Genomic DNA, 60,948 nt, shown 5'->3' on the forward strand with positions numbered 1-60,948 from the left:
CAGAAATCCAGTGCACATATTCCCTTACCTGCCCCTCTAAACCCCTTACCGGTCCTATGACCATAGGACAAAGCGGCAGTGCAAAAGGGAATTCCTCTTGACCTATTCAATTGTATCTTTGTTCCATGAGTAGCCCCCCGGGGCAGAATATGGTCCACACCAGGAGCCCAAATATTTAGAAATGCCTGTAACATTCTCAAGTTTTTCCAGCGCCCAGTTACCTCAGGGTTAGGTGCGCGATATAAATAATAAAAAAATACAGATACAAATTTCTTAGTAGGTGTAGGACATGAAAATAAGAAGAAAAAAACATTTGAACCTCCCCCAAATAAAATTGCTCTTTTAAGAGCCACCATTGTAAAATAAATTCTTTAGATTGAGTTTAAACCTCTCCTCCCCCTTCAATTGGACATGCCGTCCATGGATAACATGGTAGTGCGCGAACACTAGGGGTCTCATTACCAGTCCGGTGGTAACCCTGCTGGTGCCACCAGTGGATTGCCAACGGACTCACAATATTTTACTGGCACCTGAATTCCCGGTGCCACTGGCTGATTACGGTCCGGCAGCCCGGGAAGTCAGGCGCCGGTAAATTGTAAGTCCCCATTCCCATAGAGTCCCATAGGACTCTATGGGAGTGGGGACACAGAAGCACCGGCACCGTTTGCAATAGTGCTGGTGCTTCCATGATGGGTCTGCCTACTGTGGTCGCTGTGCCCGGCAGGGTCAGACCTGTCGGGCACAGAAGCCACGGCAGGCAGACTTAGAGTTTGCCAATCCAGAAACAAGGGTGCCCCTGAGTTTACGGGCATCCTTGTTTCCAGACAGGCCTAATATGTTCATTCTGGGTATTTTAAAGACGCTGGGAATGGAAAGGGGACTACTGTTTTTGTGGGTGTGGTGTACAGGAAGACTAGGCATCAAGAGTTATGTTTGTTGTGTGCAGTGACGATGGCTATGACTTTGAGGAAGCAGAGTGTTTGGTTGGTGGCCGATTCTTGGGTCCAGTGGTTTAAGGTGTACTGTGAGCAATATGGATTACCTGGGAATATTGAATTTCAAGAATTTGAAGTTTCTTGGTTTGGAGTTTGAGGAATAACGTGGGTGGAACTGCTCCCGTTTTGTGAGAGTATGGTTACTTTGAAGCAACCAGACATCATTGTAGTCCACTGTGGTGGCAATCGTTTGGGCTGTTTAATTGGAATTTTATTACAGTTTGTAATGAAGGATACATTTTCATAGTTGATGGAACTGTTTCCACATTTGAAGATTGTTTTCTCTCAGATAGCTGAAAGACATATGTGGAAGTGTTTGAATTTATTTTGTCCACAAATTGAGAAAGCAAGGCGCAAAGTAAACAAAGCTGTATGGGGTTTTTTGCAGGATGTTGGAATTACATCTTTCCAAAGTGAAAATATCAAGTTTAATATCGTCAACATTTTTCGAAGAGATGCCGTGCATTTAACTGATGATGGCAACCAGATTTTTCTTGAAAATGTTCTAAATGCATTGAAACGGTTTCTGTGAACATATAAAATATGGATTGAAGTATTTTTTAGTACTTGTAGTAAACAAAAAGGAAAAACAGAAAAAAAATTAGGAGCACTTTTGGTGAAAGTTTGAAAAAATAATGAAGTTCAGTAGAACATTTGTTATTTAAGTATATAAAACCAAATCATCCAAACAATACATAGAAGTCAAAAAGTAAAAAAAAGGTTATTTTAAGAGCCACCATTTTTTAATAAAAACAAGTGAATTGATTTCAATTCCCCTGCACTGCGCCTGCAATTTTTCAGGTGTCCGAGCACTATAATAGTGTCTGTGGACCTTACATGCTGAAAAAGGTCTTCTGATTTTTTTTCTTCTTTTTTTTTTACTGTGAAAGGTGGCTCCAAAAAGAACCATTTTTTGTCTTTCTAGCTTTTATGTTTTTGAGTATTTTGTTTTTTGTCAGAGAGGTGAGAAGGTAAAATGGGGGAGGGATGGGAGGGCAGAGAGGGAACGGGTAGCACCCACAGATACGGAGGGGAAGGTGGACAGAGGAAGATGTTGGGTGGGCCTTGAATATAAGGTAGGGGGCAGTGTTTCTCGTGTTCCTTGACTGTGGCTTCGAAAGCACTTTGAGACAGTTCCCTCCTGACGAGCTGTGTGTCACAGTATATACAGAGAACTGTAACCCTTTAAAGGTAAGGATTGACAGCCTCCTGTATGGCCTGCGAGGGAGCTGGCAGGATCCTCTGCTCCACATGAGTACCTTATGTGGTAGCAGAAGTGGTTGAGTAAGATGGGCAGAGGAAGTCAACTGCTTCTACTTGACAAAGGGACAGACTTTCTTAGCGCACCCGAGTGTTTGGATTAGGTGTCGTGGCACATAGAGGTGGTGCCGAAGGAGTACTGCTGAGGTTGTTCGCTAGTAAGTACGACCGCGCACTGAATGCATTTCACCTGGGCAGACTGAGCCTTTTTTGGTACTCCCTAGCCGACTACTGAGCCGAAAGTAAGCCTTGGAAAGTTATACAAACTTGACAGATCAAGTAAGAATGGGTCTAAAAGCTCTGTAGGGGTAAACTTTGAAATTGAAATATTGTAGAGTGACTGAAAATGCAGTTTTAAACTGTCGGTGGTGATGGACACTGTCCGCGGACACTCCATCATGCTGCACCGGCGCGGTTACATGATGACGTCTGGGGATGTTGATGGGGGCGGGAGTTCGCAGACCGCTTTGAGTGGGAGACACTGGGTGCATGCACATGAATGTCCGTAAACGTGTGTGCTGTCTGTGGAATGATTAAAAGTGCGTTATTTGAGACAGGTCACAGCACGATGTGTGCGCACACTCTATTTTATAAACGGATCCCCGAATAGTAGTGTAGTGTGCATGCTATTAATTGGGGTTTTAAAAAAAGGAATGTATCACAGAATACATTTACCGCATAAAACATAAATGTTTTTATCAAAGTGATGGGGTATCAGAACGAGAAACATAAATGGGAGAATTTGGAATGTATATAAAATGATGATTGGGTGAGGGAGGGCAGTATAATGAATGGTTAAGTTGGGTGATTATTGTTATTTCAAGGTGTATTGTTAAATGGTTTAATTCTATTGTGGTGGTTGTGGTCAGTGGTCACTGGCATATACACTACAGTAATATGTGTATAGTTAGTATAGGTACTTATAAGTAGAGTGTATTGTATTTGTAATCTGGTGGAATTATATAATTGGAGTGTAAATGTTATTTATCATTGTAGTACAATTGAGGGTAGTGATTGTCGATCTTTGCTTCACCTTTCACACGGTCAACCATTCTATCCCTATTAAATGGCTCCATGATATCTTTGGCATTACGGACCAAGCAGTGGACTGGCTGACCTCTTCGGTCATTAACTGCCCTTAATAGCTGCTACTGGCTCGTTTCTCCTCCACTACCTCACTCACTATTTGCAGTGTTTACCAGGGTTCTAGGCTGGACTACTGTAACAGCCTCTTCCTTAACCACCCACCCCCTTTGTTCCCTACACCCCCTTCAGCTAATCCAGAATAGGGCTGCAAGACTTAATCTTGGCCTTAAACCGATGAATCGGATCTCTGCAATGGCTCCTGGTGGCCCGCAAGGATGAAATTGAAGATCCTGTGCATTATCCAGAAGGTTTTTTGGGGCCTGGGGCCATGCTATTTACAGGTTTGTCTTCCTAAATACGCTGCTGCTAGTGTTCTCTGCTCCTGTAACTTGGATTCTCTGCTTGTTAAACGCTTGTTGAAACAGAGAGCGGGAGGCCGGTTTCTCTGTTCGGCTGGTACCTCCATTTGGAACAGGCTCCCTGCCTCTCTTAGACTTAAGCTGGACTTCCTTAAGTTCCAGAAACTTAGAAAACCTTTGCTTTTCTCTTCCTCTTCCCTCTCTCCCTTCCCTATAAACCATTGCACCTGTTGGCCTGGTCCTGCATAAACCTGACAGGTTGCAGGCCCTATACTTAGTCTACATCAGAACCCCACACTTTCTTCAGCACTGTGCTTGTGAACTCACTGCCTGACGGCTGTGCATCCCACTCTTGCGACTGCTCTGCCCCAGGACTTAGGCAGTGGCCTCCGACTTTGGTACTCCTTGGCACTTCCTTCCCAGACTCCCTTCAGCACTTGTGTATCCCTACTCCCCCCTTCTATTCATGCACTTCTCTCATTGCACAATGCATATGCACATTTATAGCAGCACTGTGTAAAAATGTAGATGAAATCCATACGATTTTTTTGTTCTCTTTTTTAGCTGTGAGAGGTGGTTCCAAAATGAAACTTTTTTTGGTGTTTTTTTTTTTATTTTGTTTCTTTTGTTGCAGGCGAGGCGAGGAAGTAAGGTGGGGGGGAAATGAGGGAAGATATGATGTGATAAGTCATTTATAATGCGCCTGTTCACAAGTGTTTCTAGGCATGACAAGACGGAGGGGGTGGATTCAGAGGGGGGCGAGACAAATGATCTTACAAGGCCTGTGTCATTCAGATCGTGCAAGTGTAACAAAGTTCAAGTGCAAGTGCAAGGGGAAGGGAGAGGGGGAAGTGCCGGGTAGAGGGAAAAAAGGGAAAGTGCAATCAGCACATCATGCTCTAGTGAGTGCTACCAGGGCAGCGTGGCTCTGGGTAAGTGCAAGGAGCCAGGGGGCTGTGGAGGTTACAGTTGCAACCCCTAAGTGCGCTGTGGGCCATGAGGCAGTGCGGGGGAGAATGATCATGGGGGAGCCTGGTACCCAGCGAGACTCTGGTAGTAGCCAAGCAACCAGTCGGTGCAGCAGCCAGGATGGTCAGCAGGGGAGAGAGAGAGAAAGCAGAGGGGAAAAGAAAGGTCTTGAGCAGCTTCCGGAACTTCAGGTGGTCTGGCTCAATTTTGAGAGGGGCACTGAGGCCAATCCAGAGGGAGACCCCTGCAGAGGAAAGATATATACCACCCAATCTCTGCCTGGAGAAGCATCTGACGCTCAGGGAGTTGTAGGTAGCTGAGCGAAGGGCTCTAGGAGGAAGGTATTTTGGAAGAGAGAGTTGGATGTAGTGCGGACCCTGGCCCCAGAAAGCCTTGTGGACTATGCAGAGGGTCTTGAACTTGATCCTTGCAGCCATCGGGAGCCAGTGGAGCGATTTCAGGGCTGGAGAGATACAGTCCCTGGGCTTAAGGCCAAGGGATAAGTCTTGCAGTCCTGTTCTGTATAGGTTGCAGAGGGCGGAGAGTAGAGGAAGGCAGATTAAGAAAGGGGCTGTTGCAGTAGTCCAGTCTAGAGAGAACCAGTGCCCTTGAGACAGTGAGCGTCTGGGGAAAGGTAAGGAAAGGAAGAATACCTCTGAAGAGGTGCAGCTGGTAGGGGGCCTTCTTGGAAAGGTCTGTGATGTGAGAAGAGAAGGAGAAACTGGAATCGAAGATGATGCCAAGATTTTTTGCCTCACATGAAGGTGGAGAAAGAGGGCCCAAGGAGGACAGCCAGAGTGAGAGGGGGAAAGCGGGAGCAGGGGTCCCAATGAGACAGATCTCCGTCTTGCTGGCATTAAGGCAGAGATCGTTGGAGGTGCACCAATCCTGAATCGTGGATAGACAGTCAGGAATACGCAAGAGAGGAGAGGAGGCTGGGGGGATCCTGAAAGAGAGCTGGGTGTGATCTGCATAACACTGAAAATTGGAGGAGAAGGTAGAGATCAGGTGGGCCAAAGGCCATGGACAGAGGTTAGAGCCCTGGGGAACACCACATGTGGAGAGAGGGGTGGCAGAGAGAAAGGCCCCATTTTGGTCCAAGAGGAAGGAGGTCAAACACTCCAGGGCCTGACCTCTGATGCCCATGTTTTCACAGAGTCGGTTGATCAGGGTGGCATGATTGACCGTGTCAAAAGCAGAGGAACAGATCCAGGAGGATGAGGACAGAAGAAAGGCTGGAATCAGGATTTGTGAGCAGGTCTTCACGGTTATTCAGGAGATCAGTTTCCGTGCCTCTGGCTTCTCTGAAGGCAGACTGAAGGTCATGGAGACAACCAACAGATTCAGTGTGCGGAGTAAGCTGGGAGATGGCCAGCTTTTCCAGGAGTTCGCCCAGAAAAGCAGTGATAGTGATTGGGCAATAGTTTGCCAGAAAGGTGGGGTCGGCAGGGGCTTTTAGGGAGGGGGTGCACAAGGGAATGCTTGAAGAAAGAGGTGAAGGATACAGTGGCAAAATAGTGATTGCAGAAATTGACCAAGGCTGGAGCGAGGGTGTCAATGTGGTCCTTGATGATTCTGGAGGAGCAGGGGAGCTCCTGTTTGGACGACACTTTCATAGATCATCAGGTGTTATCAGATAGAAAGACGAGAAAGGACAAGGAGAGGGAGAAGTGGCCAGAGGGGGGCTGAAAGAGGTAGAGAGGGGGGGGGTGAGAGTGTGGTCAGGATGCCCTGGGCTTTAGTGATAAAGTGAGAATCCAGAGCCGTGCAGAGGCCTGGGAGGGAACAGGAGAGGTAGAGACAGAAGAAGGATTGGCCAGCTCCTTGCACATTTTAAAGAGTTCAGTTTTGTTGTTAGAGGCCACAGAGACATGGACCTGGATATGGACTATATTCTTGGACAGGATTGAGAGTCTGTAATGCCTTTGGAGCAGGCAGCAGGCCAGTTTGTCAGAGGATGCGTCCAAGGCCCTCCACTTCCTCTAAGCCACTCTGCACTTGCGATTCAGGGCGGTGAGGTTGGAGTCAAACCAAGTGTTGCACTTGGAGGTAGGGTTTTTACGGAGTCTCATAACAGGGTCAAGAATGTCAAGAGCATTGGAGATAGAGAGATGCAGGTTAGAGAGGGCTGTGTCAGAGTGAGAGTCAGCTTCGGGAGTAGGAGGAACAGAGAAAGTAGAGGCAAAGGCATCAACTGACACACGCTTAATGGGTTGAATGACTGAGAAGGTAGAGGGCAGTGCTGGGGTGGACTTTGCCTGAGGGACAGAGTTTCAAGTGAGAGGAAAGCAGAAAGTGGTCGGTCCAAGAGAGAGGAGTGGTGGGAGGGTTAGAGAGGGGATGTCTGAAGAAATGAGAACATCCAAGGTTTGTCTGGCAGAGTGTGTCGGACCTGAGGGAAGGATGGAAAGAGAGAGAGAGTCGCACAGGAGGGATTTGAACCAGCCAGGTGGATGTTGAGGTCTCCGAGGTGGAGATGTTAAGAGGTAGAGGCAAGGAGAGAGGAGGAGAGGTCAGCCCATTCTGAGTTGAAGAGGGTAGACTGGCCTAGAGGCCTGTAGAGGGTGGCCACAGTAAGCGAGAGGACTAGAGAGATAGAGAGCCTGCCGACCAGGCATTCAAAGGTGGAGTAGGCCTGCGTAGGAATGCCAGAAACAGGGACCCACTCTGAAATTATCAGAGTTACTCCACCACCGGGTCAGTTGGTTCTGAGCTCAGAGAGGATCTTGTAGCCAAAAGGGAAGAGAGTGTCGAAACTCATGAAGAGCTTGCTGTGAACCATGTCTAAGTCTGGACGAGGACATTGTAACGAAGGCATAGTATCAAATAGTAGGACAGACACAGGTAATCACAGTTAAAGGGTGTTTATTGAGCTTCAATTGGGTTTGACAAATGCCTACCTAATCCTAAATCTAAAGATGGGAGCAAGCTACGACCATCAAATAATAATAACATAGTCCTAGTCAAGTCTGTCAAAATAAAAGGGCCTAGATTAATAAACTTATTGTTACGCTCACCTGGTATCCACAGGGACGCCACCCAGCCGGGTTACTCGCTGGTATGCTTCTCAGCTTTGCCCTGATGCGGTCTGCGGGGAAGGTTCTGCCTTGTGGTAGAATTAGGCGTGCTCTCTGTCCTGCCTTCTTTGCAGGGGCGCGTTGTCTTTCATGGGTGAGTGCGGTTGAGTTACTTCACTGACGCCGGCCCGTTTGATATTGTTCAGGTAGGTCTTATTGCTGTTCTTTAGTTTTGTTGCTATCCTGTATGCCTTTCTTTGTTTAAAATGTCTCCTTTTTCTCCCTTGGGTATGCAGTGCTTCAGTGCGGCAAACTGGCTTGGTTGAGCCCCGCTGGTAAATGATGGCACATTAAGAGTGCTATGATGCGGTAAGTAAGCGCTATGCGCAGCGCTGCGAAGTCTTGCCTTTGCTAACCTGTGTTTTCCTTCCTTGTAGGTCGCGGTGTTCTTCAGTGCGAGTGGAATGTCCAGAGTGGTGCCAGCCGAGAGGCGACCAGCCAGGTAAGCCTTTTGAGCAGTTTGTAATTTGTAAATGTCTCTACAGTTTTCTTTAATGTTGCCCCTATCTTCCTCTTTCAGGTCGTTCTGTCCGGGAGGCATGCAGATTCGAGGAAGCTGTTCTCAGTAGCTGTGAGTGTTTAAAGATGAAGACTGCAGGTAAGATGCTGCTGCTAATGATGTTGCTTTTGTCTCCTTGAAGGTTCTGCTTCTCCGAGGTTCGAGGGAATAGCTGGACACGGTGAGCGTCATGTTGCAAGCTGCAAAGTAACACGAAGCATGTCTGCAGTCAGGGTGTGGTTTATATAGCCCAGGTAAAGTAGTACCAGGGAAAGTAGTTCCAGGCCTGCCACACCCAAAACACTAGACCGCATAGCTTGGTTCTTAGGGAACCAAGCTATGTGGATGCCTCCATGTTGGCTGACAATACAATAAAGTAGTTTCCAAGCACATTGTTGTTCATGGTGTATGGGCCTGGCGCCATAGGCGCCAGGACTGGCCCCATGAGGGCTTTTGAAGAGGATGCCAGGCTCTAGAGGCCCGAGTCCTGCCTCCACCTGGCCAATGGGTTTGCCAGAGGGGGTTTTGGGTGAGAGTCGTGACAGCACTCCCCCCTAAGGCCCCTCCCATGGTGTTCCTTCTGTCTGGCACAGGTTTGGTTGGGAAGTTCCGATGAAATTTCCTGATTAGACGTGGTGCGTGGATATTCTCACTGGGCTCCCAGGATCTATCTTGTGGTCCAAATCCTTTCCAATCGACGAGATAATGTAGCTTGGTCCTAGAGTATTTAGAGTCCAAGATATCTTTGACTTCGAATTCTGGTTCTCCGTCAACAAGTATGGGCTTAGGTGGTGTCCCAATCCGTGTGCCGGGTTGCATTGGTTTCAGGAGGGACACATGGAATACCGGGTGGATGTGCAGATTAGGTGGTAAATCCAGTTTCACGGCTGCTGGGTTGATAATTGCCTTAATGGTATAGGGTCCTAAGAATCTGGGATGAAAGGTCTGGGTTCCCTTGATGGTTACGAATTTTGCGGCTAACCAAACTTTGTCTCCTACTTGATAATCAGGGGCCTTTTTCCGGTGTTGGTCGGTGAATCTCTTTTGTTTTTCTTTGGCATGAATAAGGTGTTCCTTTGCCCTTTTGAAAGCCTGAGTAATGGTTGTGTGTAGAGTCTTTACCGCTGGCATTTCCAAGCTGGCTGGAAGGTTTCGTTCAGAGGTACGTGGATGTCTGCCACAAAGGGTATAGAAGGGCGTTTGTCCCGTGCTTGAATGCAAAGAATTTTTATATGCATTTTCGGCTATCCATAGTAGGTCTTTCCAATTCCTTTGTTCGTGATGCAGCATGCACCGTAAATATTGCTCGAGTGTCTGATTGGTTCTCTCGGTTTGGCCGTCCGTTTGGGGATGGTGACTGGTAGATAGCCGAACATCGATCTGCGCCATTGCACGGCATTTGTTCCAAAAGTTTGAAATAAACTTGCTGCCTCGATCAGAGACCAGAACCGAAGGGAAGCCATGCAGCTTAACCACACCCTCCAGGAACACTTTTGCTAAAGTGGCTGCGTCTGGGAGGCCTTTGAGAGGAATAAAATGGGCCATCTTCGAGAATAGGTCCACAACTACAAGGATGGTGTTGAACCCTTGGCTTGGAGGTAGATCAGTGATTAAGTGAAGGGAAAGAGTGTGCCATGGAACTGGAGGAATGTCCAATGGTTGTAGGAGACCAGATGGTTTTTGTTTCTGTGATTTATTTTGTGCGCAGACTCCGCAGGACTGTATATACTGAATGATGTCCTTACGCCAGGTAGGCCACCAAAAGTTCTCTTTCACTTTAGCTAGGGTTTTGGCGATCCCAGGATGCCCTTCGATCAGTGAATCGTGATAGTTTGAAATAATATGCTGTTGTAATTCCTTCTCGGGTACATATAGACGATCCCTAAAAAAGGGTAGGTGGTCCTTGATGGTATATTGTTCTCCTTGAGTTTGCCATGGGAGGTAGGCATCAGGATTCATTGTCCCTTGGATTTCTTTTCATAGTTCTGCTTGTGTTAAGGCTGTCGTGATACCCAAGCGTTTGTCTTCAGGTATAATAGGTACTCGGTCTGGAGTTGTATATACTATTTCATCTATGTCCATTGGAGATAAGGCATCCTCCTTGCTGTTTCTGACTCCTGGTCAAAATGTGATTACATAATCATATTCAGCGAAGAAAAGGGCCCACCGTAATTGGCACGAGGACTGGGCCTTGGCTGTTTTGAGATATTGCAGGTTTCGGTGGTCTGTGATGACTGTAATGGTGTGTCTGGCCCCAGAAGGTAGTGCCTCCAGGCTTTAAAGGCGGATTTGATAGCCAGGAGTTCCTTGTCCGTGATGGCATAATTAATCTCTGGAGGTGAGAACTTTTTCGACCAGAAGGCCACAGGATGTAGCTGGCCGGTTTCCGGGTCTCTCTGTGAAAGGACAGCCCCCATTGCGAGACTGGACGCATCAGTTTCAATGACATAAGGGAGGTCTGGACGAGGATGTCGCAGGATTGGAGCGGAGGTAAACCTTTGTTTAAGTTCCTGACAGGCTTCTTCTGCTTCTTCAGCCCAAGCAAACTTTTTATTATTTTTTCATAATAGTACTGTGATTGGGTGCACAACCTGAGAGAAGTCTGAGATGAACCGGCGGTAGAAGTTCGCAAAGCCCAGCATGCTTTGTACCCCTTTCAGAGACGTCGGTGAAGGCCATTTCAGAATGACATCTACCTTGTGCACGTTCATTCTGATGCCTCCTGGAGTAACGATAAAACCAAGAAATTCTACTTCGGTGATGAGAAAAAAGCATTTTTCAAGCTTTGCAAACAAGCGATGTTGACGGAGCTTGGTGAGGACTGAACGAACGTGCCTGACATGATCTTGTTCCGAGGCTGAGTATACTAAGATGTTGTCTATGTACACTAAGGCGCACAAATCAATTAACTCCCTTAAGATGTCATTCATGAAATATTGGAATGCCGCAGGAGCGTTGCATAACCCGAAGGGCATGACTTGATATTCAAACAAGCCGTACTTAGTACGGAAGGCGATTTTCCATTCATCTCCTTTTCTGACTCGGACCAGGTGGTAGGCTCCTCGAAGGTCCAATTTGGTATAAATCTGGGCATCTTTAACTTGGTCTAGCATCTCAGGGATAAGTGGCAAGGGGTAGCGGTTCTTCACAGTGATCTGGTTCAATGCGCTGTTGTCAATACAGGTTCTCAAGTCTTCTTCCTTTTTTGGTATGAAGAACAAAGGACTGGCTGCGGGGGACTTCGAAGGATGGATAAATTGTTTGCAAGGTACTGGTCTAAATAGGATTTCAAATGAAGGTTTTCTGGTTCTGTGAGAGCATAGATCCTGCGCAAGGGATTTGTGCACCAGGAACAAGGTCGATCGGACAGTCATAGGGCCTGTGCGGCGGAAATGTATTGGCTTGGTCCTTTCGGAAAACATCCTGGAAATCATGGTATTCACTTGGCAAGGTATTAGCTGCTCCCAGGGTTGATACTGTCACTCCCGGAGTCATGGGGATACAGATGTCGGGTTTCTCCTCTTGGTAATAGCAGGCAGGGGAGCAGTCACCGGGGAAGGTTAATTTTCGGGCCCGCCAGTCTATCAAAGGGTTGTGAGCAACCAACCATGGCATCCCTAGTATTAGCCTGAACTGAGGTGCCTTGATGGGATCGAATGAAATAGACTCCCGATGTCTGTCCTGGCACAGCAAGGTTACCCTGGCTGGGCACTGGGTTACTCGTCCGGAAGCGATTTCTGTCCCATCCACGATGGTTATCTTGTCCATAGTTGTCTTAGAACACAAAGGAAGCCCCATCTCTGCTGCCAGTTCTTGATCAATATAATTTCCAACTGCTCCGCTATCGATGTATGCTTCAACGGCATGCATTCTTGACGACTGTTGGTGGTTAATTAAGATCACTGGTATTGCAAAGTGCGAGGTCAGCAACTCTTTCTTCTCACTCGACAAACTGACCTCTACATTTGTCGAGCTTGGTAGTTTCCCGATTCCTTAGCTTCATCCTTCTCTGTGGCCCCGACTGTTCTTCTTGGGGGTTTTACTAGACAGTCCTTCAGGAAATGTCCTGGTTTCCCACAATACAAACAAAGCTGTTGTTGTCTTCTTTTGTCCCGCTCTTGTTTTGTTAATGGAGGCCGTATCCCTCCAATCTGCATGGGTTCTACAGCATTTTCAGGTACACGGGGTGTGTTTTCCCTTGGTCGAACATACACGGTCCGAGGGTCCGTCTTAGACCGGTCTGCCTTTCGGTCCTGCAACCGGTGGTCTAGCTGCACGACCAGATTTATGAATTCTGCACAGTCTCTGGGTGGATCAACAACCTGGGCTAAGACGTCCTTTAATTTGCCTCGTAAGCCTTGATGGAATAACGTGGTCCTTTTGTTTTCTGGCCACCTAGCTTCGGCAACCAGTCTGTTGAAGGTAACAATGTACGTTAACAAGTCCTGATTCCCCTGTCGGAGGGACAAGATTTCATTGTCTACTGCTTGTTCCTGGGTATGGCGAGCAAAAAGCTTTTCCATTTCTCTCTGGAACCCCCCAAAGTCATGTAATAGAGGATCGTCATGGGTTACCAACGGCACCGACCAATCTGCTGCACTACCACTCAGGTATGATAAGACAAAAGCTACCCGAGCTTGGTCGTTTGGAAATGCTCCAGGCCTACAAAGAAAATGAAGGCGACACTGATTGATGAATGCCGCATACTTCCGTGGGTCGCCTGAGAACCTTTCTGGTGGTGCCAGGGGCACTGTTCCAGGTAACGTGATCTTACCGGAGTGGGTGGTATGGCAGGGTTTTGCATCGTTGGATTGCTTCCAGGTAGAGGCGTCTGTCCTGCCTTTGATTCCAAGTATTGCCTGCTAATCTCTTCAGTGCGTTCTTTGGTCACTATTAGGTCTCTCCGGAGGGCATTAGTCTCTGGTCAGGCAGAATGAACCTCAGCACGAAGCTCTCCTACTAATTGGGTCAATTGGTCCATTTCTGTTATCTCCATGGCGCCCAGGTGGATTTGTTATGGTAGGCTTCGTGTTCTGTTACGCTCACCTGGTATCCACAGGGACGCCACCCAGCCGGGTTATTCGCTGGTATGCTTCTCAGCTTTGCCCTGATGTGGTCTGCGGGCAAGGTTATTCCTTGTGGTAGAATTAGGCGTGCTCTCCGTCCTGCCTTCTTTGCAGGGGCGCGTTGTCTTTCACGGGCGAGTGTGGTCGAGTTATTTCACTGACGCCGGCCCGTTTGATATCGTTCAGGTAGGTCTTATTGCTGTTCTTTAGTTTTGTTGCTATCCTGCATGCCTTTCTTTGTTTAAAATGTCTCCTTTTTTTCCCTTATGTATGCGGAGCTTCAGCACGGCGAACTGACTTGGTTGAGCCCCGCTGGTAAATGATGGCGCATTAAGAACGCTATGATGCGGTAAGTAAGCGCTATGCGCGGCGCTGCAAAGTCTTGCCTTTGCTAGCCTGTGCTTTCCTTCCTTGTAGGTCGCGGTGTTCTTCAGCACGAGTGGAATGTCCGGAGTGGTGCCAGCCAAGAGGTGACCAGCCAGTTAAGCCATTTGAGCAGTTCGTAATTTGTAAATGTCTCTACAGCTTTCGTTAATGTTGCCTCTATCTTCCTCTTTCAGGTCGTTCTGTCTGGGAGACGTGCAGATTCGAGGAAGCTTTTCTCAGTAGCTGCGAGTGTTTAAAGATGAAGACTGCAGGTAAGATGCTGCTGCTAATGATGTTCCTTTTGTCTCCTTGCAGGTTCTGCTTCTTCGAGGTTAGAGGGAATAGCTGGACACGGTGAGCGTCACGTTGCAAGCTGCAAAGTAACACGAAGCATGTTCTGCAGTCAGGGTGTGTTTTATATAGCCCAGGTAAAGTAGTACCAGGGAAAGTAGTTCCAGGCCTGCCACACCCAAAACACTAGACCTCATAGCTTGGTTCTTACGGAACCAAGCTATGTGGATGCCTCCATGTTGGCTGACAATACAATAAAGTAGTTCCCAAGCACATTGTTGTTCATGGTGTATGAACCTGGTATCCACAGGGATGCCACCCAGCCGGGTTACTCGCTGGTATGCTTCTCAGCTTTGCCCTGATGTGGTCTGCGGGGAAGGTTCTGCCTTGTGGTAGAATTAGGCGTGCTCTGCATCCTGCCTTCTTTGCAGGGGCGTGTTGTCTTTCATGGGCGAGTGCGCTCCAGTTACTTAACTGACGCTGGCCCGTTTGATATTGTTCAGGTAGGTCTTATTGCTGTTCTTTAGTTTTGTTGCTATCCTGCATGCCTTTCTTTGTTTAAAATGTCTCCTTTTTCTCCCTTAGGTATGCAGAGCTTCAGCGCGGCAAATTGGCTTGGTTGAGCCCCGCTGGTAAATGATGGCGCATTAAGAGCGCTATGATGCGGTAAGTAAGCGCTATGTGCAGCGCTGTGAAGTCTTGCCTTTGCTAACCTGTGTTTTCCTTACTTGTAGGTCGCAGTGTTCTTCAGCGCGAGTGGAATGTCCGGAGTGGTGCCAGCCGAGAGGCGACCAGCCAGGTAATCCTTTTGAGCAGTTCGTAATTTGTAAATGTCTCTACAGACAAGTTACAAAACCATTACATTAAAAAAAAAACAGTCACAAGGGGGCACGGATGGGGTGGTGTTCAAACAGTTAGGATGCATGCTGAGCAGTCGAAAAGCAGAGCTTCAGGGTATATGGGTATAATGTTTAATTATCTTTAATGTTGCCTCTATCTTCCTCTTTCAGGTCGTTCTGTCTGGGAGGCGTGCAGATTCGAGGAAGCTGTTCTCAGTAGCTACGAGTGTTTAAAGATGAAGACTGCAGGTAAAATGCTGCTGCTAATGATGTTCCTTTTGTCTCCTTGCAGGTTCTGCTTCTCCGAGGTTCGAGGGAATAGCTGGACACGATGAGCGTCACGTTGCAAGCTGCAAAGTAACACAAAGCATGTTCTGCAGTCAGGGTGTGGTTTATATAGCCCAGGTAAAGTAGTACCAGGAAAAGTAGTTTCAGGCCTGCCACACCCAAAACACTAGACCGCATAGCTTGGTTCTTAGGGACCCAAGCTATGTGGATGCCTCCATGGTGGCTGACAATACAATAAAGTAGTTCCCAAGCACATTGTTGTTCATGGTGTATGAGCCTGGCACCATAGGCGCCAGGACTGGCCCCATGAGGGCTTTTGAAGGGGATGCCAGGCTCTATAGGCCCGAGTCCTGACTCAACCTGGCCAATGGGTTTGCCAGAGGGGGTTTTGGGCGAGGGTCGTGACACTTATTGCCTTACTTCTAAATACAAATAGTGTGGGAAACAATGTTATACAGAAGAAAGGTCCTCAAGAAATGATATGTCAGGATAATCAAGCAGTTGGCTTCCCTTCCCCATGTTTTCAACACGGGAGAAGGTGGCACGCTCGAGCTTGGCACACTCAAGCTTAGCATACTCTCTGGCCTCTCTGCACAAGGATGCAGTTCAAAACTTCAACATCAGGGCCTTCTGTGCCAAAGTCTCTTTGCCATTCAAAGTCTCTTATTTCAGAGGACCTGATGCAACACGATAAGCATTGAAGTTCCTTTCTTCATAGGATTTTACATGTGCAACTTCTCGGGTGCGTCACTGTTCACCCTGGTTGTTAAGTACTATTCTTGAGTTTAGAATTTCCAGGAATAATAATGGTTCCCCATAAACATGCACCCACTGACCTGATCCAGTAGCTCGAATGTGTTGAATATGAGAAGTCCCCCTGGGGGAATCTTTTCCTAACCCGTGCTCGATTGCACCAGGAAGGAATGAACTCCCCAGGGAAACCCTCTGGGGAAGAAAACCCTGATCGCCTCAGCTGATGAACGTCTTCTCTGTAGAGCAGGTTAGGGTGAATCTCTGACACAATTCCAGGAGACTGAATGCAAATATCACAAGGAAAATAACGAAAGTAACGATTAGAGAATGGTAAGTTGGACTGAAAGACAGAGTGGAAGTAGAATATTAGTTGCCAAATAGTTACCCTTTATAAATGAGATGGTGCCCTATAAAGTCTCAGGATTACATGTGTATGAAGTCCTTCTGTTAAACACAGAGTATCTGAACTAGTGGATCTCGTGATGTACCTTTGGGAATCTAATAGGATGTGTAAGGGAAACAAGAAAGACCTGACTTTAGAAAACAGGCTGACCTTTCTGAAATGCCAAAGGAACAATTGAGAAGGGGAGAAAGGTACATGACGGCAGATTCGGATTGTGATGCAAAGAAAAAACCTTCTGAATTACGCAGTTGGGAAATGAATCAATGTATGCGATGTGTCCAGATTGAGGCAAGTGGTGACAGGTGGAATGAAAAAGATCTGTTTTGAGCCGATCTAACACTCGAAAGCCGAGGTTATGAGGCGGAATCTCTGCCCTTGGAGTATGATAAGAAAGCTTCTAAAAGACAGAAACAGTGGAAGGTATTAGCAAGGTGTAATGAGCAGTTTAGTAAGAGTATAAGCCTAGAGGCGAACTTACGAAGCGCTGACTGGGAAGAGTAGCAATGCACTCGAGCGTTGTGCCTGCCGCAAGATAACCAGATCCTTGCTGAGGGGGTGGAGCAAAGGTTGCAAGCATCCCTTGCAAGGCTGGAATACTGCAATCGGATGACGTCGCCATCTTGGGAGAAACAATGGCGGCCACCCGTGATTGGGACCAACGGCGCCACAATGACCATCTCCTTCTGTGGAATATGACAGTATGCCCCCTCCAAAGGGCAGACGTACCCAGCTTGCCGGGATGAGAGCGATGAAACCGGCAAACCAGCTGCGGAGCATGAACGGCAGAAGCCGGTTCCCAGGACCGTTCAGCCGGCGAATATCCACGCCAATCCACCAAGTACTGAAGACGGCCCCGGTGGTAACAGGAATCGCAAATACCAGCTACCTCAAACTCCGGCCCAGAAGGAGTCGACACAGGAGGCGGACGAGCCACCAGATGACGAGAAAAGCGGTCCGCCACATCCTGTTTAAGTTGGGAAACATGAAAAACCGGGTGAATCCTGGACCAAGAAGGAGGAAGTTGTAGACGATAAGCCGCCTCACCCAAACGTTGAAGCACAGGGAAAGGACCAAAGAACTTGGGAGAAAGTTTGGAAGGCACAAGGTGCTGAGGAAGAAATCGAGAGGCCAACCATACTTTGTCCCCGGATGCAAAAACAGGAGCTGGAGAGCGTCGGCGATCAGCAAAACGCTTAATCCGTTCCTGAGCGTTCTGAAGAGAAGTCAGAGCCTTCTGATGACCCTGTTGAATATCCTGCAGCAGACAGGCGACATCCGGAAAGGAAGATGTAGATGACACCCCTAGAGGGAAGCAGGTAGGATGGAAACCATAGGAACAGTGAAACGGACTGGATCCCAATGATGTGTGATGTGCATTATTATAGGCAAATTCCGCCAAAGGCAACAACTCCGTCCAATTGTCCTGAGATGCTGATACATAGCACCTGAGATAACCCTCCAGTGTCTGATTCAATCGTTTCGTCTGCCCATTGGTTTGTGGATGAAATCCCGAGCTCAAAGCACGAGTAACTCCGAGCATCTTGCACAGTTGCTGCCAATATCTAGAAGTGTACTGGGGACCCCTATCAGAAACAATGGTATCCGGTAAGCCATGAACAGAAAAAATATGAGTGATAAAGATCCTTGCCATCTGCGCCGAAGTAGGTACCTTAGGCAACGCCACAAAGTGGGCCATCTTTGTGAAATAGTCTATAGTGACCATAATGGTTGTACATCCCGTGGATTTAGGAAGATCTACTACAAAGTCTGTGGAAGTGATCTGCCAAGGACGAACTGGAACGGGCATTCTAGTGAGCAGTCCTAAGGGAGAACATCGAGGTGTCTTAGACTGTAAACAGACAGTACATGCAGCCACATATTGCCGCACATCCTCCACGAGATCAGGCCACCAGAAGTTACGGCGGACCAGCTCCGTAGTATTGTTGACTCCCCGATGACCTGCCATAATCGAGTCGTGACACATTGTAAGAACAGTCTTTTGGAGTTCCGCCGAAGGCAAAAACAGTTTCTGATGCCGGTAACCACAACCCTGAGAGATAGTGAGCCCCAGTGCACGAAAAATGTCAGGGTTCTCCTGTTGAAAAACCAACGTAGCGTTGGCTACGGACTGAAGGAAACTAGAAATCACATGTACAAAACGAGCATTAGGAAATAAAGGTTCGGCCCGGAAATGTGCCCACTCAGTGGATTCCTTTCTAGATAAAGCATCAGCCTTTAAATTACACCTGCCAGGAATAAAGGTAAACACAATTTCATACGGAGAAAAAAATGAGCCCAACGGGCTTGTCTGCTATTCCGAGTTTGTGCATTCTGAAGGGCTCGAAGATTATGATGGTCTGTCCGAACCTCTACCGCAAATTGGGCTCCTAGCAGCAAATGTCGCCATTCCTCAAAAGCCCGTTTAATGGCAAGCAACTCCTTCTCAAGTACTGTATAGTTCAGTTCCGAAGGAGAAAGGGTCTTGGACATATACGCAACGGGACACTCCACTCTCTGTTCATTTTCCTGAAGAAGGATAGCTCCAAGAGCGAAGTGGGAGGCATCCGACTCTACAATAAATTTCTTTCCTTGATCAGGAGAGAGTAGAATAGGCCCAGACATGAAACAGTCCTTTAGGGAGGCGAAAGCTCCTTCTGCTTGCACAGACCAATGAAATGGAATCCCTTTCTTGAGGAGAGCCGTTAATGGCAAAATGATCTCAGAAAATCCAGGAATAAATCGACGATAAAAGTTGGCAAACCCCAGGAATCGCTGAATATCCTTAACACAATTTGGAGAAGCCCAGTCTCGGATAGCAGAAACCTTCCGGGGATCCATAGAGACCCCCTGAGCAGATAGAATGAATCCCAAATATGCCACACTGTCTTGATGAAATTCACACTTTTCCAGCTTACAGAACAAATGATTGTCTAGAAGGCGCTGTAGAACCTCTGTAACATGACCAACGTGTTCAGCGGGTGTAGTAGAAAAAACCAAAATATCATCAAGATATACAATAACAGAATGCAGAAGAATGTCAGAAAAAATATGGTCCATAAAGCGCTGAAAGACTGCAGGTGCATTAGATAATCCAAATGGCATAACCCGATACTCATAATGTCCAAATGGCGTCCTAAAAGCCGTCTTCCATTCATCCCCCGCTTTGATGCGGATGAGATGGTAGGCTCCCCGCAAGTCCAGCTTGGTGAAAATCCTGGCCCCCTTAATGGCTTCAAGGATGTCCACGATTAGGGGCATAGGATAACGATCAGGGACCGTAATCTTGTTCAATCCGCGAAAGTCAATACAAGGACGAAGTTCACCAGAGTCCTTTTTGGGAATAAAAAATAAGGAAGCCCCTGCAGGGGAAGAGGATTCAGCGATCAGACCATTGCGCACATTCTTGCGAAGATACTCCTTTAGCACTTCCTTTTCCCTAGCGGATAGCACATACAAGCGACCAAACGGAATATGATGGTCCGGAAATAATTCGATGGCACAATCATCCCTACGATGAGGAGGCAGTTCGGCATACTCAGTATTGGAAAATACCTTACGGAAAGAGAGATAAGGCTCAGGAATGTCCTGAATCTGATTTAGCACAGCAGTTTTCAATCCCTCCCCCCAGACGAGGCAGAAAGTAATTCACCAGCTCCGCGATGAAAACAATGGGCTTGACAATGAACAGAACCCAAAAAAAATGTTCCAGCTGACCAATTAATGTAGGGGTTGTGCACTCTAAGCCAAGGTAATCCCAATATCACAGGATAATGGGCAGTCCTGATAATGTCTAATGTGATGACTTCCCTATGAGTGGAAACGGACATCCGTAAGGGTACCGTCTGTTCCTTGATGGGACCCGAAACCAATGGACTCCCATCTACTGACTCCACGGGAATAGCAATAGATTTGGACGAACGAGGAATTCTAAATTTCGCCGCCCAAATATCATCAATGAAATTACCTGCTGCCCCACTATCCACCAAAGCGGGTACCTCAATTAAACCCAAAGAATCACAAGAAAAGGTAACCTTCAGGACCAACATAGAGGTCTCAGGGATGCATGTGTATGAAGTCCTTCTGTTAAACACAGAGTATCTGAACTAGTGGATCTCGTGATGTACCTTTGGGAATCTAATAGGATGTGTAAGGGAAACAAGAAAGACCTGACTTTAGAAAACAGGCTGACCTTTCTGAAATGCCAAAGGAACAATTGAGAAGGGCAGAAAGCTACCTGACGGCAGATTCGGATTGTGATGCAAAGAAAAAACCTTCTGAATTACGCAGTTGGGAAATGAATCAATGTATGCGATGTGTCCAGATTGAGGCAAGTGGTGACAGGTGGAATGAAAAGGATCTGTTTTGAGCCGATCTAACACTCGAAAGCCGAGGTTATGAGGCGGAATCTCTGCCCTTGGAGTATGATAAGAAAGCTTCTAAAAGACAGAAACAGTGGAAGGTATTAGCAAGGTGTAATGAGCAGTTTAGTAAGAGTATAAGCCTAGAGGCGAACTTACGAAGCGCTGACTGGGAAGAGTAGCAACGCACTCGAGCGTTGTGCCTGCCGCAAGATAACCAGATCCTTGCTGAGGGGGTGGAGCAAAGGTTGCAAGCATCCCTTGCAAGGCTGGAATACTGCAATCGGATGACGTCGCCATCTTGGGAGAAACAATGGCGGCCACCCGTGATTGGGACCAACGGTGCCACAATGACCATCTCCTTCTGTGGAATATGACACTGGTTCCCCCCTCTGCCGTGCTCAGACCCATTTTGACACCAACTCTTCAATTGGTCTCCCTCCACTGGGCTCAGACCAAATATTTCACATATACAACTTCTCAGGTGATTTACTGTTCACCCTGGGTCCCCCTTTGCCGGGCTCAGCCCGAAGATTTTCTACTGTGCACAGGGGTTTGCTTGACCCGTCGCAGGACCACTTCGATTCGCAATTACTCTTTCTCTTATTGACCTTTTTCTCACTTTCACTTTTGCCACTTCTCAGCTGGATACCTTACAGAGACCTTTGATTGAGCACCCATGTGGTGCTGGACCACTCTGTGTCAAAGGTACTGTATCTTGTTTTTAAAAGTTCAGTCACTCATCAGCAGTTCAACTTTACTTGCATTTCTTATTCCATTTGTTTGAACAATGTTTGTTCCAGCCCCCGCCATACAATGTTGCTGCTTGCAACCGTGGCTTCAACACAGACCGGTCTTGTATCGATCTCCCCAACTCACCGGCTCTGTTGATTTCACTGATGCTGCAATGTTCTTGGAGCCAAGGACAGTACTACGGTGGCCGGTGATTCTCCCAGCCTTGATTATTGACGCGGGAGGGACATGGGAATCTCCGACACAAAATGCAGGTTTCTTCAGCAGGTTTCCTGGTCTTACCCTTCCTATTCTCGAGGTTTCTGGAAAGTAACTGTTCCTTGTCAAAAAGGTCATCGTAACTTCCATCCTTGCGATCCCCTTCTGTTTTGCCATCTTTCTTCTCTCGTTCACTGCCGTCTCGAAACTGCAGTTTCCTTGTGAGCTTTGCCTTGCTCAGAGTGTGCCCTTGTTCTCCTCCTTTAATCTGTGTGGGGAAGCTTAATGGAAGCCAGGTGTGTGTGATGGTCAGTAATTGCCTGACCATTGTATTGGGACACGCCAGGTATACTAATCAGTGTTAGTCTGTTTTCTCTCATAGAGGGCTGTCTGTGAGAAAGTGTTTATGTTGTAAAAGGGAGGGGCAGGGTTACAATTCCTAAATATCCTACCTCGTAACATGGGGTAAAGGTGTTACAGGGTAGGGGATATCGTGTCTCACCATCCGGTGTCCCACTCCCCGAAGACTCCTCAGCCAGGTGATCCTGCCGCATTGGTCCACCCGCAGGAACTGGATCCAAAAGCAATGGCTGTGTCCTGGCCACCTGGATGACAGATCACGGGGACTAGTGGGTGAGACATCTTCTGGTTTCTCACAACATCCAGGTGAAGTTCTTCAAGGAGGTGGCAGATGTCAGAGGAGTGTTTGACAGCAGAGCGAGAGCTGAGAGTAGCTAGGTGAAGCAGATTGCCACATTTGAAATTCTTCCAGGGAGGGGTACAGGCTTGAGGAACACCCAGAGGAAAAGGTAGAGGGGCCTGGGAGTGGGCATAGGTGGTAGCAGGAGATGGAATAGTTGCCATGAGGAGGAGGGAGGAGCCAGAGGGGCAGCGGATGCAAGAGGTAGCAGAGGAGCCAGAGAGATACTATTAGGAGTAGCAGGAGAAGGAAGGAAGTTGATAAGACACGGGAGACGTCTATCGAAATGGAGAAAATTGGCCTGAGGGCCCTGGACCAAGATGGTGCCACTCACATAGACATTGATGATGGTCTTGGAAGAGAGGAAGGGGGCCAAGAGGATCTCCCACCGTGTGCCACCATTAATGGGAGAGCAAGAGATAGGTGTGAGAGCCAAGACCATATGAGGGGACCATAGGTCTGGTGAGGGAATGACAGAGAGGATGTCGGTGAAAGTCTGTCTGGAGAAGGCACTGATGTAGGTATCAGTGATAGGGAAGCCTTGGTTGGAGACCAGGATGACCCTCTTGAACTTCTTGCTTCCAGACTTTGTGAGAGGGATAGGATAGGAGATAAAGTAGCACCTAGACAAGATGGGCGAGATGAAGAGCACCATAGAGGGTGCCAGGAGGTAAGTAGGAGGAGGAGGGAGAGAATACAGCCCAACTCTGCGCATGCAAGACATGCATGGGGGGCACACAATTGGGAGCATACAGGAGGAGCAGATAGGAAACACACACCGATACAGTGATAACCCCCTGCAATGTGGGGACCTAGAGAGTGGGAGCGTGCCGAATGGGACACACTTCACAGCACAACAGTAGCCACACTGAAGCCCACCTAGATTCGATTTTCTTAGAAGGAGGGTAAAAGGCCTAGTTATAACACAGCACAGTGCAAAAAACACCCATATTCGGCTTTCCTAGAAGGAGGGGAAGATGCCTATGCATAACACAGCACAGTGCAAAAAAAAACACCCAGATTCGACTTTCCTAGAAGGAGGGGAAGATGCCTATGCATAACACAGCACAGTGCAAAAAAAACACCCAGATTCGACTTTCCTAGAAGGAGGAGAAAAAGGCCTAGTTATAACACAGCACAATGCAAAAAACACCCAGATTCAACTTTCCTAGAAGGAGGTAAAAAGGCCTAGTTATAACATAGCACAATGCAAAAAAAAATAAGGAGACTAGTAGCCAATGGTGACGGGGGAGTGGAGGCGGGCCACAAGAGCGAGACAGACACACAAGGAAGAAACACTCACAGGGAACAACACAAGGAGAAAGAAGTCACAGCAAGCCGGCAGCTTCAGCAGGGGCCCAGCAAGGATGTTGGATGGCCTTCCCTCAACGCCTGAAATGGAAATGGCGCGGTAAGGGACAAGAGCACAGGACTAGGTCCAAGCTCACGATGCCGATTGCAAGCACACAGTTAACCAATGGGGAGGGGGTGGGGAGCGGGCCACAAGAGGGAGACAGACAGACAAGGAAGAAACACTCACAGGGAACAACACAAGGCGAAATTAGTCATGGCAAGCCGGCAGCTTTAGCAGGGGCTCAGCAAGCATGTTGCATGGCTTTCCCTCAGCGCCCGAAATGAAAATAGTGCATTGAGGGACAAGAGCACCAATGACAGATACGGAGGGGCAGGTGGACAGGGGAAGATGTTCTGTGTGCCTTAAATCTAAGGTAAGGGGCAGTGTATCTCATGCTCCTTGACTGCAGCCTCAAAAGAACTTCAAAACTGCTCCCCCTGCAGAGTGGTGTGTTGCAGTATATACAGAGTACTGTTGTCTTGGAAAGATATGGATCAATAGCCTATTTTATTGCTTGCAAGGTAGCTGGTGGGATCTTCAGCCCCACATGTATAGCCTCTGTTGTGGCAGTATTTGATTGAACAAAATGAGGTAGAGGGAGACAGCCTACTACTTCCTGAGAAAGGAACAGCCTTTTTCAGAGCATCCCGATGGTTGGATTTGGTGTGGCGGCACATGGAGTTGGTCCTGTAGGAGTACTGCCCATGTTGTCCGTGACTGTAAGCCTTGGTAGCCTTAGCCTTCAGTACATTCCCAACGGTAATAAAGCACCGCCACACCCATTTTTCTCTCTTGCTTCTGGAGGTAGGCATTTCCTCGAACTCATCTTCCTGGTCCTCTTGATTCTTTTCTGCATCATTGCACTTTATCTGTTGTCCAGGCCCTCCAGCTGGTGGTGGTGATGGCTCTTGGGGAGGAGGGATGGCCATGGCTGATGCCATTTCTAAAGTTAAATAGCAGTTGTGCTAATATTCTTCCAAGCATGTGCTCTCTCCTAGATTGCAGATGGAAAATCAGTAAGAATAGGTGTAGGAGCTGTGCAAGGGTACATTTTCAGCTTAATACTTCCTAGATGAGCTGAAAATGCAGTTTCGAACAGTGGGCGAAGCCCGGCCCCATTCGCGAAGCACGGACCCGTTAGTGAACACGTCATCATGCCGCACGCGCATGGTCACGTGCCACTGTCCGGAAAGTCTGTGATGACGTTAGATGTCGTGAACGTCGATGAACAAAAAAGCGTAGCAAAAAGTTCATAGAAGAGTTGCTAGAAAGTGGGGAATGGCAGTTTTAAGGTAAAACGTTCTAGATAGGCCAAAAATGCTGCTATATTGGGGTAAGTATAATATTAGGAAGTTGTAGCAATTTAGGGGGCACTGGTAAAAACCCATGAAATTCAGTGAAAAACATTGTTAAGGGGACGTTATGGTTACAAATAAAACTGAAAACCCACAGAAATGTGCTGGTTATGGTAAACTAAGCAACCATAACTCGCGCCAACACCGTGCACTGCTAACACTAACATCCAGGACATCAAAGATGACATCACAAATGTCATTGTTCACATCACTGATGAAATCACATATCTGGGCCACTTGTTTTTGTTGAGTGACATATGTAGGCCAGGCGGTTTTGTTTACTGACATTGAAAATATGAAAATTGAAAAGGTGCTATATAAGTACACGTTAACCTTCTTGTATGTTCTTAAAGACCTTTCCTCAGGGTTTGGTCTCAGCTCATGGTGCACATATATTGAGCAATAAGCAGGCTTCAAAGACACAATTCATTTGTATACATGATGATGAACTTTAATGTTATTTACATTTTTTGGTGATGTTGTTTCTTTCTTGCTTACTTTACGTTCTCTGTGTGTGCCTCTGACTTGTATGCATTTTGGATCTTCATATCTATTGTTTGTACTAACACAAATATGTAGAAAGTTTTTAATTATTATTATTTATTCCATGTTTAACATTACTAAAAACTCTGCATAAATGATGAGGCCCTCGTAGGGGCCCGAGACTGCGTCAGGGGGTGGAGGACCTATACCCCTTGCTTGAAGAGGATGGAACCAGATGTCATCACCATCCTCGGAAGTTGATTGCCACATGATGTACTGGAATTATGGAAAGAGAAAACAGACTATAATAACAATACAATGGGCCTAATTATGAGTTTTCCAGACCGGTAACAATGGTACCGGTAAGCTTGCCGGTACCGTTGTTACTGGACCGGCCAACTATGAGTTCTGCTTGCGTGTGCCTTCCCGCCCGCCAACACTGGCCGTACCGGCACCTGCGAGCAGAGCATGTCCGATGCACCGGCACCATTCTGAATGGTGCCGGTGCATCGGACCTCCCCATTCCCATTGAGCCCTATGGGGCTCAAATGGGAATGGGGAGCATTTTGTTTCAGCGCCCGCGAATGGACAATTACTGGGTCCGGCAGGCCATAATAAGCTGGTAATTGCCCATTCGCGGGTGCCGGTAAAAATCGCAAGTTTGGCGGCAGCCTGCCGGTTTTACCGGCAAGGCTACCGCCAAACTTGTAATGAGGCCCAATTAATCTTATTGTTTGTGGGAGGCAGGATCAACATGCTGGAAAGCCTACACAGGCCATTTTGAAAATATGGGGCCGGAGCGTTTTGAGTGGTGTGACGAATTGGATTTTGCTCTGCAGGAGTACAAGGATGAGTACGGGTAAAATAGGCCATTAAGTCCTCAAACTTCTACAAATCAAAACACAATGCAATCATAAAGGTAAAACAGGGACAGTTAAGACATGTACATTCTTGCCTTTTGTGGTAACATCGGCCAAGGGAAGGCTATGCTCTTAAGAGGGGTGTACAGGTGAACTGGTAGTGACCCAAACACCACAGCAGCACAGTCCAAAATAAAGGGAATGTCCAATCAAGGTTCTATAAAAATATATATACTTTAATTAAACACCATCTGCACATAGAATGAATGTAAAAAAAAAAAACACCCCCAAAGGAAGAACATAGAAGATGCAACAGACTGGAAAAGGGAGCACTCTTTCGGTAGTTCCTGGGGTGGTAGGTAAATCTCTACCCACAAAAAGGATATATCTTGGATGGAACAGGAGTGATTGTGACCTAGTCAATACAATTGGAGTTGCATGGGTATCTGGATTCTGTCCCCCCCCAATACATTCTAACACATCACAAGCAGAATCATTTTCATTAAAATAGTTTACACCTATAGCTTTAATCCATAGCTCTAGCTTAATGTCCCTAAGGAGAAAAGGAATATGTTCCTGGTTTCACCCAGGAGACAGCCAAGGGGGCACTCGCCCTATCCTGGCTCACTACTTTCCTACAGTTTCTAAAAAGAGGTGCATGCCCTTGGGAGTCAACCAATTTCTTTAATTATGTTGCTAGCCTTCGGTGTGACTTATATGTAAAAAACACAGCGCTCGTTGGTCCAAAAAACACTGGGTCCAATTCCTGCTCTGTGTTAAAAACACAATGGGCCTCATTACGACTCAGGCGGTAAGTGATAGAAATTACCGCCATGGCGTAATGAGCGTTAACGCCATGGTCCGATGGCGATAAGAGCGCCACATTACGACCCATCGCGCACGAGCATTACGCCATGGCGGTAACGTAAACTACGCCATGCCGTAAACAGCCCTTACCGCCCTCGTTAACAGCGCAGGGTGACCTACCGCCACCCATCATTGCGCCGACCGTAGTCAGCGGTCACCGTAATTAGCGATGACCGCAATTAGGCGGAACCGGAAATAGCGTAATCGCGGCGGAACGGGAAACAGCACAGCGGCCATCTTAAAAAACACAATCCATTGCCATCCTACCCAACCACACCACAACCAACCCTCAAACCCTGAGATTCCCATAACCCACCCATTTCCACTGCCAACCATGCCTAAAGTTGTCAAGAAGGCATGTGACAGGCAGCGGCAGGAGCGCTTCAGTCGAGAGGAACTGCAAATGCTTGCAGACACGCTCCAGGAGAAGGCTGATGTTGTCTTCTCCAATGAGATGACCCGAACAGCCATAGGCCGCAAAAAGGAGGTGTGGGAACTTGTGGCACAACGTGTCAGTGCTGTTGGAACCACCCCACGCACCTCCAAACAGTGCCGCAAGAGATGGGACGACCTGCGGATCAGGGTCCGGGGCATTATGTCTGCCAACCGTAACCTGGCCCTGGGAACTGGCGGGGGAGCAGACTCCCCACTGAAGATGCAGCCATGGGAGGAGACATGTGCCTCTCTGATTGGCATTGAGTGCATCGAAGGTGTCGGCGAGATGGAGAGAGGGGCCCCGAGATCTGGAGACACAGGTAGGTGCCTCATATCCAGCCTTGCAAGACACCCTGATACACTTGCACGTGACAATCACAATGTGGCAGACGCAACACATCAGCAGATGAGCCACACCCTGCGTGTACAGTAGGCAGACACACACCTGCATGCAAAACCGAACCTAAAGGGAGGCAACCTGTATGTCACGGGCTACTAACTCCACAATCTATCCATTTCACTCTTCACAATGCCTGCTCAATGTCCGCTGAACCATCAATAACAGTCACCCTCCTCTGCTCCACCACAGGCTCGCAATCGGACACTGGCAGGGACGACAGCACCAGCACCCCAGCCAAGAAGGCCAGGAAAGTGGGAGAGGGGAACCATGCATCCACCTCTGCTGGACCCAGGCGGAATCCACGCCAGGCTGAAGAGCCCAGGGCAGCAAAGTCCCCCGAGGAAGGGGTTGTGACAGCACCTGCAGCCCAACCACACCCACTGTTGCCCACTGAGGGCAATGCGTCAGCAGGGAGCAGTACTGTTGGGGAGACTGCAGCCATCGCTGCCTGCTCCGACAGTGATGTGGAGGATGACACCGGACTTGACCACAACACACAACTGCACTCACCACACCTATCCCCAATCAGCCATCATGGAGATGACACCCAAGGCCCATCGCCAGCTAATTCATGGCCAGCAACTCCTAGCCCAGTGGGATTTGTGGAAGATGGGAGTAGTCCCATTGGTCCCCCATTGGCACCCCCCATTGGGCAGGAATTCCAGCTGTCGCTGGAGCAGATTGCCAACAGGCAGGAAGCACTGGGCACACTCCTCACGCAGCATGTAGCAGAATGTGTAAGTACCAGTGCAGCCATGGAGAGGAGTGCTGATGGCATCAGGGCTGCCATCCAAACTGCCAGCAGGGACATTTGCACCGAACTTGCTGCAGGGCGGCAGATGATGAGCCAGCTCATCCAGACAATTCTGGACACATGCCGTACTGAGCAGCCCGGTACATCCTCGGCTGCAAGTTCTGCAGAAGCCTCTCCCGTCCGCAGGTCATCAAGGACCCTGAGGAGCACAGGCAGGGGGGCCCCAGGTTCCGGGAGAGGGGGCAGTCAATAGTGTGCTGAACTATACTCATTTCACCACGGGCACTGTCACATGTTTGCAGGGTGTTCAGGGGGGAGGGGGAGGGGGGTATTGGGTGTGTTGGAGTGTTCAGGGGGGAGGGGGAGGGGGGTATTGGGTGTGTTGGAGTGTTCAGGGGGAGGGGGAGGGGGGTATTGGGTGTGTTGGAGTGTTCAGGGGGGAGGGGGAGGGGGGTATTGGGTGTGTTGGAGTGTTCAGGGGGGAGGGGGAGGGGTACTGTTATACCTATTCAGTAGTACAATACACTTTTTCTTTTCTCACAAACTAAAAGTGTGGACATTGCTCATTGCGTATGTGTGCTTAATTGTTACAGTCCACAGTGTTGACATACCAGACACACACAGTGCCCCAAGTGCCATCCATATGTCACACACTCGCTGTGTGTGCTAGAAGTATCGGTCAATGACATTCTGATGCATTATATGGCCCTCCTGTGCATCGCTGCCTCCCTGAGGTGCTGCCCCTTCCCCATCATCATCATCCCCATCATCAGGTGGTTGTGGTTCTGCGTCAGGGGGCAGAGGCACGTTTCGTCTGATGCACATATTGTGTAGCATGACACATGCCATGACGATCTTTGCAACCTTCTCATGGCGGTACAGGAGTGCCCCGCCAGACCTGCTGAGGCAGCGGAAACGTGCCTTCAGTAGACCAAAAGCATGCTCTATCACCACACGGGTACGTGCATGGTTATGGTTGTAGTCCTCCTCATGCTGGTTTGATGGGTTCCGGACTGGTGTGAGGAGCCACCTCTTCAGGGGATAGCCCGCATCACCTGTAAAATGTGAGAAAAGAATGTGTCATGAACGAGATTGATATGTGAACAAGACGCACAACCATGCCTTGATTCTGACTGTTACTGTGCACCAATTGGAGTTGTGGATATGGATTTACACTGTGCAACCAGTATGTGTTCATGGCTCTCATGTACTGTTTTGCATGCTAAAACACAATGCAGGGGGGACGATTGCCTTGTGAGTGGCCATCCACTGTGTCCGTTCAGGACGTCATTCATGTGACCTTGCACGTGTCCTGTGAGCTTGAAGCTCACATGATAGCAACATCGATGTCTGGCTCATTATGACCCCAGTGAGCATTACTGGTGTCAATGGGGACAGTTTGTGGGTCTTGTAGTGGTGCATTGATGTCCCTGTCTGTCATGTGCCTCCTTTGTGCGCAGTTGTGGGGGACAGGCCTTTCAGTAGTTGGTGCATGGTGACGTGCATGTTGGTGTTATTCTTTAGGGTCAATGCGGCCACAATTTGCACAATGCACTTGCAAATGGTTGTGTCGTTTTTGGGATGCACTTTCATTCACATGTTGGGATGATTAGGTCAGGCATGATGTGTACACTTCTCTGTTGACGTCAGTGCTGCCACAGGGAATGATCTGGCTACTGCTAGTTGCACCCACCCCCCTGTATCTGCCAGATGTAATATGCATTGGTACGTCATTCAACACCCACTTTGCATTGCCATGCTCATGTCATTAGACTCACCGAGTAGGTAGGATCTTGGGCCTGCATGTCGCTCCATGTAGCGTGGTATTGTTGAGTTCTGAAGGATCATAGAATCATGGGTTGATCCGGGGAATCTGGCACAACAATGTGTGATGATCCTGTTGGAGTCACAGACCATTTGCACGTTGATTGAGTGGAAATGTTTACGGTTGCGGTACGGTATCTCCATGGCATGTGGGACCACCAATTCAACATGGGTGCAGTCAATGGCACCAATGCAACCAGGTATGCCGGCCAGTGCATGGAAACCCACTTTGGTGTTGGCAATCTCCTGGGCAGACCGTGGTAATGAGATGTGGTCATCTGTGTGCTTGAGGAGGGCATCGAGCACTTGCATCAGTGTACGCGAGAATAATGGTTGTGATATGCCATGCAAGTGCCCCACTGTGTGCTGGTAGGTGCCTGTGGCCAGGAAGTGGAGCACGGACACTACCTTCAGTAGGGGGGGGGGTGGCAGTGGGTGTATCAATCATGCTGACGATGTCGTTGTGTATCATGTCCACAATGGTGGTGATGGTGTCCCGGTCCAGTCGGTACAGGGTGTGGATCTGCTCAGCGGTGAGGTTGAATGGGCTGGGTCTGATGCGTGGGATTGGGGGCTGCCTGCGTGGTGGCACTGGCTGTGCTGGTGGGGCTTGCTGGGCCTGCCTTGCCCTCCTTCTCCTCCTGCGTCTCCTCTGTGCAGCCTGTTGTTGTTGTTGTTGTTGTTGTTGTAGTTGTAGTTGTTGTAGTTGCTGTTGTAGCACTCGCATTGCTATCAGGTCCTCCAGCCCCAACATTGCTAGTCCTATTGGTATCATTGTGGAGTGTGACTGGGTGTGGGAAGGGGTGGGGTGTGCTCTTTTTGTACTTCCTGTGTCTGTATTGCCTTCACCTGTGCTGTTTCTGTGCACCTGTGGCAGCTGCATTCACTTTACATGGCCCTTTACGGTTGGTTCGCGATGGCGTAATTTGCACCATGGCGGTAAGGTACTTAACGGCCTGGGTGATGGCGTTAGGGGCATGTCCGCTTGGGTCGGCATTCCCGCACCTTTCCGCCAGGGCGCTAAGTACGGTGTGGATGTTCGCGTGCGCGCGCCCTTGGCGCAGTCAGCGGCAGCGTTAGCTACGATGCCGCTAGTGACATCGTAGTTTACGGTCACGGGTCGTAATCGGCACGAGCGGAAGACGATGGCGGTAATCGTTTAACGCCATCGTTTTTCGCTTTGCGCCAGGGTCGTAATGAGGGCCAATGGATAATGTTTGCCAAGCTCATATATTCCTTCCTTATGAGACAGGTGGGTCAAGACATCACCCTGAGCCTATAATCGTCAACCGGTTTCAGCGATGACAATAATAAATAGAATAGTCATAGACTTCAAGGCCCCTGATGTGTGCATTTCCCTTACAGGGGAGCTGATATGCAGATGAGATGTCCCTCTCTAAAAATGGAACACGCCGGATCCAGTCAAAGAAATTGAAATTAAAAGACAGAGAATTGTTAATGCTGTCCATTTGTGAATGTATAGAGTGTGAAAAGTATCTCTATAGTCCTGAAGAAAGCGGCAAATCAATTGTCCCCCATGAAACAGGTTGACGATTATAGGCTCAGGGTGATGTCCTGACCCACCTGTCACATAAGGAAGGAATATATGAGCTTGGCAAACATTATCCATTGTGTTTTTTAACACACAGCAGGAATTGGACCCAGTGTTTTTCGGACCAACAAGCGCTATGTTTTTTACATGTAAGTCACACTGAGGGCTAGCAACATAATTAAAGAAATTGGTTGACTCCCAAGGGCGTGCACCGCTTTTTAGAAACTGTAGGAAAGTAGTGAGCCAGGATAGGGCGAGTGCCCCCTTGGCTGTCTCCTGGGTGAAACCAGGAACAGATTCCTTTCCTCCTTAGGGACATTAAGCTAGAGCTAAGGATTAAAGCTATAGGTGTAAACTATTTTAATGAAAATGATTCTGCTCGTGATTGTGACCTAACCAGTCTAGGGTACAAGTGGACCAAGGGGGTAGTTCATGGTCAACAGTACCTGGATTCAGTTCTTGGTGGGCTGACAAATTCAGACGCAGTGACGGACTTAGATGTGAGCGGATGAAGCTCAGTTCGGGCAAGTTGGATCGTGTAGGCCCAAGCAGCAAGCAGTGATCGAGTAGGGGGCAAATGCGGTTGCTCAGTGCAGTAGAATGGCAGTTCTCAAGGATGCAGGCGGGCTGGTCTCAGGAACGCTTCGCAGCTGGCCAGGCCAAATTGGGCTTTAACCATTGGGAGGGGTTGGTGAGTGATGCTCCAGTGGATCAAGCCAGCAGCGACGGTCGTCGAAGTGGTGATCTTGGATGCGATGATGTGCGATCGATGAGGCGTGGTTTAAGAGCTAGCTTTGTCAAGCCTTGGTTGAAACCCCTGGTTAGATTTGGTGTGTGACTCTCCAGTGATTCGGTTTGGGTCCCGGCATCGAGCAATCGTTTTGGACTTAGCAGGTGAGGAGCTTTAGCTATGACATGATGCAGTGTCGAGTTGGTTCAAAGTGCAAGTAAGTTCCACATGGTGGAGGAGCACAGCAACGACTGCTGGTGACTTCCCTCTTGTTTCAGGTGCAGTGAACGCGGAGCGACCTGTTTAATGCAGTAGAACAGGGAGCATTGGCAGGTCTGGCCCTTCGATTGCTGTGAGGCACATTCGGGGGGGGGGGGACTCAAGGACATAAATGGTTCCATTCACGGTCTGCTCTCCCAGCTCAGGATATTCTGGCCCAGAGTGGTAGGTCCTGGTCCACAGCAGAAGTCACTCCTGATGTGCCCTGAGTGTGGGTAGGAAACAGATCTTCCTTCTGTTTTGGATGATTCCTTCTTCACCTCAGGATGAGGGCTTTGGAAAGTACAACGAATCTGCAACCTTAAAGGATCCGAGAGGATCTCCAGAAGGCATGGATACCCTTTATTTTAAAGACAACAGTCCCCGGAGGATTGGATTAAAGCTAGTATGCTTTAGGGGTCCAATCCCTGCTCTTGGATGGAATGGATATTGCCCTTCTGATGTTACAGCCAAAGTGCTTTGCTCCAGAGGAAGTGGAGGGGACAGGAAAGAGTGGGAGAGATCATGAGACCCAAAATGGTGTAAGTCTCCTTCCATTGACCAGACCCCTCCTGCCTATCATAATCCTGCTTCCTTCCCTTTTCACTGGGAACAAAGGCCTTTAGAGATGCAGCACCTTGGTGTGAGGCTACTCCTTCTGAATGGAGGTTCTCCTTCGATGCCCGGACCTAGGACAGCTGCCTGTTGTGCGGCTGTCTCGGGCAGATGGTGTTACCTTCCCTCACAAAGAGATCAAAGAGGAGTCCCGGCCCTCCAGGTTCCTGGTGGCTCGAGCCATTCGTCGGATGGCATCCAGCCGAGCAGAATACAAATCACCTTCCATAGCAGAGCTGACTCACAGGAGCTGACACATGTGCAATATCAATTAGGATGTGACAGTCGTGATCATATGTTGCACCATGCACTATGCCTAAATTCAGGTATAGCTTTATTTTAGAGATTATCGTGCCACCATCATAGGTTACATATGATCATCTTTGTTTTGGTACAGGGGTGCATATGTTAAGTGCAGCCCCTGCATGGCAGAGACTTTTCTGTTGCTGCCGCTGTCAGTTGGGCATCTGCGGCCTCTGACCCTGCTCTGTGCCACAAGTGGAATCGGTGCTGCGGATCAGTAAGCTGATGCAGCAGGACACAGGTACATACTATGCTTTTGGCATGGACTTTATGAAAGGGGAATCTGATCAGCAGATTAGCCTTTCAGGGATGGAATTACCTGCATCATTTTTTCATTTAACAAAAATCAAAAAAAGGCCAGGGCTTTGCACCCTTGCCAGATGGCAATTCCTCACAAGTGGTATAAGGGGAGCCCATCTGGGGGGCAGAATGAATTAGTTGGGTCTCTAAGGTTAGGATGGGATGCTGCTCATTTTTCTTGCAAGAATGCGATGGTAATAAACATTTGCCTATTTACTCTCCGAGACCTATTATGGCTGATTTGCCATTATGTTCATATGAAAGTCCCTCATGTCTTTGGCTTCCCCCTCCAAATCACAGTCCATCCTTGCACCAGCATCCCTCATCACCATTCCTCATTAACACTGAATCTCTCCACCTTGTCATTCTGTCATTACCAGTACATCCCCATCCTCTTCACAGTCCCTCCATATCACTGCATTCCCCATCATCGTCACAGTCCCTTTTTACTACTGCATCCCCTCACCACAGTCCCTCAATAACCCCACATTTTCTTCCCTTGCCACAGTCCTTCATTAATCTGATCCCAGCATCCGCCCTCCTTGTCACAGTCACTTGTTACCCCTGAACCCCCCCCACACCCACCTTGCCACAGTTCCTTGATAAACCCATATCCCTCTCCCTCGGCCTTCATGACTCTTGACCCAGCATCCCCCACCTCACCACAGTCCCTCATGTCCTTTACCCAAACATCCTTCCTCTTCGTCACAGTCCCTCATTCCCCTTACCCTGGCATCTCTCCACTTACAGTATCTCATTCCCATGCTTGGTGCAGTCCCTCATTACCTCTGCATCCCCATCCTTGTCACAGTCCCTAATTACCCCTGCATCCCCCATCCTTATCACAGTTTCCTTTGAGTTAAGTGATATATGTAAAAAAAAGTGGACACTTTAATTAGTCATGTAGAGTGAGAGTGCAGGAACATTTTGAAACACCTTCTGTTGTACAAACCTTTGAAATTCAATGAAATAACTTTGATAAAGGGTGTGACAAATTGACTTCTGTCATGTAGAAGTACAAGGATGAGCGGAGGCTATAGCGCCTGATCAGCCGTCAAAGCAAGATTAAACCCAATCATACAGGTAAAACAGGCACAGCTAAAAGATATACCTTCTTCAACTTTTGTGGTAACGTGTATGACACAGTAGTAACCCAAACAGTCAAGTATAATAGTCTAAAATAAAGGAATGCCCAATCATGGTTCCATAAATAAATAAATAAATATATATATATATATATATATATATATATATATATATGTATATATAATTGTTTTGGCTGAGTAAACTCAACCTTTAAATACCATCCATTTACTTATAGTTTCTTAAAATAATAAAATACATACAAGAATAATTAAAAAAAATGAATAATAAACATTGAATCACCAAAGCACATAAAAGTCACAATAATATATCCCATGTTTAGGATGAGAGGCCATCACCTTCCCTAAAATTACATTTTCAAATTAATCTATACATTCTTTTCACCCTCCTCCTTGCGCTTGACTCCTGTAGTTGACTCAGTTATTGAAAAGCACATGAGAAGAGAAACAAAATACATCCCCTATACTCATGAATTAACCTCTTTCTACGTGAACAGCCAATTGACATCACAATATGGCAACGTGTTTGTACTTTGTAGGAAGTTCACAACAGCATATCTGATTACTTTAGATTCAGTGTGGAGCATAGCTTCCCACACATCTTCAGTGAGTAAATTGTTGTATTCTTTAAAATAACAATAACAATAATAAATTCGCCATGTTGACAGTTCCGGGCATTCCACTACGGGATGTTTTAGGGTTTCAGAAGTTTTATGACAAAAGCGACACAATGAATCTCCTCTGTCAATTAACTGCCATCTTGACTTGATTTTGTTAGTTTGCCATAGGTTTAATCTAAAACACATGAATTTCACTCGGTGCTCTGGGCTTGGAGAATTCACTAGATACGATGCCATGACACCACACTTCTTTAATGGGAAGGGATTTTCCTGAAAATCTTTATATGTCATACATTGGTTTCTTGTTTTTATCCAATCCTGTTGCCGCAATTTTATTTTTGCTTTATTCGGATCATGTGTTAGCAATCCAAGGGGAATATCAGCGTCCTGTAATATGTTACGCACCTTAGATCGCCACAATTTTATGAATAAGTCATTCGATGTATTGACATAGTCAGACAGTATCAACAGTAGTCCATTCGCACTGGGCACTAAAATACATTTGCAAAATATTGAACACAGCTTCCACTCGTAGGTAGCATTTAATGACAATAGGCCTAGTTGATACCTAATCACTGCAACCGGCTGTGAACATGGTAATTTTAACATGACTCTCCAGAATTTCCCTTCTAACCTTTCCCAATACGTATATGGCTTCCATTTTTTTGTCTCCGCTCCATACAACAAAATTGGTGTCGTTTTTTGTTTGTAATAAGTGATGAGCGGAGCTATGGAAAATGTACAATACCTTCCACCAAAAATCCTTGCTTGTGAGATATATATATATGTTAATTAAAGACATCATACACAATAAAGATTGAATGGAAAACACTACAAAAACCCACTCCTGTAGAAAGAACACAGAATAGGCAAGATCCCAAGATGCAGCACTCTGGGAACTTAGACAGGGGTAGAAAAGGCAATACAAACCACAAAGTTCAAAAGGTATATGTTTTTGAATTGCAAAAAGGGATTAATGTCACCTAGTCAGTCTACGGGGCCCAAAATGGACCAGGCAGCAGATATCAGGCAAAGATAACTTTGCAGTGTCTTGATGGTCCGACAACAGTGAACCAGGCTTCCCGTTGCAGTTCACTGGTATGATTCCGTTTGAAAATGTGGCAGGTGCGGGAGTCCAGCGGCAAGCTTATGTTGAGGCGGATCGAACTGAATAAGGCTGCGGTTCGAAGTGATGCAGATCATTGATGTCACCAGGTCCGGTTCGACGGTTGAATTTCAACAGCAGATGGGCTGATGATGGGTTGTGCAGGTGAGTCAGTCAGATGCAGGGCTCGATGGATGCAATTCAGCAAGTACACCATGGTCGGTTTGATCGTCCAATGGGTTGGCGATGAGAAGGTTTGTGGTTTGAACGATGCAGGTGCAGCAATGCTTCTTTGTTTGAGCTGAGGCAATTACGTGCTTTTAGCCGCCATGGCATGGCGACAAACTGGTTTGAATAGGCGCAACTGCGGTTTGAAAGTCGGTGAGTGCCAAAGGCAGTTCTGGGGAGTCCTGTTGGTTTGAAACGGTGTTGAACGACCTCGAATCATGGCTCGCAGAGGTTTTACAGTGAAAGAGCAGGAATCTCGACTGTCTTTGCTGTCAGGAACTGTGAATCCCACTCCAGTGTCTCAGGGGCAAGAGTAGTGCTTTTCTCGGGCTCCCAAACATGGAGGGGGCTGGCACACACCTTCAGGGGTCCTTCAGCATGGTGAGGTCCTGGTCAACAGAGTGCCTGGCAGAGGGGCAGGTATCCCCAATGTGCCCTGGGATGATTAACAGACAGAGCTTGCCTCTGGCTAGGACTACCTGTATTCACCTCACAAATGGAGGACTTTGGAAAGGACTGCTCTTGCAACAGGGTCCAACGAAATCTTCTTGAAGGTTTGAAGTCCAGAGATGATTCAAAGGGGGAGCGGTAGTCCTCTTCTTTTAAAGGCAAAAGTCTATAGTTGATTGGGCAAAAACAAGCCCGCATTAAGGGTCCAATACCCGTTCTTGGAATAACTGAAATATGCCTTCTGACATCCCATCCAAAGTGCTTTGTGTTAAAGGAAGTGGAGGGAACAAGAAGGAAGAGAGATAAAGAGACAAAACAAGATGGTGGAACCGTCCTTCACTGGTCTGAGCTCCCTCTGTCTACACTAGACGCGTCCCCTTCCATTGAAATATCATCAACGGCCCTTATGGTATGCAGAACCCTGTGTGTGAGGCTCGTCCTTTTTGTGTATTGTGTGACCATTGATTCCTATTCCAAGGACAGCTTCCTGTAACCGGCCCTCACTAAGGATTAACATGAAGCAACAACAAGGGCAACAGTCATGTTGGGAGTAGCAGTAGACAGCCTGGCTGAGGGGACTACACATAACCCTTTTTATAGGTAGGCTGGGCTCACAGTGCTGACACATGTGTGATGTTAAATTGATGTGGCTTGGATAATTATCGGAGATGTCAGCCACCATACCTCAAACTCAGGTATGGCTTATATTTTTAGTTTAACATGTCATTAGGATAGCATTCTCATAGTTATGTAGTTTTTGGAACAGTGGTATATGTCTTAAATGCAGGCCCTGCGCTGCAACGACTTTGGTAGTCACTGCAGCTCTAAAGAGGGCACCTGTGGAATAAACTTTGTTAAAGAGATGCTTAAGAAATGTTTGTGGAAGGAGGGCTTTTTAATAAATGACAATCATTCCACTAACATGGTGTCTCATGTTACTGGAATGATCGTCATTTTATAAAAAACCTTTGAAATTATGTCAATAAACTTGAGTTGATTGGATGTTATGGTTAAGCTTACGCTTTAAAAAACAGGCTACTTCAATGAAAATACTTTGATGAAAGGGCGATAGGTTTGTAGTGCAAAATCTAAAACCCATACAAGTTTGAGAGTTACAGTAAGCTATGCAATCATAACTCTCACCCCCATAGAAATTGGACAGTTATGGTAAGCTATCTAACCATAACTCTCACCCCCCATAGAAATGTAACAGTTATGGTGAGCTGTCCAGGCATAACTCTCGCTTCCCATCATGCAATGCTCATACCGTAGGTGGATCTCCAAAGGTCTTCACCGGTGCCTCAACTTGTGGTCAAACAATGGACAAATAATCATCACTTATCTGTATTTGGCCATGAGGCCATCAAAGTGCACATATACATCATAAACATCAGTCCATACATAATACAAGAAGGAGACTGAAGCCAAAGGTGTTAACCGTGACAGGGTGCAGAGGTTTACACGATATCTGTCACCAGACTGTACAGATCACGGCTACAGCCCTGTACAGAGGGCGCATGTTTATGGCCTTGGGGAGTATTACTACGTCCATTAGTGGGCCCCAGACGCCTAGTTCCAATGGGGACTAAGTTAGATCCAAAGAGCATTGAGGGATGAATCCCAGGTGCCAGGGAGGGGGTACATCCTAGGGATGAACGAACCTGTGGAAGGGGGAAGCGCTGATTGTAATCAGGCTATTGGGCCTTGGGCGACATCTCAGGCCAATTTCAAGCAGATCAATGGCCATTCTTGAGTCCCTTCATTCAATACGGATGAGATCATAAGGGCATCCCTCTCCGTAGGACTGTTTTTTAGAGCTTGCAATGTCCTCTCTGATCCAGGAGCGGCATGCGTATACCGATCTCAAAACCAATGGGTGCATTTGTTTTTCAAAGAATCTCTGTGTTCGGGCTTGTTACTAGAACATTTGGGAAGCCTGTGCATAAATACTATGCTTGTTTGCACACTCCAGGACACGCCCATGTGGTTTTTGCCACTTAGGAGTTTGGGGGTTTGATACAATGTCAGAAGGCAAGTCTAAGGTTGCTCTATGCCCGCCTTCATTGGCTCCTCCCCATGGGATGCCGCCCCACAGATTAGGGTGGCCCCTTTCATCAGTCTCCCCCTTGGTTCCCCCCCCAGGTTATTGGATCGATATCACCCTGAGGGGAGTTGGTTATGGGGCTTGTGCCGGCATCTGCTAGGCTCAGGGACCCCTTTATTGTTACCATCTCAGTAAACACCATGAGATAATTCCCGTTGAACAGGGACACAGCCGAAAGAGAGATAGGGGCACTTGGGGCTTCTTCCCAGCTAGTACAAGACCCCTTTTGTTGATGACATTACTTGGATGTTGATCTCCCTGAGGACCTCTCCCGGTACCTATGCCATTTTCCTGGATCAATATCAACAGCTTCTTTAAAATCGCCAGTTCAGACACGACCAGTAAGCAGTTGCCCTGAGCTGTTCGAAACAAAAGGGGAGATGGAAAATGCTTCTGGGGGAAATACGCTGGGGGAATTGGCCCCCGCAAGTGTGCTTTCCCAGTCAATGTACCACATGCATCAGCTGCTTGGTGGGCGAGGTCTTCTGTGGTTTTGAAGGAACTAATCCACAGAGGCAGAAGCCTCTTTGCCTGTGGGACTTTTCCAAGGGAGCTGGATATGATGTTCAAGTTGGTAGGTACCGTGATTAACTGTGGAAAAGTGACAGCAGGAGCAGCAGAGACAGGGTTGTCGGTGTTGGGAGGGCTCTTCGCGTGAGGCCGGTTCTCTGGAGTCTCAGAATGGCTCTTCTAAGGACAACATGCAACGGTGCAAGGGAGGGAGGAAGGAACAGCGGATGCATTAGTGGGCAGTGGTGCTATTGGAGAAGGTAGGTCATGAGTCCCTGAGGAAGCCTTATCCACAGCCGACCCACCTCTGTCAGTACATGTCGTTGCAATATAGGCATTTCCTCTTCTTTGCTCATGCCAACCAGGATTTCCTTCTACAGTAAAGTATATTTTGTGAACGATGTCATCAGCAGCAACGTCAGCATGTTTCCCCACGGTGATTGGTGCACTCACCAGAAAGTGAATGATCTCCTTGATCAGCTTGTAGGCGTCCCCCGTTATCATTGCTGAACTATTGTCCCTGGGCTTGGCTTCAGCTACATCTGAGGTAAGCAGGGTCAGTAGCTTCCATTTCATGGATAGGATCTTTGCGTTTTACAATCCAATGTTCAGGCATGTTTTGCAGGGATGAGGGGGAGGATGAGGGTGGAGAAACTACGACGTCTGTGGTCACTGCCATCATTGCCATGTATATGCGAGCGGGAAGAGGAGCGTGGGGAATAAAGCCAAGTCAACCTGCAGGACTGTAACTTTAGGTACGAAAGCAGTTACATCCCGTCCCCCCACCCCTTTCATGTTCCTTGCTCCTCACCTTTCCTTGGTGCTCTGGGACCTGTGATCCAATATGTTCACCTAGGTAGGGCAGTGGCAAGCTGCCCCTTTACTTGCTGAACAGCCCTGAGGGAGCTAAACACCCTGCGTCCTTGGGTCCCCACGGCCTTCGGCCCTGGGAGCAGGGACGTTATTCCACCAAAATGCCAGGGGTACCGGAAGTCACATCACATGACCTTTGACCTCTGTTGTCATCACAGGAAGTGAAGTCATTTGACCCCCCCCCACCTCGAAGTGACATCACGGGAAGCGATGAAACACAACCTTTCACCCCTTGACATAACAGAAAGGGACATCACATATTGTTCCTAAGTACACTACAAAAAATATGGTTGCATATCACTGTAATGTTATATACATTTCATACAAGAATGGATCACCATATCTATCGTTAATATCAATGTGTATAGGACCATATTACCAAATTACTGTGAATGCAAGCAGATGTCCAAGGCCAAATGATAATGATATGTTATTTTATAGCACTTACGCTAAAGCGCCTTATATAGATAAAATATACATACAATATCACCCAACCTATGTTGGTACTCATTTGTCAACCTCAGAAGGGTGAAAGGCTGAGTTGAGGTGTTTAAGAACAGGCTAAATCAGTGACTCAGCCCCTGAAGTGTGCCTGGAAATAAACCTTTATGAGTCTAGCAATTATTGGATAGAATTCCAGAAAGACAAATTATGTGTTATTCCTATTCTTTCTTATTTGGCGTCACTTCTCAGAGTGATGCACTTGTGGAACCCCATTTTTTTTTCAAGAGGCCTGAACAAGAGAGCCAGCCACTCCAAAAATAAAGAGCCACATGACACTGGCCACAGCCCAGGAGCTTACATTTAAAAAAAATTAAAGTAAAAAAAAAGTTTTAAAAAAAATCTTTTTTTTCTAGGGGTAGCAAGGGAGATCACAGGGGTAGCAAGGTAGATATCACAGGGGTAGCAAGGGAAACCTCAGACGTCCCTGCCTGGGAGCAGTTCAAGTAGGAAGTGGGGGCGTGGCCTAGCGCTCTGGCGCTCGGAATGATGGCATCCTCCAGGAAATTCAGAAACAGCCCCCTGAGGGATCTAAACAAATAATGTCTAAAGGTGGCACACTAATGTGTTTGAAATACTAAAATAATATATGTAAAATTCCTTCAGAGTTTAGTAACATCTAAGGGATTCCTTGCTGCTGATCCCTTCTGTGTACAAAAGAAAAAATGAAAACTTGCAGCCTGAACTGCAAGTAGGGCATTTCACCCGGAAGGGGAACTCTGCAAGCATAGTTGTTGATTCTTAAATAGATGAACAAACATTCATCAGTAGGTCAAAATGTACAAGTTATATATTTACTGAATACTTTGAATCTTTCTCAAATATACGTCACAACAATTTAACAAAAATATATCTGTTCCAATAATCAGAAATATTTCAACAAAAGAACAGTTGAATACATTCGTAGGTACAAACGTACATGATTATCAGCCAATGAAGAATTTTCCAAACTATATCCACAAACTGTGCCCGTTTGCATAGCCTACATATAATTACAAAGAAATGTATATTATAATTCATACAATGTCAAATTGGCAATTTAGCAAATCAATATTGGTGTCCTGTGGTCACTCTATGCATTTCGGAATGAACTCTTCATCGGGAATGCAGGCACCATTTTTCTGAGAGAAATTGGAAAATGATAATGAAAATGAGATGTTACTAACTAACTTGTGGTTAATCAGCATTAAGACAATACTTAAAATGAAACAGAGGTGGTAAGAACATTTTTCCTTTTCAAAACACAAAGAAATTCCAAAAAATTCAACTTAAGAAAACAGGTTCTAATCCTACCTACAAAAAGTTCAAACCTAGAAATATTGGCAATACCAGCGTTAAGGTTTAAAAAAGCTTCTCATAGTAAAACAAGTATAACGGCATACCAACAAAAACATTGAAATCAACTTTAAAACCACCAATTATGTAACCTAACCTCGCCCTATAAAAAAGTGCAATAAAATACTATGAAAAATTGATATGATATGGCATTTATAACGAACCTGTATACAAGTGTTTCTAGGTGCGATAAGACAAAGAGGGGGAAACAGAGGAAGGACAAAACAACGATCTTACTAGGCCTTGTGTCATTCAGATCACGGAAGTGCAGGGAAGTGAAGGGGGGAGAAGTGCCAAGGGGTGGGGGAGGAGGGAGAAGTGTAGAGAGAAGGGACTGTAGGGTTACAGATACAGACCACAAGTGCTAGGGGACAATCTGTTAAATGTATTGGTTAAATGTTCTACCATTCACATTAAAATCACCCTCGATTACAAATGATCTAAATTATTCTAACATTTAAATATAAAACACAAAGGAGTTGAACTACTATATTGTCCTTTAGTTAATCATCGTGAACATTACACACCTCATTAAAATATAACAAAACTCAAATTATCACACCACCTGAAATATACATATAAAATCAATACTTTCACTAAAATAAAACTTTCATTGATAAATGTTACTTCATATTAGCTGTCGATTAAACAATCATACAAAAATGTCGGACGCCCACAAAATCAAACGATAAAATAAAAGCCCCCCAAAAATACACCTCAAAGCATCAACAATTAAAATATATGAATTAAATGGAGAGTGAGTCATTGGAGGCTTTATATTCTTTTCTGGTATCCTGCTATACTTGCCCATGGGCTGGCATAAGGCAAAGGGCACTTGTGGGCCTGACTCTCCTGAGGACCTCCATGTCTCCACTCACCTCAAAACCATGATTAGAAAGATGCTTTCTTTCTAAAGTGGCATTAAGACCATTCAAAGGCCTTGGTGTGCCTGGGCATTTGAAGGGGCAGCTCTTTATAAGTTGCAAATGGCCGCAATCCCCCTAGTAGAGCAGTAATGTTTAGGTGATAGGAATAGCCGATAGCGGCTCTTGCATCTGACCACCGAAATCGGCCTCTTCTCTCAACACATGTTGATGGAGTTACCCAAGGGCTCTTACCTGCCTGTAAACTGGCTAATTCGCACTTTCTCAAGGAACTTCACATTTTCTTCACATTATACATAATGCATATCTGCAGACTCTGTCTCTACGGCTTGAACGTAAGTTGCAGAACCGAGAGGCAACCGAGGAGTCTTGCATTTCTTGGCATTCATTGAATACTGCCTTTCTGAATGGGGGTATAATGTAAAGCTACCCTTCGACTCAATTTGCTTAATGTATTTCTGTGAGGATTTGTATGTGTGCTCAACTGGTTCTTTATATATTTTTACCAACCAGAAGTGGGGAAATGTATGGTCAGTCAAGGACCTAAATTGCAGACTGGGCTTAAATCCCAGCTTCTCCACTTACCAAAATTGTGCGACTTTAAGCAGATCATTTTCTCTTATTGTACCTCCTCTCAAATATCTATGAGTCCATAGAGGCGATTCCGTTTATAATAATTATAATAATAATAATTGTATTTGTTTTTAGTTCAAATAATGAACTTTTTACAAAATACTTCAACAATAAAATAATACAGCAATCAACATACATTAACATATTTTCACAATTCATTACATTTCATTTCATTTGGTTTCATCTTATTTACAGAATTCATATATACCTATCACCATTTAAAACACTAAAAAACCCAGTCTAAAATCACACAAAAAATCATCTTCACACCGATAATACTCACTAAACCATTTCATATGCATCCCCTCTGCAGCAGCACTTTAATTCACCTCATTACACGCCCACCCATATATGAGACATGGCTATAGGTACTTCCTTATTTTCGTCTCGGATAGGCTAATCGTAATCTCGACAGCAACCTTGCCTTATTCCTCTCTGGCCCACTAAATATACCCTAGTGTCACTGAATGTCTCGTTGGGCAATGTCTTTATGCACTTGCCACTTAATGTTTACCCCAGCTGTAGTCGGACCTCAACCCATACTCTGTAAAGAGATCGATTAGGACACTCTCTGTATCAGTATTCATGCAATGTGCCCAAAAGGCATCTGAGTTTATAGCGTCATACTGGCTCACGAAATCGCCCAGCATATTCATATACCAGAAGCACATTTTGGGGCTTTGTGTCAGCATGTGCCTTGAGGTCTCAAATACTGTACAATGTTTACAAATACGGCAAGACCGTTCTTCCACGGGAATCTGTGTGTATTCTTCCTGTACCCTAAGCAACTGTAACTGGTTTATTCGCAGCCAATAGGCTAGGGCATTTTAGAAGGTACTGCTCAGGGCTTACATATTTGTGACTGACACATGAAATGCAGTTGTAGTTTTTCAACTTTTCTACTAATGCGGAATTACTTACCCAATCCCACTTTTCGACCTTGTGTTTACAATTGTGCTTCAATGTCTCATAATTAGTTCCTACGGAGAAATCAGGGTTCCAGGGAATCTGCCTAAAAGATTCTTCATGTATACATTGGAAACTCTTCCCCTTCGTTTCATGTGACCCCTCCCACCAGGTTTATCCCAGCATATTCAATAGTGGACAACAGGGCCGACTCTTAGCTTTCATATAAAGCAACCCCCTACGCATCATAACCTGGGCCCTTAATGATGCCAACCCCAGTTCTAACCTAAGGAGGGTCATTGTAGTCCCCGGCAGCAAGCCAAGGATCTTCCTCCAGAAAGGACCTTCGAGGGCGTTTAACCATGCCAAATTACTCATAGCTAGGGCTTCCAGTCCATAAAGAATTGCCAGTACAAAACTCTGCTTGTATAATTTTTATAATTCCAGCCAGAGTATTACCAGCTGATTGTCCAGCAAACCTTTTCATTGCGTATGTTAACTGGATGGCCTTTCTTTTCTTCATGTCAATCATTATATCATAATTATCATGAGATGAAAACTCAAAACCCTCGGTATGGATAACTATTAACTTGTTCCAACATGCATATCATAAGCTCGGTGTTGAGCCTATGCGCCCTTCCACCAGTAATGAAAATTAATTTAGTTTTCTGCATGTTCATTTCAAGATCATTTTAGCCACATAATCAATCAGAGCCGTAAATGTGGCTTCAACACCACTGATTGTACGGTCCACAATGACCAGGTCATTGGCGTAAAGCGCGCATACCACCATATTTGTGGCTATTTTCGCCGAACACTCCATCTCTGATGTTAGTACCTGCTGGAGGTCTGACAAAAACAGATTAACCTAGAGAGGGGCATACACACAACCTTGTTTTACCCCTCTGTACGTCATTACCTCCTCTGTTAATGCATCTATGTATCGAATCTAACATGGACGCTTGTACTACTGTGGAACAGGATAACAATATCTAAAAGCCAGCCTGGACAACCCAACCTAAACATCTTGTTGCATAATTCACGGAATCAAAGGCGGCTGAGAAGTTTACAAATATCAAGTATAAAGTTGGACACTCAATACTGAGTCCAACAGCCTAATATTATGGGTTGTGCTCGACTCAGGTCTAAACCGGGTTTGCGAGGGGGGCAGGGCGTTTATATTATCTACCCACTTCTGCAGTTCAACCAGGGAAGCAACAACCTTTCCAACCACATCAAGCAGGGAAAGCAATCAGTAGTTTTCAGGTGTGTCCCTGTCACATTTCTTATATACTGCAAGTAGGATATCCTGCTTCCATGATTCAGGTAAAACCCCCACCCGGCATATCTTATTAAATAATATCATTAGCAATTCCAGCCACACTACTGGATTTCCCTTCTGTAGAGCATTTGCTGCACGAGAGGTTTATAGACGAACAATTGCTTTGTGAACCTCTGCAATCGAAAATTGCATTGGCCAATACTTGTGGGGGGTATTATGATCGAATAGCCCTCCGGCTTTCATTCGATGCTTGGGTGAAATAAAGTTTACCCATTTTACTGCCGGGATCTAGTGTACTAGGTTCAGCTCTTTATCCCCTTTCACTCTAGAAAGTTAGAACCAGAAATCCTTGGCATTTTTTTGACCCATGGTCTGGATCATGTTCTGCCAATAGTCATTCTTTATTTTGCACCACCGTCATAGGAGCCATTGTTTATAATGAATTTGATGTTTCTTTATTTGCACCATCATATCTTGAATGGACTCAGCAGCCCTTTTTTCTTTTCTAATATTACAGCGCATATTCCTTTTTGCAACCTGGACTTTCCTGTACTTGTGAGATTGAACCACTGGCTCTCTATGCAGTAAGGAACCTGCAGAAAGGGCTAACAAACTCTCCAACACATTTGCATTTGCGGAATTATGCAGCTCATATTTGTAAAGACAGTTTGGGGCATTCACAACTCTACCAATATTTCTTTGTGTCCATCTTATCCGGCCCCCGCCCCGCCAGTATGTTCTTGCCTTGTGGTACCCATATTGAGTACCATTACCACCGGGAAGTGATCACTATTTTTTAATCCACAAACCTGGAGTGGCTCTACCAGGTAGGTTTTCCCGGTCTGTCACCCTCAGTTCTTCCATTTAACATAAATAAGCCCCATTCTTTCAACAGGGACCCCAACTAGACCCCTTTGAAATACCTCTCTGTTTTAGCTCCCAGATTGGATGAACCACCTTGTAGCTACCACATTTATCTGGATCCCTACAGCGTGCATTAAAATCACCAGCAATAATTACACATTCATTCTCCATAATAGCCAACCGTTCAGTGCACAATTTATCTATGGAATCATGCTCAACCTCCTGGTTTTCCACTGCTGGTAGAATGTATAGATTTATCAGCAGGATCGGCCGGCATACGTTACCTATTCCAACCCTTGCCTCGATGGCTAGCATTGTATCCGATTCATATATCATTTACACGCTCTCCAACTCTAGACTTTGTCTAATTGCTGTGATCAATCCCCCAGAAGGGTGTCCCCTAGATCCCTTTACCACAAGTCGCTGGAAAAGCACATACCCCTCCAGCTGAATAGGACTGATTAACCAAGTCTCGTGCAGAAACAAGATATCGTGTTCTCAAAGAAATGGCAACGGCCCCTCTTTTCCCAGAAAATGCTGATGTCCTCTGGTATTCCAGGTTACAAACTTTCCTGTTCATGTGATTTCCGGGAGGTTTCTTTGCAGGAGCCTTTTGGACCATTCCCAACCCTGGGCCTCATCTATGTTTGGTTGCAATCCTTGAACGTCCCCCTTGTGTTTATGTTGGTAGCCGCCAGTAGAGCCCTTTATCACCTGCGAAAACAACTGCGTTGACACTTTTTCTTGATTGTGTGTATGAGAAGGAGCATCCACCAGATATCCCACCTTTAAGATTGAGTCTTGATGGGCTTGTATGAGTGCCGATACCTCTAGCAAAACACAAAGGACCCTAACATTGTTGCCTCAATCATGGGCCACTGGTTCCACAACACTGGAAACTCTGGGGAGGACAAAACTCTTAGTGCAAGTATTTTATTATAAATCTGTAAAAGATCCGATCTATTTGTTCTTTTTTTGGAAGAAGTCTGGGCTCCTCTCCCCAGCGTAAAGATATTTCCGTCCAAGTACCTCGGAGATGTAATACCTTCACCTTCAGTGCTTGCCACTTTTGGCGTTTAGCCGCATTTACATTTTGGCTGGTCAGTGGGATTGACAGGCACTTGGTTAGTTTCAATGCTTACCGCTACCTCTGCTACAAAGGGTTGAGTAGTTTCTACTCCTTCACTTACCACCCCACCACTGCAAGCCAGATACCGGGACCTGCCTTCGTTCAGCAGCCAGCTAGTCAATGTTCCTGCGGTTTTAGGTAACCTCCTTTGTTTTCTTTGCGCTTTTCTCTTTAGCTTCCTTTTATAGCCCACACCCTGCGATATAGCAATAGAGTTCAATGGTTCTGGTGATTGAAACCTAGGGGCTACTAGGTCCACAATAGCGTTTTGGTTGGAAAAAACGTATGGGTTGACCCTTTTTGCAGGACTTCGTTCTTTTCTGGTCTTAGGCATTGTTGTTTCATGTATTGCGGCATCCATTAGCAAAGAGGCCTCACTGGGTCCTATCCTGGCCTGATCGTTTTGGCTGTGGCCGTCCTCCATTGTGGGGGGACCATTCACTGTATTATAGTGGCCCACACCCTACGGACAGGCTTTTATCAACTCCTCAGATCTGTTTTCCAGTAGCACAAGGGTGTTTCCCTGGCTTTGCACCCTCCCTGTAGTATGATCCCGCAGTTTCAGCAATAATTTTACTGTGAAATGGACCACGTGAACCTCAATTTTAGTTCCCTCAGATGTAACAGATCCGTCGTAGCCCTTCGAGATACTTACATCTTTAAGGTCCGTATGGCATACAGGAAATAAATCAGGGGTTCCTGATACATGTTGTTCCTCGTCTGTGGCACACTGCGGCTCATTTAATTGCTGTTTTGGGCTTGCTGCAAGTGGGGCCCTCTTTCCGCCATGTGCATCCCCAATTCTGCTGGCTTAGGCATTTCCTCAACTCTTATGCCTGGGGCAGCTTGTAGGGTATAGCACATGGCCAGCAATGGCAATGAATTATTGTAAATATTGGTAAAGTCACTGCTGGATGCATTAACATTGATATCTAGAACTTCCATTTCATTTTTTTTCTTTTTCTTGTTATGGAACGCTTTACGAAATTGCATGTCATCCTTGCGCAGGGGCCATGCTAATCTTCTCTGTATCGTTCCAATGTTTGTATATGTGCAGCCGGAGCGAGCACATAGAACTCCCATTTCAGACGTCCTCGCTTCCTGTCGCTTCCCTATTCCGAGCTTGAAATAGTCAGTGATTTTATTAGGGTTTTCAAACAATGTTTTATTTATCCTCACTTCAACCACCTCGCTCAAACTGCTGCTCTTGTCATAGTTTTAGATCTACCCTTCATTTCAGTTTCACTTCAAGATTCTTCAGTTGGGCAGACAGCCAGCCGTGTGCCCAGAGATTGCAGCCCTCTCCTCCTGAACAATCAAAACAAAGCAAGAGACTTAGGGCCTCATTACACGGAAGGCGGTAATGGTTAACGGCCACCGTTAATGGTAACGGTGACCGTTAACCATTACCGCCTTACTACGAGGTCCCTTAGCGGGTTGGTGCTTTTTGCAGGCGTTAAAAACCAACCCGCTAAGGGACCTCGGAGCTAATTACGGCACCGCAAAATTGCGGTGCCGTAATTAGCGCCTTCCCCATTCCCATAGAGCCCTATTGGGCAGAAATGGGAATGGGGAAGGGCAATGGCGGAAGGGGGATTTACCGCCCCACCAACCTTGGAATGGGGCGGTAAATCCCCTTTCCGCCAAGGCGGTGCCGGTATTTTACCGGCATGAGCCATGGCGCTAATAGCGCCATGGCTCACCGCCTTCCGTGTAATGAGGCCCTTAGTGTATCTGTCACTTTGCGGCCCGCTGTCCGGCCCCTCAGCACCACAACAGTCTGCTCTCTCACACTCTGCTCGCTCACACTCTGCTCGCTCATGCTCTGTGTTTTGGATTACTGTACAAAACACTCAGACTCGCTTACCTTAGAAAAGGTTGCTTTAATGTGACAGGCCAAAGCTTACAAATAACTGCTTAGCTGGCTCCCATTGGCCTTACAGACTAACAAAATATTTTAACATCCAATTCATAATTCAACACTTTCATTTTTCCCAACAAATAAATAATTAAATAGTTACTTCCTCTCTAACTAACCCTTGGTCCCTACTGTCTCCTTACCACTTCTCAAGGTGTCCCGCTTTCTCCCCGGGGCCATGCCCCTCAAGGTTCAATACCTGTTTCCCGGGGTAGCCCGTTTGTGCAAACAGCACCAACTCCCTATGACCTGCAGCAAGTCTGACCTGCCACATCAGCAACAGAAATTTTACATCACACCTTCCCCAACTAATGCCCCAACCTGTCACACAAGAACTGCCCAAAAAACCAATAAGGACCTTAACCAGAGACTAAAAAACCCATGACAATATGAAAAGTGGGATAACCAGAACAGCGACTAAATTAAAAGGAACCCCCCCTAGAAATTAAAACCAGTTGCCTGACAGAGAATTAAAATGGGTGGGAGGGCGGGGTCAAACTCACGTCCCAACCTTCGATTGCTCTCGAACCTTCCCTGACCCCTTAAATACCCCAGTGGGCGCTCTATGCGCAGGCCATCTTGCTGGCCTGTGCAGCGCCAAAAATCACCCCGGGGGGAAAAGCTTTGCGTTCCCCCTGGGGCCCCCCTTTTGGCTTACTGCACAAAACACCCAGACTCACTTATAGTGGAAAAGGTCGCTTTAATGTGACAGGCCAAAGCTTACAAATAACTGCTTACCTGGCTGCCATGGCCTTACAGGCTAACAAAATATTTTAACAACCAATTAATAATTCAACACTTTCATTTTTCCCAACAAATAAATAATTAAATAGTTCCACTTCCTCCCTAACTATCCCTTGGTCCATACCGTCTCCTTACCACTTCTCAGGGCGTCCCGCTTTCTCCCGGGGCCATGCCCCTCCAGGTTCAATATCTGTTCCCCCGGGGTAGCCCGTTTGTGCAAACAGCACCACCCCCATCCTTTCCCGCGCTATTCCCCCATTGTGCTTCCCTCCCCCCACATCTGAAGGAGCCATGCCCCTGTAACGCTCACCTGATTCCCGCAGAGGCGCCGGTCTTGACAGGGTGAATGCCGTATCTTCAAAGGTGATGTGTAACACACGGTTGGCTCTTTGGGCTGGACCTCTGGCACTGTATGTCTGACTCGAAGAGTAAGATGTCTGCATATAGAAAATATGCGATTAATGAACTGGGGTTATTGGGTGCCTCTCTCCTCTTCCCTTTCTCTTCTCCTGTAGAACCCCAAAGGTTAACGCCCTCACCTTAGGTAAGTGAACGCCGAGCTCTCCATCTGCCTCGGGGCAGGGTGCCGTAACCAGTTTCTTCACTGGATAAGGGTGCAGGCCTCTTGACCTCAGAGGACTGCTGTCCGTTGTTAACTGCACGAACGGTAAGTTCTGGGCACTTCAAATGTCTTAAAAGTCTTTTGTAATGATATCTCTTGTTTTGCAGGGTTCCGGCGATGGCGGATGGCGGGCTGATGAGAGTTGAGGATCGAACCCGCGTGAGGAATAGAAGCGCCTGGAAGCACGTAAGTAAGCGCCTGGAAGCACGTAAGTAAGCGCTTGTAGCCTGCTTCATGATGCGCACTAACTGTCCCTTTTATCTTGCAGGTACAAGTTCGGAGCTTTAGAGAAGCTGAAGGGTGCTGGAATACCCACTGGATTCGGAGTGGGAAGGAGTAATGGCGCGTGAGTAATAAAGTTGCCCAATGTCTTTAAACACACCTTCTTTTGTCTTTCAGATGCGGGATGCAGCGCCGAAGGCCTCCGGAGCGTGCGAAGAGCTGGTAAGCTTTTGTCTTTCAGATGCCGGAATGCAGTGCGAAGACCTCCGGAGCATGCGAAGAGTAGGTAAGCCTTTGTCTTTCAGATGCCGGAATGCAGCGCGAGGCGTTGGTGACAGCCGATGGACCAGGTAAGAGATGCGCTGCCACTGAAGACCGTAGTGCTAACCTGTTCTTTCTTTGTCTTTACAGGTGCTGCTGAAGACTGGATTCCAGGATGTTAAGCCTTTGTTCCCTTAGGCCCAGGATCAGAAGCAGAAGACACGATGAGCGTTCTGCTGCAGAGAATGCAGAATAACGCAAAGCAAGATTCATCCATCGGGTGTGGTTTAAATAGCCTCCTGTAGTGCTTAGGTGTCTCCTTCCACAGCCTCGCCTAGGTAAGAAAAGAGTTCCTGCTTTCCAGAAGAGTTCCAGTGTTCTGAACCTAGGGAGTGGCTCCTGCCCCACCCAACAGGAAAAGTAGTCCCAAACAGAAGAGGATCAGGGGCTCAACTGGCAGGTAAGTAAGCAGCATGGTCTGCTGCAGGTAAGTCCACCCAAGCATTATGAGCCCGGCGCTTCCAGCGCTGGGACTGGGCATCTTTATGAGCCTGGTGCCACTGGTGCCAGGACAGGGTCCAAAAGGTCCCAATTGGGACTGGCTGGCACTCGGAACCGGGGTTATGGGTCTGCTTCCAAGGGAGTCGGGCAAGTCCTGATCTTTTGGAAGCAGAGATCATGACAGCACCCCCCCTCAAGGCCCCTCCCAAACCGGGCTTCTCCGGGGGTTTGGGCTTGTTAGGAAATGTTCGATGAAATCTTTTGATTAGACGGGGGGCGTGGACATATTCTGCAGGTTCCCAGGATCTTTCTTGGGGACCGTAGCCTTTCCAGTCAATCAGGTAAAATAGTTTAGATTTGGAGATCTTGGAATCCAGGATGCTTTTGACTTCAAACTCGAGTTCTCCATCTACTAGAATAGGTTTTGGAGATTTAGTTAGTCGGGTTTGAGGTTGCACGGGCTTTAATAGAGAGACGTGGAAGACCGGATGTATCTTCATGTGAGGGGGCAAGTCCAACTTGACCGCTACTGGATTTACTATGGTAGTGATGGAATAGGGACCAAGGTATCTTGGGTTGAATGTGCGTGGTCCTTTTAGAGGTAGATATTTGGTGGATAACCAGACTTGATCTCCTACTTGATATTGGGGGGCTTCCTTCCGATGTTGGTCTGCTCCTTTCTTGTATTGTTCTTTAGCCCTTTGAAGGTGAGAAACGGCTTCCTTAAAGGCTTGGGTTATTGTAGAATGCAGGTGGTCTACTGCTGGTGTTCCAAGATCTTGGAGTGGATCCAACTCCGAGGTTCGAGGGTGACTACCGTATAAAAGAAAAAACGGGGTCTTCCCAGTTCCCGAGTGGACAGAGTTATTGTAGGCATATTCGGCTATCCAAAGGATATCTTTCCAAGTTTTTTCAGTTTGTTGTAGCATGCAGCGCAGATACTGTTCCAGAGTTTGATTGGTCCTCTCGGTTTGTCCGTCGGTTTGAGGGTGGTGGCTGGTCGAAAGTCTCACATCAATTTGAGCCGACCGACAGCAACTTCGCCAAAAATGAGAAATAAATTGACTACCTCGATCTGAAATGAGAACTGAAGGAAAACCGTGCAGTCGGACGATGTTTTCGAGAACTTCTCGGGCCAGAGTTGCTGCTGTTGGTAAGCCTTTGAGTGGAATGAAATGCGCCATCTTGGAGAATAGGTCCACGATTACTAGGATCGTATTGTATCCGGAGCATGGAGGTAGATCGGTGATGAAGACCATAGAAAGCGTATGCCAAGGGCGAGGTGGGATGTCAATAGGGCGTAAGAGGCCGGCTGGTTTTTCCTTTTGACTCTTGTTTTGGGCGCATACTCCACAGGACATTATAAAGTCTCTGATATCTTTTTTCCAAGACGGCCACCAGAAGTAGCGCTTGATCTTTTCCGAGGTCTTGGTCATACCGGGATGTCCTTCCATTAAAGAATCGTGATAACAAGAGATTACCTTTTTCTGTAAATCTGTGCTGGGCAGGTATAACCGTTCTTGGAAATATAATAGGTTGTCCTTCACCGTAAAGTCCTTTCCCTGCAGATGCCAATTCTGTATGTCTGCTGGAGTTACCAGTAGCCTGGCTTTATCCTTAACTTCCTCTATGGATTGTGTGGCGATTACACCTAGAATTCTTTGTTCGGGAATGATAGGTACAGGTTTAGGATTGATCAAATGTTCTTCCACTCCCATCCGAGAAAGGGCATCAGCTTTACCGTTTTTTGTACCAGGTCGATAGGTAATTATGAAGTCAAACTCGGCAAAGAATAGTGCCCAACGGAGTTGCCTAGAGGATTGAGCTTTTGCGGTTTTCAAATATTGCAGGTTTCGGTGATCTGTAATCACAGTAACGGTGTGTCGGGCCCCCAGAAGATAATGCCGCCAAGCCTTAAAGGCGGACTTGATAGCTAGAAGTTCCTTATCAGTAATAGTGTAATTGATTTCAGGAGGCGAGAATTTGCGGGACCAAAATGCCACGGGATGCAACTGATTGGTTACTGGGTCCTTTTGTGATAGAACTTCCCCCATGGCAAGGCTCGAAGCATCAGTTTCAACGATGTAGGGGAGTTCTGGGCGAGGATGTTTTAAGATCGGTGCAGAGATAAATCTAGTCTTCAAATTCTGGAAAGCTTGTTCCGCCTCGGTAGACCATTCAAAACGTTTGTTTTTCTTTAACAAGGCGGTGATGGGCTGGACTATTCGAGAGAATTCGGGGATAAACCTGCGGTAAAAGTTAGCGAAGCCTAACATGCTTTGAACACCTTTTACGGAGGATGGCGATGGCCATTTGAGAATTGCATCGACCTTCTTTGAATCCATGCGCACTCCGCTAGGTGATAATATGAATCCCAAGAATTCAACTTCAGTCACGTTGAAAACACATTTTTCCAACTTAGCGAAAAGTTTGTGTTGACGCAATCTATCGAGGACCATTTTCACGTGTTTCCGATGTTCAGTTTCCGATGAAGAATAAACGAGGATGTCGTCAATGTAAACAACAACACACACATCTATGAGCTCTCTGAGGACATCGTTCATAAAATATTGAAAGGCGGCCGGGGCATTGCAAAGTCCGAAGGGCATGACCTGATATTCAAATAGCCCATACTTGGTGCGGAAGGCCGTCTTCCATTCATCGCCCTCTTTTACTCGTACCAAGTGGTAGGCTCCTCTAAGATCCAGCTTTGTATATATGCATGCTTTTCTGACTTGGTCCAGGAGTTCAGGGATCAAAGGTAACGGATATCTATTCTTAACGGTGATCTGGTTCAGGGCGCGATAATCTATACAAGTTCTAAGGTCCCCTTCTTTTTTTGGAACGAAGAACAAAGCTGAGGAAGCAGGGGACTTGGAAGGACGAATAAACCCATTCGCTAGGTATTGATCCAGGTATTGTCGGAGGTGAAGATTCTCAGGCTCGGTGAGGGCATAAATTCTACTACAAGGAGGAGTAGATCCAGGTATCAGGTCTATCTGGCAGTCATAAGACCTATGAGGAGGTAGAGAGTTAGCCTGATCCTTCCGGAAAACATCTTGGAATTCTAGGTATTCAGGAGGTAACTGGGGAGCCTCCGAGGAAATTGCTGCCAGTGCAACACCAGGTCGAGGGTGACAAGTAGAGACACATTCTGGAAACTGAACCGTTCTTGCTCGCCAATCGATCTGAGGATTGTGCTTCTCTAACCAAGGAATTCCTAGAATAATCTGGAACTGAGGGGCCTTGATCACATCGAACACGATCTTCTCATGGTGTCCATCTTGAATTATTAGCGTCACTTCTTGGGTGGTATGCGTTACTGGTCCGGAGGCTATCTCCGTACCATCCACCGTAGTAATGACGTCCTTTACAGCCTTTGGACAAAGAGTCAGATTCATCCTCAAAACCATTTCATGATCCACATAATTGCCGATGGCACCGCTGTCGACGTAAGCTTCAATCGCATGTAATCGATCCGGATGTTCAGGGCTAATGAGGACCATAGGTATCACGAAATGCGAGGTCATGGAACTGGTTTTAACGCTCGGCAAGAGGACCTCTATTCTTGTCGGGCGAGGTCGTTTCCCTGCTCAGAGTTTGTGACCCTGGTAACTGCAGCTCCTACTGCCTTCTTGGCTGGTTTCACCGGACAGTCTCGAAGAAAGTGCCCCGAGTTTCCGCAATAGAGGCATAATTGCAGCTGTTTTCTCCTTTCCCGCTCCTTTTGTGTTAGTGGTCCTTTCAGGCCCCCTATTTGCATGGGTTCCCCGGAGTCTACTCCTTTGGTAGGAGTTGGTGGTTTGGAAACTACTCGAGCATCAAACTTGGAACGATCGGCCTTCCTGTTCTGCAGTCTGTGGTCAATTTGAACGACTAAGTCAATATAGTCCGAACAGTCTTGCGGGGGATTCACTACTTGGGCCAACACATCTTTGAGCTCTCCACGTAGACCTCTATAAAACAGCGTAATCCTTTTGTCCTCAGGCCATCGAGTTTCCACTATCAGTCTGTTGAAAGACGCAATATAAGCCAAAAGGTCTTGATTACCCTGTTGCAATGAAAGGAGCTCATTGTCCAAGGCCTGCCCCTGTGAATGTCTTGCAAACAGTTTTTCCGTACTGAGCTGAAAAGCTTGAAAATCATGGAGAACCGGATCATCTTGATTAACTAGAGGGATCGACCAGTCTGCCGCATTGCCACTAAGGTACGAAAGCACGAAAGCTACCTTAGCTTGATCAGTTGGAAAGGCTGCTGGCCGGCATAAGAAGTGCAACCGGCACTGATTAATAAATACTGCAAACCTCTTTGGGTCACCAGAAAATCGTTCGGGCGGAGCCAGAGGTACATTCCCCAGTAGGTTGATCTGCACTGGGTTCGTAGAGGATGTTGAAGGAAGATTTGCCCCTGATGCGGGTAACGGAGTTTGTCCGGCTTGTGACTGTAGCAATTGTCTAGCAAGATCGTCTGTTCGCTCCTTGGAAATAATCAGTTCCCTTCTTAGAGCATTCGTTTCCTGACGGGCTGCATACACTTCTGCTCTTAGTTCCCCAAGTAACTGGGCTAGCTGGTCGATATCCGAGGTTTCCATAGCGCCTGGGTGGGAGTTTTGCGGTAGGCTTTGCGTTCTGTAACGCTCACCTGATTCCCGCAGAGGCGCCGGTCTTGACAGGGTGAATGCCGTATCTTCAAAGGTGATGTGTAACACACGGTTGGCTCTTTGGGCTGGACCTCTGTGCACTGTATGTCTGACTCGAAGAGTAAGATGTCTGCAGATAGAAAATATGGGATTAATGAACTGGGGTTATTGGGTGCCTCTCTCCTCTTCCCTTTCTCTTCTCCTGTAGAACCCCAAAGGTTAACGCCCTCACCTTAGGTAAGTGAACGCCGAGCTCTCCATCTGCCTCGGGGCAGGGTGCCGTAACCAGTTTCTTCAATGGATAAGGGTGCAGGCCTCTTGACCTCAGAGGACTGCTGTCCGTTGTTAACTGCACGAACGGAGTTCTGGGCACTTCAAATGTCTTAAAAGTCTTTTGTAATGATATCTCTTGTTTTGCAGGGTTCCGGCGATGGCGGATGGCGGGCTGATGAGAGTTGAGGATCGAACCCGCGTGAGGAATAGAAGCGCCTGGAAGCACGTAAGTAAGCGCCTGGAAGCACGTAAGTAAGCGCTTGTAGCCTGCTTCACGATGCGCCCTAACTGTCCCTTTTATCTTGCAGGTACAAGTTCGGAGCTTTAGAGAAGCTGAAGGGTGCTGGAATACCCACTGGATTCGGCGTGGGAAGGAGTAATGGCACATGAGTAATAAAGTTGCCCAATGTCTTTAAACACACCTTCTTTTGTCTTTCAGATGCGGGATGCAGCGCCGAAGGCCTCCGGAGCGCGCGAAGAGCTGGTAAGCTTTTGTCTTTCAGATGCCGGAATGCAGTGCGAAGACCTCCGGAGCATGCGAAGAGTAGGTAAGCCTTTGTCTTTCAGATGCCGGAATGCAGCGCGAGGCGTTGGTGACAGCCGATGGACCAGGTAAGAGATGCGCTGCCACTGAAGACCGTAGTGCTAATCTGTTCTTTCTTTGTCTTTACAGGTGCTGCTGAAGACTGGATTCCAGGATGGTAAGCCTTTCTTCCCTTAAGCCCAAGATCAGAAGCAGAAGACACGATGAGCGTTCTGCTGCAGAGAATGCAGAATAACGCAAAGCAAGATTCATCCATCGGGTGTGGTTTAAATAGCCTCCTGTAGTGCTTAGGTGTCTCCTTCCACAGCCTCGCCTAGGTAAGAAAAGAGTTCCTGCTTTCCAGAAGAGTTCCAGTGTTCTGAACCTAGGGAGTGGCTCCTGCCCCACCCAACAGGAAAAGTAGTCCCAAACAGAAGAGGATCAGGGGCTCAACTGGCAGGTAAGTAAGCAGCATGGTCTGCTGCAGGTAAGTCCACCCAAGCATTATGAGCCCGGCGCTTCCAGCGCTGGGACTGGGCATCTTTATGAGCCTGGTGCCACTGGCGCCAGGACAGGGTCCAAAAGGTCCCAATTGGGACTGGCTGGCACTCGGAACCGGGGTTATGGGTCTGCTTCCAAGGGAGTCGGGCAAGTCCTGATCTTTTGGAAGCAGAGATCATGACAGCCCCCGGCAACAGAAAAACCCGCCACAGAGGTGTTCTTTCTGCCCCACCCCTACCATTTCTTTCTACTTCCAACTCCTTACTATCTCTTCCACTTGCAAGGTCAAATCCGCCAGATAATAACTATTCCCGAAAACTGACAAATGGACACCATCCTCTCTGAAGGTCATGAAGCCTTTATAAACTATTTCTTTGTGTTACAAAACCTTTACTACCGCTGAGGCACAACATTTTACCAACTCTCTATTTATTCCCTTCCTTGCCCTCTCTATTGCCCCCTCACTTCTCTCTCCCCTCCAACTCTCTGCGGCAACAGCTTAGTCCAAACTATACATGCTTGGGGCCACATTTCCTGGATACCTACCAAATCCCTTTTCCTTTTTCTAAGAAGAGCCACACCTGTATCCCTTACCAGGTAATTTTCCCCTACATGAATGATCACCCCCTCTAGGGACCCATTGCGTTCCCTAAACCCCGCCAACATAGGCAGCAGCTGATCCCAGCAAAGCCCCCCTAAACCGGACCATTTTACCAATGCCACTTTGTAGCTGCAACCCAATTGCATGCCAAAGACCCTTTTCTCTTCCTCCTTCCCCGCCCACTTAACAATAGAGTGGCCCACAAACCAAATCTGCGGCATCTCCCCCAACCTCCGAGCAGCATCTGAAAAAGAAATTACAATGTCACTTTCCATTCACGGCCACCCCACCACATTCAGCCCTCCCCTAGACCCCTGACCATATTTCAAACAGCCCCTTTACCCAAGCCCTTATATACCCTTTGTACCCAGACCTCCACTGTCCTAAAGTCTTCACTTTATCAACCGATAAGCCCAACCAGCTACCTTCAGGTGCCTTACCCATCCTAAATCAATGAGTTCCACACTCCTCCACCTTTCCCCCACCACTACTAACACCTTCCTCAGGCAACCCATCCTCACCTGGCCATCTCCTTATTCCCTCTACGGAAACACCCCCGGTCCTCTCCTACCTGTCCCACTATACTTTGCACCTTTAACACCCATCCTTTAAACAAATGCACCTACTCCCACTTAGACCCCCTTTTCCTCTATCCTATTACCCTCCTGCTCACCCTTGCCCCCAACCTTCCCTCACCTTCCTACTATGGCCACGTGTTGCCCACCCTGCACCGGGGGCCCACGTGCCGCCCCCGTCCATGCAGTCCACTCCATATAACTTAATCTTCCAGCTCCTTGCGCCCATTACCCCATGTTTCCCACCTGCACCAGGGGCCCTAGTGCACCCCCGTCCATGCAGTCCCATCTCATCATTTCCCCTTGCTGCACCGGGGCGCTCCCACACCCCCGTCCATGCAGTCACCTCTTTTCATTCTACCCAGCTGCACCAAAGTTTAAATGAGCCAAGTTCCTACCGTGCTGTGCATACTCATTTCCCGCCCTATCCTGTGCCCTTTCTGCTGTGAACCGGGGCTACTACCGCACGTTCGCAGTTGTGATATCCTCTTAACCTCAGTCAATCTCTCAGTATTTACTCTGTGCCACTAATAACCCTCTCCCGTCCCCCTGAAGCTTGCTCACCTTGTCGTGCGGCAAGCATGAGGGCTTCGCCACCGTTGTCCATGCCCTCCAAATGACGGCCACCACCCCTTAACATTTTCACAGTTACATTCCCCCCTGCAGCACTCCCCCGCCCTACCTAAGTGTC

At 47.1% G+C, this 60,948-nt stretch overlaps 1 non-coding gene across 1 annotated transcript; it reads right to left on the reverse strand.

Moving 5' to 3' along the window:
- Nucleotides 1-49,840: 49,840 nt before the first annotated feature.
- Nucleotides 49,841-49,947, reverse strand: LOC138461558 (U6 spliceosomal RNA). Its single transcript, XR_011264177.1, has one exon. It is a non-coding gene; the product is annotated as a U6 spliceosomal RNA (small nuclear RNA).
- Nucleotides 49,948-60,948: the final 11,001 nt, after the last annotated feature.

Source organism: Ambystoma mexicanum, chromosome 1p, assembly GCF_040938575.1.
Source record: "Ambystoma mexicanum isolate Mex_15411 chromosome 1p, UKY_AmexF1_1, whole genome shotgun sequence".
Classification (NCBI taxonomy): Eukaryota; Metazoa; Chordata; class Amphibia; order Caudata; family Ambystomatidae; genus Ambystoma; species Ambystoma mexicanum.